Raw genomic sequence first — 72,089 nt, forward strand, 5'->3', positions numbered from 1 at the left:
ACATTCCAAATTTAGAATTTTGGGATGTTACACAAAAGATTTGTGTTAGGGTGACTTTGGTGAGCCCCCTGTCTGTATGAAGCCTTTGGACCATGTGAAGCCTTTGGTCTGGGGTTTGTCTTCATCCCAGGTGGTGTCATGATGACATTCACCTGAAGATTTTCAAGACAACTCTTGGGCACCCAGATCTTCTTCAAAGGTGGTCCATTCCTGCAGTTAGTTCCAATATACCTGGCAAACACTTCACCATTCTGATTCTTGAACAGTTTATAGTTTGCATCAAAGGATTCATCAATGATAATCAGGTTAGCACAACTGAAGCCAGATAAGGTAGATGAATCCACTGAAGGTCCCTTTGCAGCAACCCATATGGTTTTGGGGTACTACTCAGGCTTCGAGTAAGAACCATCAACATTCATTTTCCTTTCAAACCCAACACCCTCTTTCCTAGGGTTTCTGTTCAGAATCTGTTTCTTGAGGACATCACATAGTGTTTGATGCCCTTTGAGACTTTTGTACATTCCTGTCTCAAGCAATGTCTTCAACCTGGCATTCTCATCAGTAATAGTAGTGGTATCCTCGGCGGAGAGGTTAGTTACCACATCAGCAATTGAAGATATTGCAACAGTAGTATTAGTAGTAGAACATCCAGCAACAGAAGAAGCGTTATCACCCTCAAGGCATTTTAGACATGGTGGTTCAAATCCTTCATGAGTGGGACTGATATGTTGAGCGCGAAGTGACTCATTCTATTTTTGAAGATCTTCATGAGCCACTCTCAAGTTCTCAAGTTCTTGCTTCCTTTGAAGATAATCGTAGGAGATATTTTCATGAGTAGTTGAGAGTGTTTCATGACGACTTTCAACTTCTTCGTACTTAACGTGAAGATTTTTAATGTCTTCAATTAAGGACTGAGTTCGAGTCATTTCCGCGTCCAACAGGTCATCGCTTTTATCTAACAGTTTTTGAATATGTTCCATAGCAGTCTGTTGTTGTGTTGCAATTTTAGCAAGTGTTTTGTAGCTAGGTTTATATTTACATTCAGAGTCATCTTCACTATATATTTGATAGTGAGCATCGCGTGAGTTTACCTTGGTACCACGTGCCATGAAGTAGTAGGTGGGTGAGGGAGTCCTGGACTATGGGGTCCTCGGGCATCCGGCCTGTTAGCCATGGGCCGAACTAATGGGCTGTGAAGATACGAAGACCGAAGACTGCACCCGTATCCGGATGGGACTCTCCTTGGCGTGGAAGGCAAGCTTGGCGTCAGATATGTAGATTCCTTTCTTTGTAACCGACCTTATGCAACCCTAGATCCTCCCGGTGTCTATATAAACCGGAGTACTTAGTCCGGGTAGGAGACTGATTATCATAGCCATACAAGCTAGACCACTAGGGTTTAGCCATTACGATCTCGAGGTAGATCAACTCTTGTAATACTCCTATTCATCAATATCAATCAAGCAGGACATAGGGTATTACCTCCATAGAGAGGGCCCGAGCCTGGGTAATCGTGTCCCTTGTCTCCTGTTACCATCGACCTTAGACGCACAGTTCGGGACCCCCTACCCGAGATCCGCTAGTTTTGACACCGAAATTGGTGCTTTCATTAAGAGTTCCACTGTGCTATCGCCAAAAGGTTTGATGGCCCCTTCAATCGTCAATAATGACGCTGTCCAAGGAGAAACTTTCCTCCCCGGACAGATCTTCGTGTTCAGTGGCTTCGCACTATGGGCCAACTCATTTGGCCATCTGGAGTAGATCGAAAGCTACGCCCCTAGCCATCAGGTCAGATTTGGGAGCTTGAACTACATAGCGGACATCCATGGAGACTTGATCTTCGCCGGATTCGAGACTGCGGTAGCCGCTCCCGATCACTCCAATGATCATGACCTAAATCTGTCATCTGGCTGCATCCAGGAGATTGCTCATGTAACCGCTCTGGCCCTAGATCCGGAGCAAGCTGCGCCATCCAAGGACGGGAGGATCAACCCCACTACAGAGGCCACAGATTCCATGGCGTTGGAGCCGCACATAGACTTAACCTCTCATGATGTTTTTGTCAGCGGAACTCCGGACTCGTCTCCGGTCGTAAGTTCCAAACCACGTGAGCCCACGGATGCCGAACTTGATCATTTGTCAATCTTCGAATTCAGCGCCGCAGACATCTTCCAGCACTCACCTTTGGGCGATGTGCTAAACTCATTAGAAAAGTTGTCCTTGGCGGAGGACTCACAACCGAACTATATCCGGCTCAAACTAGGGGCTGACGGTGGAGAATTTTGCTTCCCACCCGCCACCCACTTCATAGCCACGGTCAAGGATTTGACCGATGAACTTGATTACGACTCCGAAGACATCGACGATATGGACGACGATGCCGGAGAAGAAGAGGCCCAGAACCCGCTGTTCACCGGATGCTGGACGGCCACTTCCTCGTATGATGTATACATGGTGGATGCACCAAAGGAGAAAAGTGGCGAGGACAAGGAAGATCCAGTTGAGGATAAACCTTCTAAAATACAGTCCAAGCGCCGGCGTTAGCGGCGCCGCTCTAAGTCACACCGCAGTAAAGACAGCAACACCGGCACAGGAGAAGATAACACTCTAGAATGTGCCGAAGACAACAAAGATCCCGTCGATACAACTAATGAACAAGATGAACGGGAAAGCGGGCAGGTTATCCCCGGTAAACAGGCCACGCACGAAGATTTGGAGGACGATAAGTACCTTCCGCTCTCCGAGGACGAGGTGAGCTCAGCACCGAGGATTTCATCGTGCCTGAGGAACCTCTTGAGCAGGAGTACTTCAAGCGCCAGCTAATTGCAACTGCAAGGAGACTGAAAAAGAAGCAGCAGCAGCTTCAAGCTGACCAAGATCTGCTCAATGATAAACGGATCGATGTCCTAGCAGCCAAAGAATACGGCTTCAAGAGCCCAACCAAAAGCTACCCAAATCGCAAATTGCTACCTCAGTTTGACGAGGAGGCGCCAGAATACATACCTCCATCATATAATGCGGCTGACCGACCACCACGTGGTCGAGAGAAAACGGCAGCTCACGTCAAACACCAGCCAGCCCCTCCTCAGCGCACAGGTAGAGGAAAATTAGCCCACGGTCACACATATGACCTCTGGCAAAACCTGAATAATAAAGCAGGACATAGTAGATCAATCTACGGATCGCGAGGACATGCCTCGACACGCGATGATGGCCACCTATTCGGACGTGACAAATTTAGTCATGCGCAGGCTAAAAACCGTAGACGGACTCCATCAGAGCTATGCCGCGATACGACCCGATATAGAGGTGCCGCACACCCTCATTGCTTCACCGATGAGGTTCTGGATCATGAATTCCCAGAAGGGTTCAAATCTTTGAATATAGAATCATACGATGGAACCACAGATCGCGCGGTGTGGATTGAAGACTTCATTCTCCACATTCATATGGCCAGCGGCGATGACCTCCACGCCATCAAATACCTCCCTTTAAAACTCAAGGGGCCAGCTCAGCACTAGCTCAACGGTCTGCCTGCAAATTCTATTGGCAGCTGGGAGGACTTGGAAGAGGCCTTCCTCGATAACTTCCTAGGTACATATGTTCGACCTCCGGATGCTGATGACTTAAGCCATATAGTTCAACAGCCCGGAGAGTCCGCCAGGAAATTTTGGACTAGGTTCTTAAATAAAAAGAACCAAATCGTCGATTGTCCGGATGCCAAAGCCCTAGCAGCCTTCAAACACAGCGTCCGCGACAAATGGCTCGCTCGCCACCTCGACCAAGAAAAGCCAAAATCCATGGCAGCCCTCACGGCACTCATGACCCGCTTTTGTGCGGGCGAGGACAGTTGGTTGGCCCGTAGCAAAAGCATTGCAAGCGATGCTGGCACCCCTAAAGCTAAAACTAGCAAAGACAAGTCTCGACGCAACATATACAAACGTCGAAACAACAGTAATAATACCGAGGACACGGCAGTCAATGCCGGATTCAGGGGCTCTAAGTCCGGTCAGCGAAAGAAGCCGTTCCAAAAGAACAATTCAGGCCCATCCAGCTTGGACCGCATACTTGATCGTCCGTGCCAGATTCATGGCACCCTAGACAAACCACCCAATAATACAAATAGAGATTGCTGGGTTTTTAAACAGGCCGGCAAATTAAACACCGAGAACAGGGAAAAGGGATCGCAAAGCAAGGACAATGACGAAGAGCCCCAGCAACCGAACATAGGGGGACAGAAGAAGTTTCCCCCTTAGGTCAAAACGGTGAACATGAGATACGCTACCCACATCCCCAAGAGGGAGCACAAGCGTGCGCTCAGGTACGTCTACGTGATAGAGCCAGTCACCCCAAAATTTAATCCATGGTCGTCATGCCCGATCACCTTTGATCGCCGGGATCATCCGACCAGTATCCGTCACGGTGGCTCAGCCGCACTTGTCCTAGACTCAATAATTGATGGGTTCCACTTGAATCGCGTCCTTATGGACGGAGGTAGCAGCCTTAATCTGCTCTATCAGGATACAACGTGAAAAATGGGCATTAACCCACGTCGGATCAAGCCCACCAGGACTACCTTCAAAGGAGTCATACTAGGTGTAGAGGCCCGCTGTACGGGCTCAATCACACTAGAGGTTGTCTTCGGATCTCCAGACAACTTCCGAAGCGAGGAGTTAATCTTCGATATCGTTCCTTTCCGCAGCGGCTATCACGCACTACTCGGACGAACTGTGTTTTCTCGATTCAACGCAGTACCACACTATGCTTATCTCAAGCTCAAGATGCCCGGTCCACGTGGCGTCATAACAGTCAACGGAAATACGGAACGCTCCCTCCGTACAGAAGAGCACACACCTGCCTTAGCAGCAGAAGTACAGAGCGGCCTTCTCAAGCAAAACCTTAATTCGGCTGCCGAGCCCACGGACACCGTTAAGAGGGTCCGGAGTACTCTTCAGCAGGAGAGCTCGGCTCGTCAGGAGCTCGACTAGCAATCCGGCCTCCGTCGCAGTTCCGATCAAGTGGTAGCATTCGTGCCGCGCATACATAACTACGCACTCAAAATCCCATGGACATCGACGGAGGCATAGCTAGCTTGTGTTCCGTAGTACGGCGCAACCGACATCAGATACACACACACCTTCACTTTTACTTGCTTCCTTTTCAGGTCTCAATCCCACAGGCACCATCTGGTGGTCTGGTCATCGGTCCTCCTGAAGGATAAACACACCAAGACAACGATAAACGCAGACATATGGGGGACTTTTTAGGTGATTCCGTTAATGATAACTCTACCTATTTTTGAGGACCCACATGCAGCTCTCCCTTGGTTTAGCATGTCAAATAGCATGTTGCTTATCGCACTACCTGTATCAATGCGCCTTGACGTACTAATTATATTACAATAAGAACAGTCTGCGGCTGGTGCTGTAGGGCTCCGGCTTTTTACCTTCATACATTTTTTGTTTCCTTTCTTTTTTTTGCTCCCCTGTGGATAAACCTATCAGGTAGCACCCGTACACTCTGGTACATTTTATGTTCGCCAGGGGCTGCACAACACCCCATACTATGGCAACAAAAGTCCAAACACTTTTTATAAGTATAGTTCGGCACCCAGAATTTAGCATTATATGCATTGGCTCCGAATCATGTCTTTGGTCAATAGTTGGGTTGCCCGGCTCCTGTGCTTGCTACATTACGTTCCACTAGATCGGCTAAGGTAGTAGAGGGAGAACTACTGCGATTGTGCCTTGGTTTATCCAAAGGAGCACCTCAGTAGAGAAAGCCGAAAACTTATTGTCATGATGTGGCGAGAGCCGGTCAGCTGTTCGAAGGTTGCAAATCGTTGGATATTTCTTCCGCATTACGCGAAGGATTGGTACTTCCCGATCAGACGCTAATAGCACTCTAGTTCGGATACTAGGGGTTGCGCCGTGTCGGATTTCGGGTTCCGGCAGACCCTTGAGGTTCGAACACTCGGGTGCGCGCGGAGATTTCGCCTCCTACCTACCTGCACCCCTCCGCCACGCTAGGATCAAAGCTATGGGAAGAACAACACAAGAGACACAGGGTTTATACTGGTTCGGGCCACCATACCCTACTCTAGTGTGTGGTGTGGTGGATTGCCTCTTGGGCTGATGATGATGAACAGTACAAGGAAGAACAGCCTTGCGAGGGTCTGTTCTTGGCTGGGGCGATGAACTGCTGGGAGGAGTTCAGCCACCTTTCTCTCTCTCTCTGCTTCTAACCTCTCTAACGAGCCTCTTTCTTCCTACAACCCCAGAGACCTTTTTCTTCTTTCCCCCCAGCTATGTGGGTGGCTGGTCCTATTTATAGAGGCCCTGGTCCTCTTCCCAAATATCGAGCGGGAAGGGAGCCAACAATGGCAGGCTAATTTGAAGGGGGACAGCAAGTATCAGCTATCCTCACAAAAGTAGTCTTCGCCTGCGCAAAGCTCTGGTGATGATGCCGTCTTGGGCTCCACGGTGACCTCCATCTCGTAGTCCTCCTGGTCTTGGTCTCGTTGCACCGAAATGGCAACCTTTGCCTGATGCCTCAGTACTCCGCGGCTGCGCTTGCCCCCTTTGCACCAAAGAGGAAAGGAGGACGCTGCGCGGGCTGGCACCCGCCTGGCGCCCTGAGTCTTCATGGCTTGCATCATGGGACCTCATGAGGTACCCTGCCTTGATCTCTCCGCCTCCTTGTGAGCCAGCCTAACGAGGCCGTGCTTGAGGAGGCTCCGCATCGTCCGCCCCGCGAGGCTTGGCTCCTCGCGAGGGTCTTGAGTTTGTGTTGGTGAAGATGGGCCGTGTTGGGCCCCCCTTTGAGCCATGCCACAGGCCGCAAGCAGGAAAGTCTGGGGACCCCCGTTCCCAGAACGCCGACAGTAGCCCCCGGGCCCAAGGCGCGCCCGGACTTGGCCGTGCAGGGAGGTGGAAGGGCAAGAGTGAAGCGCCACGGGCCCTAACAGCCTGCGGCCTTGGGCGCCGCGTGGCGGTTGACTGGTCGTGGGCACCTTAGCAGCCGCGAGAGTTGATAAGGGAGTGGCGTCCGCCTAGGCCCTTCTTCTTGCTTTCCCCGGTGAAGGCGGCTAGGGCCCTGCTGCGACGAGGACTGGGCTCGCCAATCGCTCCCTTGGCAGCTCCTCAGGCGGTGGAGGCGTCGGAGGCTCCGGCGACTCCGGCGAGCCCTTTGCGACTCCGGAGACGAGCGACGACAGCTACGAGCCCCCAAGCCAGCGCCGCTCCCAGAGCAGGGCAGGCTCGTCAGGCCGCCGCCAACTCTGATCTGGATGGGGTTGGCGTCGGTGCTTGACGGCCCACTGTTGATGATGGCGTCTTTTGTAGCGATGCGCGTAGTTTGCATCTCTTTACGACCTGTTCCCTGCGAGGAACCAAAAATGCGCCCCATGGGGGCTTGTAAGGTGCCTGTCATCCTGTTTTGTTAATATAACCCTTGTCGTAGATTTGCGCGAGTTGCTTATCCCGTCTTAGCTCGGTCCTCTCTTTCGAACCTCACGAGGGCTTGGTGCTCTGCGCCGACAGGTCCCAGTCCCAAGGCGGCTTCAGCCGTCGCTGGTATGCCAGGTCGCGATGCCGTGGTCAAGGCCAGGAGGTGAGCGACCCGGAGTCCAGTAAGAGCCCCTGAGTCGCGATGCTCAGGAGGTCCCCTTTGGCGCCCAAGCAGCCGTCGTTCGGTGAGAAAGGGGAGCGATGTCGCTAACATGGGATAGCATTAGGTGCAGGGATGGTGCCACGGTAGCTGGCGCTTCCGGGCGATAACTTATCTCGAGGATTAGGGGCCGCTCTCTGGTGTGTGGCCGGGTCCGTGCATCGGCAGGCGCGAGGTTGCTCGGCGAGGTCCTCGTGTGTCTCTCCCCTCTCGCCTTTGCTCCCCTTTCTGCTCTACGTCCTCGAATCCCGGCCCTCGAGCGAGTCTCAGCCGTCGATGGTATGCCAGGTCGCGATGCCGTGGTAAAGGCCAGAGGGTGAGGGCTGGAGAGCCAGTAGGAGCCCTGAGTCGCGATGCTCAGGCACCCCCCTTTAACGTGCAAGCGGTTCGCGCAGACGAGAGCGAAGGAGACACAGCAAGAGCCTCGCCTGACGCAGCTCCTTCAGGAGGTCTTGCAGGTCCATCATAGAAAGAGCAAGGAGTTCCCATAACAATTGACGGTCAGCCGTTGGTTGCTTCCGAAGGGTAGTGAGGCACTGAAGGCTTGACGAGGTGACGCTATGCGGGGCTGCCGCGGCTAGAGCTCAACCATCCAGGTTTGTCGGCATTGCAGGGATGGACCCATGCTCAAGCGTCGTGCCGTTTGGGAGCAGCTCCGTTAGTTGGGGTCAGCTGAGCAGGCAACTAGGTAAAGCACATTAGCCGCGAAGGAGTGGATTCGTTCAAATAGATGCGGAGATCACTGGGTCAGGCCCGAGCGACTTGGGGATCATGCTGCCCGAGGGGCGCCCCCAACAAGGTAAGCTAACGACGCGAAATAAAAGGGATACACACCGCAGGGACGGACCCACGCGGCCTGGGAATAATGCAGCCCTGGGGGCACTCCCAGCCGGAAGTGAAACTTGAAAGATGTCACCTGATGACGCTAAAGACGAAGGGGTGTTGGTGTAGCCGGCTCGGTGAGCTGCAGAAGCCGATCCTCATGAGCCCCCAGGCCCAGGGGCCTCGAGAGGCTCCGGAGGCGCTGGCGGTTCCTCGCGGGCCATCTTCATCTCCGCCAGGGTTGCGGAGGGCCTGGCCTCTTGAGCCTCCATGGTGCCCCTCATGAGGCGCTGGTGTGTGTCAGCCGCGCTCGGCAAGCCGTAAGGCATGCGAACATAGCTGTGGGGTGGACCTCCGCAGCGCCCCACTCGCGAGGGCCAGAGGCGCCCCAAGGAGGCGACTCGGTTGAGCCCTGGTATGTCGATGCAGACGCGCAGCCCGCCATCCTCGCCTGGATGGGGAGCCACTGCTGGTAGGCGGCGGGCGCCTCTCATGACTCTGGACTCCTGTAGCTCCTGAATGGCCTTGCTGACGAACTCCTGTGGGTCTGGATCTCCTTGCCTTGCTCCTTCTTGAGGGAAACGTGCTTCGAAACACGCCTCCATGTGGTGCCCCAGTGCCTCCCTTGTGACCCTTGCTAGGTCGGTGGCTCTCCAGGGGAGAGCCCCCGAGCCCTGCCTGAGGAGGGCGCTGGGCGCGCTTTCCTATGCGATGGAAGGAGGTTCCCCTTGGGCAGGCACGGGCTCAGAGGGGCCTGCCTCCTGAGGGGCCAGGCCGAACGATGTCTTCTTCTTCTTGGGGGTGGCCTCGGGAAGCCTCCTGCTTCCGTGATCCGGGTCTTCCAGTGATGCGGCCTGAAAGGCTCGCTCCAGGGAACACACCGCGTCCTTCTCTTCACAGGGCACCGTGATGACTCCGCCGCTTCCTGGCATCTTGAGGACGTTGTAGCCATGGTGAGTTACGGCCATGAACTTGGCCAGCGCTGGGTACCCAAGGATGGCGTTATACAGCAGGCGGATGTGAGCGACGTCGAAGTCGATGAGCTCGGTGCGGTAGTTGTCGCGTGCCCCGAAGGTGACAGCGAGGCGAACCTACCCAATCGGGACCATGGAGCCGTCGGCGATGCCGGAGAAGGGCTTGGTTGGCTGAAGTTGGCTGTAGGGCACTTGGAGGTTGTTGAATGTCTCTACGGACAGGATGTTGAGCCCTGCCCCGCCATCGATGAGGGTCTTGGTGACCACCACGTTGCTGATGATTGGGGAACAAAGCATCGGGAGGACTCCGGCTGTAGCCGCACACTTGAGTTGATCTGCTGAGCTGAATGTAATGGCGCACGCCGACCACCTGAGAGGGTGCGTGGCTTCGACCCTGGGGAGGACTGCGTTCACTTCGCGGGCGAACTGCTTGAAGATGCGTTGAGAGGCTGGGGCTTGAGCTCCGCCCAGGATGCAGGCGATCGCGCGCGGCTCCTGGAAGCCCCCAGCCTCCTCGTCTTGGTGGCGGTCCTCGTTTCTCCTTGGCTGCGGCGGCTGCGGTGGGAGGCCTGCGTTGCCTTGCGGGCAATCCTCGCGAGGATGATCCCTCTAGCCTGCCTCGCGAGGTGGGTCTTGCCAGCGATCCTCGCGAGGTTAGTCGCGCCACCCCTGGCGCGGGCCTCGGTCTTTCCAGCGTCTTGCGTTCCTTCCTCCTCCTCGGCCATATCCCCGGTCACCACGGTCAGGGCGACGGCCGATCCTTCCTTCTCGCACGGCTCGGAGTTCTTGGCATTCGCTGGTGTTGTGGGTGTGGAGGTCGTGGTACACGCAGTACCGGCTACCCTTGGGAGGTTCGGGTTGATCTCTGCCCCGCTTGGTGTCGGGTTCTGCCGCGAGCACGACATCCCCCTTGCGCTTCACTTCCTTGGGCTTGAGCTTCTTCTCTTCTGGGTCTGCGGCAGGCAGCTCGAGGAGGGAGAGACGCCCTTCCTCAGCCCTGGCGCACTTGTTCGCCAAGTTAAACAGCTCCAAGGAAGTGCACAGGTCTTCATGCATCGCCAGCTCCTCCTTCATCTTGACGTCGCGCACGCCGTCGGAGAAGGCTGAGATGATGGCCTCTTCAGTCACCTTGGGAATCTTGAGGCGTGCGTTGTTGAAGCGCTGGATGTACTTCTGCAGGGTCTCCTCGGGTTGTTGCTTGATGCAGCGCATGTCGCTCACGGCGGGTGGCCGGTCGCGAGTACCTGGGAAGTTGGCGATGAAGCGGGTGCGCATCTCATCCCAGGAGGAGATTGTGCCTGGAGCTAGGTTCAGGAGCCAGGTGCGGGCCCCGTCCTTGAGCGCCATGGGAAACCAGTTCGCCATGACCTTCTCGTCTCCGTTGGCAGCTTCGATGCCCAGCTCGTAGAGCTGGAGGAACTCCGCAGGGTCGGCCGTGCCGTCGTAGCGAGGAGGCAGGTCCGGCTTGAACTTGCCTAGCCACGCGACGCTGCGCAGCTCGGTGGTGTAGGCGCGCCAGCCTGCTGTGGCCACGGGAGGCCTTGGGTGATGGTGAGCCTGGTCTTGCATGTCTCCACGCGCCGGAGCAGGAGGATGGTCGTGACGTGCTGGAGCAGGGAGCGCCCGGGCAGCTTCTGGCGGGCGAGGGACTTCTTGGCAGCTCTGCTCTTGCTGCGCTGGCACCTGACGGAGCGGGTTCCGCCCAGGGGCCACGCGCCTTGGTGCCATGGCGTCTTCTTGACGAGGAGGCGGCCGGGGCGCCGCCGGAGCCTCGTCGCCCGCGCGGGGCGGGGTGCGGTGCAGCGGAACGGACGGCGCGGAGGAACCCCCTGCAGCGCGGACGAGCTCAGCGACGCAGCCGAGCCATTCTTCGTAGACGTCGTCGACGGGATGGTAGCACAGGAGCTCGTTCGCCGCGATGAGTGCAGCCCGAGCCTCCATGGGCGCGCGGAGCGCGCGGGACGAAGATCCAGCTGGGGCGAGCGAGGGAGTTGCGGTGCGGCCGTCTTGTCGCATGGATGGATGCTGAGACGATGCCTGCTGCCCGTCCCCCGCCGGGCCGGTGGCGGCGTTGACGGCAGGTGACAGGGAACGGCGAGGATGCCCGCCGACAGGGGCTGTCTGGGCGACGCGGGAAGCAAGGGCGGCCCGGCGCTCCGCGCGGGCCTGACGTGCGTCAGACATGAGCGCGATGGTCGGAGGAGAACGGGGTGGGGGAAGACGAATTCTGGTGCACCCCTACCTGGTGCACCAAATGTCGGATTTCGGGTTCCGGCAGACCCTTGAGGTTCGAACACTGGGGTGCGCGTGGAGATTTCGCCTCCTACCTACCTGCCCGCTGCCGCCACGCTAGGATCAAAGCTATGGGAAGAACAGCACAAGAGACACAGGGTTTATACTGGTTCGGGCCACCGTTGTGGTGTAATACCCTACTCCAGTGTGTGGTGTGGTGAATTGCCTCTTGGGCTGATGATGATGAACAGTACAAGGAAGAACTGCCTCGCGAGGGTCTGTTCTTGGCTGGGGCGATGAACTGCTAGGAGGAGTTCAGCCACCTTTCTCTCTCTCTCTCTCTCTCTCTCTCTCTCTCTCTCTCTCTCTGCTTCTAACCTCTCTAACGAGCCTCTTTCTTCCTACAACCCCAGAGACCTTTTTCTTCTTCCCCCCCAGCTATGTGGGTGGCTGGTCCTATTTATAGAGGCCCTGGTCCTCTTCCCAAATATCGAGCGGGAAGGGAGCCAACAATGGCGGGCTAATTTGAAGGGGGACAGCAAGTATCAGATATCCTGACAAAAGTAGTCTTCGCCTGCGCAAAGCTCTGGTGATGATGCCGTCTTGGGCTCCACGGTGACCTCTGTCTCGTAGTCCTCCTGGTCTTGGTCTCGTTGCACCGAAATGGCAACCTTTGCCTGATGCCTCAGTACTCCGCGGCTGCGCTTGCCCCCTTTGCACCAAAGAGGAAAGGAGGACGCTGCGCGGGCTGGCACCCGCTTGGCGCCCTAAGTCTTCATGGCTTGCGTCATGGCACCTCGTGAGGTACCCTGGCTTGATCTCTCCGCCTCCTCGTGAGCCAGCCTGATGAGGCCGTGCCTGAGGAGGCTCCGCGTCGTCCGCCCCGCGAGGCTTGGCTCCTCGCGAGGGTCTTGAGTTTCTATTGGTGAAGATGGGCCGTGTTGGGCCCCCCCCTTTGAGCCACGCCGCAGGCAGGCAAGTCTGGGGACCCCCGTTCCCAGAACGCCGACACGCCCGTGTTTTTATTGGCGCACTCCTATGGCTAAGTGAGGGTGTTACAGCCGCATAGTCTGGTTGCCTGGTTCGTTGCGCTAAACAACTCCTTCAAGGACCATCTAATTGGATCAGGATTGTTTATATTCCATCCCGAACACCCTCGTACTACCTACGTGGGGGCAGAAGCCGACGACTAGTTAACCCTCAGATTTCATACAACAGGGCCACGCATGAAGTAAAAAATTTAGAAACATAACAAGCATTATATTGCAGAAACACTTTGTTCTATCATACAAGGCAGAGGGAGCTCGAATGCATTCATTCAAAGATGGTGTCCTTCGCACAATGATCCGCAACAATGCGGGACCCCTCTAAGACATCGTCGAAATATCGCTCAGGTATGCAGTGCTCCTTGCCCTCCGGCGGCCCCTCGGTCGCTAGCTTGACAGCGTCCAGCTTCGCCCACCAGACCTTGCAATAAGAGAAGGCCAGACGCGCGCCCTGGATGCAGACGGGCCGCTTGCTGACATCCAACCGAGGACAGGCATCCACCAGCCTCTTCACGAGGCTGAAGTAGCTGCTGGGAATAGCTTCGGCTGGCCACAGCCGGATTATCATATCCTTCATGGCAAGTTCGGCCACCATGTGCAGCTTGACCAGCTGTCTCAGCTGATCGCTAAAGGGTACCAGATGTTCTGGCGCGCAATATTGCGAGCAAAACAGCTTCTGTGTGGAGCCCCCTTCTTCGGCTTGGAAGAACTCCGCAGCATCGGTCACACTACGTGGCAAATCAGCAAAGGCCCCTGGAGAACTCCAAATCTGGGTTAGTAAAAGAAATTTCCTCTTCACACTCCTGCTTTGCATATGGAATGCCTTACCCGCCACGATCTTCCTGGCCTCCTGGATTTCATGGAGGGCGTCCTGGGCTTCAATCCGGGTCGCCTCCGCACTCTTATGAGCCTTGGAAAGTTCATCCTCTTGAGCTGATGCATTGTGCTCCAAGGTCTCGCACTTCCTCACCGCGTCCTGGAGCTCCTGTTGGACTTCATTGACCCAGGCCTTGAGCCTCTTACGGGCAGTCGGCTCCTTGACAGTAGGGATGGCAATGGGTACCCATTACCCACGTACCCTGCGGGTAAAAACCCTATTAGGGTAAGGGTATGGGACAAAAAATTATCCATGGGTATATGAATAGGGAAATGTTAAACCCATCGGGTAGAGTGGGTACGGGTATGTGATCATGTAACCCATACCCACATACCCATGTACCCATATAAAATCTATATGAACTCAAAATTATCTCTACACTTTATCATGAATTTGTGAACTCAAAATATACGACTGTGTGATGATGTTTTGATGTGTTGTTGTTTACGAGAAAGTGATGTTGTTTATTAAATATGATGTTGTTTATGATGTGTTGTTGTTTAAAAGTGTGTTGTTGTTGTTATAATCTATTGTTGTTTATAAATTATAATTATATGTTGTTTTTATGACTATGAGTAGTTCAAACTGATGCTTTTCAAACATGGGTAGATTTACCCATGGGTACCCATATACCCTGTCGGGTAACGGGTATGGGAAAAAATTATACCCATTGATGGATATGGGTAAGGGTGATGGGTAAGCTCAGAGGGGATGGGTAAGGGTATGGGGTGGCTCCACCCATACCCAAACCTTGCGGGTGCCATCCCTGCTTGACAGCCTTCCCTTCGGCTTCGACCAGGGCCGCTTTCAGGGCCTCGACCTCGGTCGTCGCCTCTGTTCATGCTACCTCTTGAGCACTGCTTTGGTTTTCCCTTGAAGAGGAAAGGGTGATGTAGCAAAGTAGCATAAGTATTTCCCTCGGTTTTTGAGAACCAAGGTATCAATCCAGTAGGAGATCACGCTCAAGTCCCACGCACCTACACAAACAAATAAGAACCTCGCAACCAATGCAATAAAGGGGTTGTCAAGCCCTTCACGGTCACTTACGAGAGTGAGATCTGATAGATATGATAAGATAATATTTTTGGTATTTTTATGATAAAGATGCAAAGTAAAATAAAAGGAAAAAGAAATAACTAAGTATTGGAAGATTAATATGATGAAAGATAGACCCGGGGGCCATAGGTTTCACTAGTGACTTCTCTCAAGAGCGTAAGTATTACGGTGGGTAAACGAATTACTGTCGAGCAATTGATAGAATTGATAATAGTCATGAGAATATATAGGTATGATCATGTATATAGGCATCACGTCTGAGACAAGTAGACCAAAACGATTCTGCATCTACTACTAGTACTCCACACATCGACCGTTATCCAGCATGCATCTAGAGTATTAAGTTCATAAGAACAGAGTAATGCTTTAAGGAAGATGACATGATGTAGAGGGATAAACTCATGCAATATGATATAAACCCCACCTTTTTATCCTCGATGGCAACAATACAATACGTGTCGGTTCCCTTCCTGTCACTGGGATCAAGCACCGCAAGATTGAACCCCAATCTAAGCACTTCTCCTGTTGCAAGAAAGATCAATCTAGTAGGTCAAACCAAACTTATAATTCGAAGAGACTTGCAAAGATAAACCAATCATACATAAAAGAATTCAGAGGAGAATCAAATATTGTTCATAGATAATCTGGATCATAAACCCACAATTCATCGGATCTCGACAAACACACCGCAAAAGAAGATTGCATCGAATATATCTCCAAGAAGATGGAGGAGAACTTTGTATTGAGATCCAAAGAGAGAGAAGAAGCCATCTAGCTAATAACTATGGACCCGTAGGTCTGAAGTAAACTACTCACACATCACCGGAGAGGCCATGGAGTTGATGTAGAGGCCCTCCGTGATCAATGCCCCCTATGGCGAAGCTCCAGAAAAGGCCCCAAGATGGGATCTCTCGGGTACAGAAGGTTGCGGCGGTGGAATTAGGTTTTCGTGGTGCTCCTAGATGTTTGGGGGTACGTGGACTTATATAGGAGGAAGAAGTACGTCGGTGGAGCAACGGGGGGCCCACGAGGGTGGAGGGCGTGCCTAGGGGGGTAGGCGCGCCCCCTGCCTCGTGGCTTCCTCCGTTGTTTCTTGACGCCCACTCCAAGTCTCCTGGATGTCGTTTGTTGACAAAATCACGTTCCCGAAAGTTTCATTCCGTTTGGACTCCGTTTGATATTCCTTTTCTTCGAAACCCTAAAATAGGCAAAAAAACAGAAATTTGGGTTGGGCCTCCGGTTAGTCCCAAAAATGATATAAAAGTGTAAAATAAAGCCCATTAACATCCAAAATAGATAATATAATAGCATGGAGCAATCAAAAATTATAGATATGTTGGAGACGTATCAATCATCCCCAAGCTTAATGACTGCTCATCCTCGAGTAGGCAAATGATAAAAGAAGAATTTTTGATGTGGAATGCTTTCTAACATATTTGTCAATGTAATTTTTCTTTATTGTGGCATGAATGTTCAGATCCAAAAGATTCAAAATAAAAGTTTAATATTGACATAAAAATAATAATACTTCAAGCATACTAACTAAGCAATTATGTCTTCTCAAAATAACATGGCCAAAGAAAGTTATCCCTACTGAATCATATAGTCTGGCTATGCTCTATCTTCACCACACAAAATATTTAAATCATGCACAACCCCGAAGACAAGCCAAGCAATTGTTTCATACTTTTAATGTTCTCAAACTTTTTCAATCTTCGTGCAATATATGACCGTGAGCCATGGATATAGCACTATATGTGGAATAGAATGGTGGTTGTGGAGAAGACAAAATGGAGAAGATAGTCTCACATCAACTAGGCATATCAACGGGCTATGGAGATGCCCATTAATAGATATCAATGTGAGTGAGTAGGGATTGCCATAAAATAGATGCACTAGAGCTATAAGTATATGAAAGCTCAATAAAAGAAACTAAGTGGGTGTGCATACAACTTGCTTGCTCATGAAGACCTAAGGCATTTTGAGGAAGCCCATCATTGGAATATACAAGCCAAGTTCTATAATGAAAAATTCCCACTAGTGTATGAAAGTGATATCATAGGAGATTCTCTATCATGAAGATGATGGTGCTACTTTGAAGCACAAGTGTGGAAAAAGGATAGTAGCATTGTCCCTTCTCTCTTTTTCTCTCATTTTTTTATTTAGGCCTTCTTTCTTTCTTTTTTGGCCTCTTTTCTTTCTTTTTTTCGTCCGGAGTCTCATCCCGACTTGTGGGGGAATCATAGTCTCCATCATCCTTTCCTCACTTGGGACAATGCTCTAATAATTATGATCATCACACTTTAATTTCTTACAACTCAAGAATTACAACTCAATACTTAGAATAAAATATGACTCTATGTGAATGCCTCCGACGGTGTACCGGGATGTGCAATGATGCATGAGTGACATGTATGAAGAATTATGAATGGTGGCTTTGCCACAAATACGATGTCAACTACATGATCATGCAAGCAATATGACAATGATGAAGCGTGTCATAATAACGGAACGGTGGAAAGTTGCATGGCAATATATCTCGGAATGGCTATGGGAATGCCATAAAAGGTAGGTATGGTTGCTGTTTTGAGGAAGGTATATGGTGGGTGTATGATACCGGCGAAAGTTGCACGATATTAGAGAGGCTAGCAATGGTGGAAGGGTGAGAGTGTGTATAATCCATGGACTCAACATTAGTCATAAAGAACTCACATACTTATTGCAAAAATCTATTAGTTATCGAAACAAAGTATTACGCGCATGCTCCTAGGGGGATAGATTGGTAGGAAAAGACCATCACTCATCCCCGACCGCCACTCATAAGGAAGGCAATCAATAAATAAATCATGCTCCGACTTCATCACATAACGGTTCACCATACGTGCATGCTACGGGAATCACAAACTTCAACACAAGTATTTCTCAAATTCACAACTACTCAACTAGCATGACTCTAATATCACCATCTCCATATCTCAAAACAATTATCAAGTATCAAACTTCTCATAGTATTCAATGCACTTCTATGAAAGTTTTTATATTAAAGCAAATTTCCATGTTGTTATAAAGGACTCTCAAAATAATATAAGTGAAGCATGAGAGATCAATTATTTCTATAAAACAAATCACCGTCGTGCTCTAAAAGATATAAGTGAAGCACTAGAGCAACAACTATATAGCTCAAAAGATATAAGTGAAGCACATAGAGTATTCTAATAAATTTCAAATCATGTGAGTCTCTCTCAAAACGTGTGTACAACAAGGATGATTGTGGTAAACTAAAAATGAAAGACTCAAATCATACAAGACACTCCAAGCAAAACACATGTCATGTGGTGAATAAAAATATAGCTCCAAGTAAAGTTACCGATAGACGAAGATGAAAGAGGGGATGCCTTCTGGGGCATCCCCAAGCTTAGGCTTTTTGGTGTCCTTGAATTTTAACTTGGGGTTCCATGGGCATCGCAAAGCTTAGGCTCTTGCCACTCTTTGTTCCATAATCCATCAAATATTTACCCACAACTTGAAAACTTCACAACACAAAACTCAAAATAGAAAATCTCGTGAGCTCCGTTAGCGAAAGAAAAGAAAACACCACTTCAAGGTACTGTAATGAACTCATTATTTATTTATATTGGTTTTAAACCTAATGTATTCCAACTTCTCTATGGTTTATAAACTCTTTTACTAGCCATAGATTCATCAAAATAAGCAAACAACACACGAAAAACAGAATCTGTCAAAAACAGAACAGTCTGTAGTAATATGTAGCTAACGCAACTTATGGAACCCCAAAAATTCTAAAATAAATTACTGGACGTGAGTAATGTATCTATTAATCATCTGCAAAAAGAATTAACTAAATATCACCTTCCAAATAAAAATGGCAGCAGTTCTTGTGAGCACTAAAGTTTCTGTTTTTTACAGCAAGATCAAAAATACTTTCCCCAAGTCTTCCCAACGGTTCTACTTGGCACAAACACTAATTAAACACAAAAAAACACAACCAAAACAGAGGCTAGATAAATTATTTATTACTAAACAGGAGTAAAAAGCAAGGAATAAAAATAAAATTGGGTTGCCTCCCAACAAGCGCTATCGTTTAACGCCCCTAGCTAGGCATAAAAGCGAAGATAGATCTAGGTATTGCCATCTTTGGTAGGCAATCCATAAGTGGATCTCATAATAGATTCATATGGTAATTTAGTTTTCTTTCTATGGAAGTGTTCCATGCATTTCTTTAATGTAAATTGGAATTTGATATTCCCTTCCTTCATATCAATAATTGCACCAATCGTTCTAAGGAAAGGTCTACCAAGAATAATAGGACATGAAGGATTACAATCTATATCAAGAACAATGAAATCTACGGGCACATAATTCCTATTTGCAACAATAAGAACATCATTAATTATTCTCATAGGTTTCTTAATAGTGGAATCCGCAAGGTGCAAGTTTAAAGAACAATCATCAAAATCACGGAAACCTAGCAAATCACACAAAGTTTTTGGAATCGTGAAAACACTAGCACCAAAATCACACAAAGCATAGCACTCATGATCTTTAATTTTAATTTTTATTGTAGGTTCCCACTCATCATAAAGTTTTCTAGGGATAGAAACTTCCAACTCAAGTTTTTCTTCATAAGATTGCATCAAGGCATCAATGATATGTTTAGTAAAAGCTTTATTTTGACTATAAGCATGAGGAGAATTTAGCACGGATTTAAATAAGGAAATACAATCTATCAAAGAGCAATTATCATAATTAAATTCCTGGAAATCCAAAATAGTGGGTTCATTACTATTTAAAGTCTTAATCTCTTCAATCCCACTTTTATCAATTTTAGCATCAAGATCTACAAACTCTGAATTTTTAGAACGCCTTCTAGGTAAAGGTGGCTCATCTTCAATCCCATCATTATCAAGATTCATATTGCAAAACAAAGATTTAATAGGGGACACATCAATCACTTTTAGATCTTCATCCTTATTATCATAAAAAAAAATCCGGCTTTGCGGCCATCTTATTAACAAAGGTGGCTTCCTTATTCGAAACTTCAGCAATTAATTTTTCGAGATGAGCAATCTGAGATTTCAAACCATAAAATTCCTTAGACATATCATCGAGATCTTTATTCATATAACCCAGAAAGCTTTTTTATTCATTAAGTTCGTTCCTAAAGAAATTATTATTCTCAAATTGTAAAGTCATAAAACTTCTGATGTTGCTTTCGATCTCTTCTAACCTTTTAAGGTGAAGATCACCAAATCTAGGTAGAGCCATCGTGACAAGCAAGCAATCCAACATACAAGCAAACAAGAAACGGGCAAAAGAGGTAAATAGGGAAAGAGAAGGGGAACGGAGAGAGAGGGCGAATAAAAACGGCAAGGTGAAGTGGGGGAGAGGAAAACGAGAGGCAAATGGCAAATAATGTAATGCAGGGGATAAGGGTTTGTGATGGGTACTTGGTATGTCTTGACTTAGCAACGACACCAGAAATGACTCATTGTTGGGAGTCAAATCTTGACTTGACTTGGCACGAATCTCCCCGGCGACGGGGCTAGAAATCCTTCTTGCTGCCTCTTGAGCACTGCGTTGGTTTCCCTTGAAGAGGAAAGGGTGATGCAGCAAAGTAGCGTAAGTATTTCCCTTAGTTTTTTTAGAACCAAGGTATCAATCTAGTAGGAGATCACGCTCAAGTCCCATGCACCTACTCAAACAAATAAGAACCTCGCAACCAACGCAATAAAGGGGTTGTCAAGCCCTTCAGGGTCACTTACGAGAGTGAGATCTGATAGATATGATAAGATAATTTTTTTGGTATTTTTATGATAAAGATGCAAAGTAAAATAAAAGGCAAAAGAAATAACTAAGTATTGGAAGACTAATATGATGAAACATAGACCCGGGGGCCATAGGTTTCACTAGTGGCTTCTCTCAAGAGCATAAGTATTACGGTGGGTAAACGAATTATTGTCGAGCAATTGATAGAATTGAGCATAGTTATGAGAATATCTATGTATGATCATGTATATAGGCATCACGTCCGAGACAAGTAGACCGAAACAATTCTGCATCTACTACTATTACTCCACACATCGACCGCTATCCATCATGCATCTAGAGTATTAAGTTCATAAGAACGGAGTAATGCTTTAAGGAAGATGACATGATGTAGAGGGATAAACTCATGCAATATGATATAGACCCCATCATTTTATCCTCGATGGCAACAATACAATACGTGTCGGTTCCCTTTCTGTCACTGGGATCGAGAACCGCAAGATTGAACCCCAAGCTAAGCACTTCTCTCATTGCAAGAGAGATCAATCTAGTAGGCCAAACCAAACTGATAATTCGAAGAGACTTGCAAAGATAAACCAATCATACATAAAAGAATTCAGAGGAGAATCAAATATTGTTCATAGATAATCTGGATCATAAACCCACAATTCATCTGATCTCGACAAATACACCGCAAAAGAAGATTACATCGAATAGATCTCCAAGAAGATCGAGGAGAACTTTGGATTGAGATCCAAAGAGAGAGAAGAAGCCATCTAGCTAATAACTATGGACCCGTAGGTATGAAGTAAACTACTCACACATCATCGGACAGGCCATGGAGTTGATGTAGAGGCCCTCCGTGATCAATGCCCCCTTCGGCGGAGCTCCAGAAAAGGCCCCAAGATGGGATCTCTCGGGTACAGAAGGTTGCGGCGGTGGAACTAGGTTTTCGTGGTGCTCCTGGATGTTTGGGGGGGTACGTGGAGTTATATAGGAGGAAGAAGTACGTAGGTGGAGCAACGGGGGGCCCACGAGGGTGGAGGGCGCGCCCAAGGGGGTAGGCGCGCCCCCTGCCTCGTGGCTTCCTCCGTTGTTTCTTGAAGCCCACTCCAAGTCTCCTGGATCACGTTTGTTGAGAAAAGCATGTTCCCGAAGGTTTCATTTCGTTTGGACTCCGTTTGATATTCCTTTTCTTCGAAACCCTAAAATAGGCAAAAAAACATCAATTTGGGCTGGGCCTCCAGTTAGTAGGTTAGTCCCAAAAATGATATAAAAGTGTAAAATAAAGCCCATTAACATCCAAAGTAGATAATATAATAGCATGGAGCAATCAAAAATTATAGATACGTCGGAGACGTATCAGTTCACATCATGGTATTTCGGTTATTGCATATCATTTTCTCCTTTTTCGAATCCATAACAGGTTATTACTTACCTTGTTTTTCTTGGAGCTGCCTCTTCACCTGGCCCAGCTCCTCCTCGGCCTTTGCCAGTTTCTGCTTTAGTCTAGAGACTTCGGCAGTATGCGAGGCCGCGACCAACAGCGACGCCAGCGCATACATTTCAGACAAATTCAGTTAGTTTCCTGCAATAGGATATTGATCCTCTGTCCGCTTTTTTCTTTTCAAACACCGAACAGTGTCTCAGGGGCTACTGTCTATATTGGGATTTTCTCCTTTTTTGCCCTGCTTACCTCAAAACCTGTTAACAGGCTGCTGCTGGCTTCGGTTAGTCCGCTCTTGGCAGACTGAACCCTTTCAATTACCGTGCCCAGAAGGACACGGTGCTCATCCACAATGGAAGCGCCTCGCAACACTTCCAGCAGATTATCCGATGCCCCTGGTTGGACAGGGGTCACCGGGGGAACATGCATCCCCCTTCTTCCGAAGGAGGTCGCGTGCCGGATTCCGGAGCAGCCTCGATCTCCGGAATTGAGTCCGGCTGAGGGTCGAACTGAGTACGGCCCTCCCCACCAGTCTCCATGGGGATTGGTTCCCCTTGGTGTCCGGCGATGGGGATTTCGCCTTCTGGCGCCTCCTGAGCCTCTCCCCCGCCTAGAACAGTCCTTCGGGACAGCACCTCCGCATCATCCTTGGCCTTGGGGGAGTGAGCGACTGGCGGTGAATCGCTGGCCATCGCCTTGGAATCCAGCAAGCCTCCTGATGAGGATCGCGGGGAGTTGTTGTGGGCCGAACTACAATAAACATAACTACTCATCTCAATGCAGTGAGGAGGAGAAACTTTATGGGTGGGTACAAGTCTTAGTACTTACGATGCGGCCCGAGGCTTAGCGTGGGGGCGTCTCTCCGGACTGTTGTCGACGTCCCATGCGGAGTTATCTGCGACGGAGCCCTTCCCCTTCTTCGGTGCCTCTACCTCCAGAGTTGTGGAGGCCGCCCTCTTCTTCCTCCCCCATTCAGGGGGAGAGTCGCTTTCCTCCTCCTCATCCTCGTCGTCTTCGGCGGCAGGGGAACGGGTCTTGTCTTCGGACGTCATGTCCAAAGTGCCCTTGCAGCGGGGGCCACTCTGGACCCCCTTGGCCTTTCCTATGGCCTTCTTCTCTGGTGTGTTATAAGGCGTCGGCTCCAGCATCTTCGCTAAACGCGGGATGACTGGTTCTTCACGCAGGGGAGCCGGTCACCGGATCTGCTTCACCTTCTTCAACCAGTACTGAAAAAGCAATGATAATAAAATCTTAGGTATCACCCTTGAAATAAACAAGTAGGGGATCTGTTGAAGATAACATACCTCGTTGGGGAGGTGATTTATGTCGTGACCATGGTCCAAATCTGTGGCCGGCGGTATCTCGTTGCCCTTGAAGAGCAGCTTCCAGGCATCTTCGTGAGCTGTTTCGAAGAGACTTTCCAAGGTGTGGTGCTTTTCGGGTTGAAATCCCATAGAGGGCGGCTTCGGCTCTGGCAGGGGAGGATCCGGCGCACCATCATCACTTGGATTACGTCGACAAGCTTGATGTACCTATCGATCATGCTTTGAATGCACGTTTTCAGCGCAATCAGCTCGTCTGGCGAACACTAGTTCGGGCTCTTCTCGACCCAGGAGGTGATTCGTACAGGAGTGTCGGAGTTGAATGCGGCAGCCGCAGCCCAGGTGGCACCGCGGGGTTCAGTGATGTAGAACCATTGTTTCTGCCATTCCTTGACAGACTCCACGAATGTGCCTTTTAGCCAAGAGACATTGGTGAGCTTGCTCACCATGGCGCCCCCGCACTCTGCGTGATGTCCATCCACCACCTTGGGCTTCACGTTAAAGGTTTTGAGGCACAGCCCGAAGTGGGGTTGGATGCAGAGGAAGGCCTCGCACACGACGATGAACATCGAGATATTGTGGAAGGAGTTCGGGGATAGATCGTGGAAGTCTATCCCGTAGTAGAACATTATTCCGCGGACGAAGGGGAGGAGTGCAAACCCTAGCCCGCGGAGGAAATGGGGGAGGAACACTCCCCTCTCGTCGGGCTTCGGCGTGGGAATGATTTGTCCTTGGGCTGTAAGACGGTGGGCGATTTCCTTCGCCAGGTACCCGGCCGTCCGAAGCTCGGCGATGTCCTCCTCCTTGACGAAGGAAGCCATCCACTTGCCTTGACCTCCGGATCCGGACATGGTTCAGTGCTTTTTCGAGTGGGAAACAGATGAGAACTTCGGCGCTAGATCTCAAGACTAGAAGGGCAGGAAGAAGGCATGGGGGAAGAAGGAGGAATCTTATCTCCTTATAAGGGCAGTGAATATTGAACGAAACCCCACTCGCCTCAAAATTCACCTGCTCCCAAGGGTTGTGTAAACGACATGGTTGGGTTACCCACGCCCGTATTTATGAGTATCCCGTAATAAGGGGACATGATCTCTGCTTTGACAAGACGTGCCAATGACAACCACGTCTCGAAACATGGAGCCACACGCAAAAAACGGTTCGAAATTATGGCCGGATGGATGTGATGTCATGTTGTAAAAGTTGTCAGTGGATTGGACTCGTGTATTATTATATTCTCTCTACGGTTGTGTGTGGTGTGTGTTACAGGTCCGGACATGATCAATTCGTCTGAAGACTATTTTTGGAGTTCGGAAGGAGGAACCCGCCTTGCAATGCCGAAGACAGCACTATGCGCCGGATACCTTGTCATTGAAGCCAGGTTCAGGGGCTACTGAGGGAGTCCTGGACTAAGGGGTCCTTGGGCATCCGGCCTGTTTTCCATGGGCCGAACTGATGGGTTGTGAAGATACGAAGACCGAGGACTGCAACCGTGTCCGGATGGGACTTTCCTTGGCGTGGAAGGCAAGCCTGGCGTCGAATATGTAGATTCCTTTCTTTGTAACCGACCTTATGTAACCCTAGATCCTCTCGGTGTCTATATAAACCGGCGGACTTAGTACGGATAGGAGACTGATTATCATAGCCATACAAGCTAGACCTTCGGGGTTTAGCCCTTATGATCTCGAGGTGGATCAAATCTTGTAATACTCCTATTCATCAATATCAATCAAGCAGGACGTAGGGTATTACCTCCATAGAGAGGGCCCGAACCTGGGTAAACATCGTGTCCCTTGTCTCCTGTTACCATCGACCTTAGACGCACAGTTCGGGACCCCCTACCCAAGATCCGCCGGTTTTGACACCGAAAGTGGGAGCAGAGTCATCCTCGTTAGCATCAGCGTTGGTGAAGAGGCCATCATCTTCAGTATCGAAGATGGACTTGGTGACGTATGCTAAAGCTAAAGCCAGGCTTGCCACGCCTGAATCAGACTCCTCTTCGGACTCCACCTCCTCAGATGCAGACTCCTTCTCTGAATCCATTTCCTTGCCAACAAACGCACGACCCTTGCTAGATGAGCTCTTCTTGTGTGATGAAGACTTCGACGAAGACTTGGAAGAAGACTTTGAGGATTTCTTCTTCTTCTTTTCATCAGACTCATATTCCTTGCTCTTCTTATTATTGTTCTCATTGTCCCAATGAGGACATTCAGAGATGTAGTGACCGGGTTTATTGCACTTGTGGCATGTTCTCTTCTTGTAGTCACGGGAGGAAGCTTCATCATTTCTTGAGCTGGATCTTGAAGACTGTCTGGAGCCTTTCTTCCTGGTGAACCTTTGGAACTTCTTCATGAGCATGGCAAGCTCCTTTCTAATGTCTTCAGGATCCTTAGAACTGTAGTCAGATTCTTCTTCAGATGAGGAAACCACCTTTGCCTTCAAAGCGCGAGCTCAGCCATAGTTGAGACCATAGATATCTCTTTTCTCAGATAGTTGGAACTCATGTGTGTTGAGCTTTTCAAGTATGTCAGACGGATCATGAGTCTTGAAGTGAGGGTGTTCTTGAATCATCAGGGCCAGGGTGTCAAATGAGTTGTCGAGTGATCTCAAGAGTGTCTTGACGATTTCCTGCTTGGTGATCTCAGTGGCGCCGAGTGCATGAAGCTGATTTGTGATGTCAGTGAGGCGATCAAACATCAGCTGAACATTCTCATTGTCATTACTCTTGAATAGGTTGAAGAGATTGCGAAGAACACTGATCCTTGAGTCTCTCTGGGTTGATACGCCTTCATTGACCTTGGAGAGCCAGCACCGGACTAGCTTCGCAGTTTCCAGAGCACTCACACGACCATACTGTCCTTTGGTTAGATGACCACGGATGATGTTCTTGGCAGTAGAATCTAGTTGAATGAACTTCTTGACATCAGCTGGGGTGACGCCTTCACCGGCCTTGGGAACACCATTCTTGACGACATACCAGAGGTCGACATCAATGGCTTCAAGATGCATGTGCATCTTATTCTTCCAGTATGGGTAATCAGTGCCATCGAAGACAGGGCACACAACAGAGACTTTGATAATCCCTGCAGTTGACAAAGCTAAAACTCCAGGTGGTTAAACCGAATCACACAGAACAAGGGAGCACCTCGCTCTGATACCAATTGAAAGTGCTAGTTATCGACTAGAGGGGGGTGAATAGGCGATTTTTATGAATGTCTTCAAAACACGGGGGCTTTGAAGACAAACAGTAGAAATGAACCTATTAATATGCAGCGGAAGGTAGACTACACTAGACAAGCCATAGTCAAGTAAGCAATGAAGTGAAAGTACGAAGACTATTAGTAGCTAGGTAGAATGGATCAAGATGGAAGATAGTATCAAGCCAATCAACAACAGTCTTCACTCAGTGAAGTCAATCAGATCATGCAAGCAGACAATGACTTCACAAAGACAAACTGTAAGTAAAGAGAGAGGTAAGGATAGAATCAGTTGCTTGGTGAGGACAGGTATTTCTTGGACCAGTTCCAGTTGCTCTGACAACTGTACGTCTGGTTAGGGGGGCTGAGATTCAACTCAGAAGACCGCATCTTCACCTTATTCCCCTTGAGTTAAGGACACACAGTCCTCGCCCAATCACTCTGGTAAGTCTTCAAGGTAGACTTCCAAACCTTCAAAGACTTCGTTCACCGGCGATCCACAATGACTCTTGGATGCTCAGAACGCGACGCCTAACCGACTGGAGGATTCACAGTCCTCAAGTATAACAAGTCTTCAGGTCATGCAGACAGAAAGACTTCAAAGATGCCTAACACTCTTTGGCTCTGGGTGTTTAGGGCTTTGTCCTTGCAAGGATTTCTCTCTCAAAGGCCTCGAGGTGGGTTGCTCTCAAACGACAAAAGCCGTGCACTAACTCTGAGCAGCCACCAATTTATGGTGTAGGGGTTGGCTATTTATAACCATGAGGCAACCCGACCTGATTTGTCCGAAGTGACCTTGGGTCACTAAGGAAGTGACACATGTCCAATGATCAGATTTCAAACACACGCGACAGCTTGACTTGGGCTACAACTAAAGCTGACTTATCCAGCTCTGGATAAGATTCACTCTCATAGTCTTCACTCGAAGACATAGGATTTGGTTGAGCATCACTTCAGTCACTCTGACTTTGTTCACTTGGACCCCACTTAACATTACAGTGGTTCCTATGACTCAACAAAGAAGAAAAGAAAACTACGAAACAACTATGTCTTCGCAATCCATAGTCTTCATACGATGTCTTCTCATGTCATAGTCTTCAATGTGAAACTCTTCACAAAACACCATTGTCTTCAATGTCTTCACACATTTTTAGGGGTCATCTCTGGTAGGTAAACTTAATCAATGAGGGACTACTACTTGTGCTATCCTGCAATTCTCACAAACACATCAGTCCCTCAACCAGGTTTGTCGCCAATACGCCAAAACCAACTAGGGGTGGCACTAGATGCACTTACAAATACCCATGGTGACAATGGGGTATTATATTTATTCACTTGAGATATGTTTTGGTACTCAACTTGCGGATTCCCAAGGTGACACTGCGGTAATCTATGCATAGGGGTTGATGCACGTTCTTGTCTTTTGTTTCTCCGGTAGAAATCTTGGGGCACTCTTTGAGGTTCTTTGTGTTAGATTGAGTTTTACGAATCTGAATTTGCTTTGCTGTTATTTTAGTACGAACTCTTGATAGATTGATCGGAAAGAATAACTTGGTGTTATTTTAGTACGAACTCTTGGATAGATCGATCGGGAAGAATAGCTACAAACAATTTCTTTTATGTTCTCCGCTAGATAGGAAATTTGGAGTGATTCTTCATCGCACTTTGAGGTATGGTTATGTGATCCAATTATATTAGCATTGTTGAGAGATTGCACTAGTGAAAGTACGGACCCTAGGCCTCATTTTCAAGCATTGCAATACCATTTGTGCTCCATTTTATCAATTGCTACCTTGCTGTTTTTTATTGTTCTTATTACAAAAATCAATATCTGCTATCCATATTACACTTGTATCACCATCTCTTCGCCGAACTAGTGCACCAATACAAATTACCATTGTATTTGGTGTTGGGGACACAAGAGACTTTTTATTATTTGGTTGTAGGGTTGTTTGAGAGAGACCATCTTCATCCTACGCCTCCCACGAATTGATAAACCTTAGGTCATCCACTCGAAGGAAAATTGCTACTATCCTATAAAACTTTGCGCTTGGAGGCCCAACACGTGTCAACAAGAATGAAGTTTCATGGTAGACATCAAGCTCTTTTCTGGCGCCGTTGCCGGGGAGGTGAGTGCATGAAGGTATATCATTAGATCTTGCAATTGAATCTTTTAGTTTCTTATTTTATCACTAGTTTGGTTTATAAAAGAAAACTACAAAAAATGGAATTGAGGTTGCATCATATTATTGATCTTTATAATGTCTTCTGTGTCAATGATGGAAAGGAAAATTGTGCCCAATTGATAGAGGAAGAATTCTAGAAAATGTTTGACATTAAATCCATGAATGATGAGCATGATTGCAATGTTATTAGTATGAATTCTTTAAATATCCATGATGCTAATGATATGCAAAGCTACAAGCTTGGGGACACTATGTTTGATGAAGATGATATTTTTAGTCCCCCAAGATTTGATGTGCAAATTTGTTATAATGGTAGCATGCCTCCTATTTATCATGATTATAATGATGAAAGTGGATTTGGAGAGGCCACGACTTTATTTAGTGATGAATCCACCATTTTGGATAAGGCTTCAATTGACTATGATAACAAAGTTGCTATTTATGATGATTATGGTGATGACATGTATGACATATAATATTTATAACCATGAAACTTGTCATCATGATTTTAATTTTCAACCCCGATAGTTATTTTTTTGAGTTTGCTCCCACTACTATTGATTAGAATAATTTTTCTTATGTGGAGAGTAATAAAAATTCTATGCTTATAGATCATGAAAAGAATGCTTTATGTGATAGTTATATTTTTGAATTCATTCATGATGCTACTGAAAATTATTATGAGAGAGGAACATATGATTTTACATAGTGCAAAAATATCAAGTTTCCTCTCTATGTGTTGAAAGTTTTGAAGTTATGCTTGTTTTGCCTTCCTATGCTAGTTGATTCTTGCTCCCATAATTTGTTTGCAAACAGAATCCCAATGCATAGGAAGCATGCTAGGCTTAAATGTGCTTGTCATGTGATTCATGACGCTCTCGCTATGTCTCAATTCTTATCCTTCATGTGAGCATCATTGAAATCATCATGCCTAGCTAAAAAGGCATAAAAGAAAAGCGCTTGTTGGGAGACAACCCAACACTTTTACCTACTATGTTTGTGTGTTCACATGATTAGGATACCGTAGTAATCATGTTTTATAGCTTTCGTTTCAATAAAGTGCCAAGTAAAGCCTTTGGGATAGTGTGGATGATAGTTGATTTGATCTTGTTGAAAAACAGAAACTTTTGCACCTAGTAAAATAATTTTCAAAATTCACAGAAGTATGATAAAATCCTAATTTTTGCACACAAGATTGATATACAAATTCCCTACGTTTTCCTAATTTTTTAGAATTTTTGGAGTAGCAGAAGTATGGTTGGAGTACAGATTACTACAGACTATTCTATTTTTGACAGATTCTGTTTTCAATGCATAGTTTGCTTGTTTCCTAGTTTGTATGGCTTATATTGCTCAATATAAATTGTTGAAATTATAAGTTAAAGTAGGCATTGCGTGAGAACAATTATGAATCTTGTCTTTGACAGTACCAAAGTGAATGGTTTGCTCTTTATCATACTAACCTATCTCACGAAGTTCCATTAAGTTTTGTGTGATTGAAGTTTTCAAGTTTTGGATGAGACATTGATATGAGGTTAATAAGGAGTGAAAAGACCCAAAGATTGGGGATTCCCAAGGAATCCCAAGTTAATATCCAAGGAAGATCCAAGCAACTAAGCTTGGGGATGCCCCGGAAGGCATCCCCACTTTTGTCTCCAACATTATCGGTAACCTCACTGGGAGCTATATTTTCGTTCGTCACATGCTATAAGTTCTGCTTGGTGCATCATTTTATTTTACTAGGATTTGCTTGATCTTATTTAGAATAATGTTTTGCATCTTTTATTTCAATAAAAGTAGCAATGATAGCCTTTACTATGCTTATTTTGCAAGTCTACATGTTGCTGTTTGAAAACATAAAGTTTATTGTTGTTGCAAACATTTTCTAGAAAAGTCAGAATGTGATAAAATGTTGAAACTTTTTGCACAATAAGCTATGATAAATTTTCTAGTGTGGTAAATTTTTAGAATTTTTGGAATTACAGAAGTATGAATGTTCTTGCATTCTTTATAGACTGTACTGTTTTGGCAGATTGCTGTAATGGTTGCATTGTTTGCATATGTTTGCTTGTTTAATGATTCTATTTGAGGACATTTAGTATGAAATGTTAAATTGTAATTTTAGTGATTTGCTACATTAGAGAATGATAAGGTATTGCATTGATTTATACTAATGTATCTTATGAGTTCTTTTGAGTTTTGTGTGGATGAAGTTAGAATTAGGGAAACCGTGTTATGAGAAGAATGAAGAAGACGCAATAGCTCAAGCTTGGGGATGCCAAAGGCATCCCAAGATAATATTTCATGAAGTCTCAAGCATCTAAGCTTGGGGATGCCCCGGTAGGCATCCCACCTTTCTTTATCAACAATTATTGGTTAGTATCGGTTGAGCCTAAGTTTTTGCTTCTTCACATGAGTTGTGCTATTCTTGGAATGTCATATTGTAGCGACCCGACCTCAGATGGTCAAGTCTCTGTGTATCTGTGCCATCCCTGGATCGGTATGCTGGCACACACAGTACATCAATGTATATATCAAAGTGCAATCACATGTATAAATAACGTAAAACTGATATATACCTCATAAGTCTCAGCGGAAACAAATAATCGGGTGTGGAGTCCCATCAACTCCATCGGCAGGTTGAGTGTAGACCGTAACCCTGTATCGTACTCTTACTCGTCGGAAGGAACATATCTGCAACATGAGACGTTGCAGCCATGTAGGTCAGTACATTGAATGTACCAGCAAGATCACAATATGAGGAAAGCAGATGCTAAAACTATTCTATATGCAATATGGCTTTATGGCTCTGTGTCTGATGTTTTTGCGTAAAAGCTAGTTTTATTTTCCCTACAACAAAGGAATATCAGGAGTCTGTACTACGGAGTTTTCTGTCATGACATGGTTCTGCCAACAGATGTCCCATACCCAAATCATCATGAGTTGCCCACAATTAAATTACCAGTCCGGTGTTGAGAGTTCCGAGATAAATCCAAGTCCAGAGGCTCAAATTGTCCGTAACCGGGGACACGGCTAATTGATTAGGTTTTAACGTTCTGCAGAGGTTTGTACACTTTACCCGCAAGATTCGATCCCTCTTTTGTGTTCTCGCACTTCAGGGTGTTTGAGAACAAGATGACCGAAACATGGTCTTCCGAAGAGTTCCTCTGACCACTGTCCGGTGCTCATCCAATCCTACCATAGTTCTACATCTGCTAGCACCGTCCCAGCCAGAGTCACCACTAAGGTCAACCAAGCCAGAGCCCATAGTGACTTGCGGTTGCACAGGTAAGCTTCCGGGCATGAAGTATTCTTCCGTCTCTTTGAGCCTGGGTGAAGCTTTCCGCAAGATGTCATGGCGCTTCTCCATGCATCGCGGCCAACCACTGGTTTCTCCAGGGTGCCCATCAACCGTCCTTCACCCAGTAGTGTGTATTGAATTCTTGTCTCGAGTCTCGAAATCTTGAGGAGTCCTGAAGATGCAGTCCTTGCAGATGCCATCATGAAGTTGTCGTCTTTGACGTAAAGTCCTTCATTCTCACACCACTCCCGAGCACTCATACCAAACCCCGTCTACTACAGCGTAGCATTAAAACTATATACGTCCTGGGCTTGGTAACAGGGAGGTGGGTTCCTACCTCATGCATTCTACTCAACTACAGGAATCAATATCACTACTGGAGAAGTTGTTGCAAGGATGACACTAAATGCAATAAAAATATAGGTATGAAAAACATGGTCAAAGTGAACTTGCCTGGTATGTTGATGAAGATATAAACGCTCTCAGAAACTTGATAAAACTATTCATCACTCCGATGTAAATCTATATAGTCAAACATGGTAATCATATAAACAATCGTCCTAGCAAACAATACTAGCAATCAAAATAACAATCAAAAAGCAAGAAGAAAACCAAAAGAAAACTTCGAAAGAAAACTTCAAGGAAAACTAGTGGAGACCAATTCACACAAATCTTACATAACATCACTAAATTACTCTAATAACTTTTCTACAGCAAAAAAATATAACTCTAATAAAATAACAGAAAATAAATTACTAATTTAATAACTAGCAAAAAGAACTAAGATAAAACTACTATAACCATCTAGTTAATACTATAACAACTAGCAAAACACTAAGACAACTATAACAGCCAAGCATTCATTAAAACATTAATAAACTATACTAAATAAATATAACAACTAATTTACAAATAACAGAAACAATAACAACGTAACTTGAAGTGGCAAAAGAAATTACTTTTAAAACTAATAAAACTATTCTATTTATCCTAGTTTCATAACTAAACAATAGTAAAACAAAACAATAACTAAACTCTAATAAATAACTACAAAAAATTATCTACTGTATTCTAACAGAAATATAGAACAACAAGTAAAAATCTACAAAAAGAATTAACTAAAATAATTAAAAACAATAATTAAAATAACCAAAACAACTATATAAGAAAAACAGTGCTGTTTCTAATAAAACCCTAATTTAAAATACTCTAAAATTACAAAACTAAATCCGACAGCTAAACAATACCACAAGTGACCAGTAGCAAAAAGAATCATCTTAAAATCTATTTTTAAACTCAAGTTATGGCCAAAATACCAATTTGAACATAATTCATCAAATTCAAATTTAAACAACTCAAATTTGAAATCCAATGCCACTAACAGAAACTTCAACAAATTTCGAATCTAATGCAAAAAGAATCAATCAATTTGGATCTAAAACATAAAAGTTATAAGCAATATAAAATTAGAACTATTCTGATTTTAAAACAGAGACGAAAACAACAACAAAAAACTAACGGGCGCTACGGGGTGTGCGAGCTGAAACTAAACAGCGCTCGGGCGGAAAATAACCGAAACGCGTACGGGCCAAAAGAGAAAGACCGATCGGCTAAACCGATTAGATCTAAACCGTAAATAAACCGAAGCTAAACCGATCTAGTAAAAAAACCTAACTGTTCGATCTAATCTAATCACAAACGTGTAATCTAGATCGGACGGACGAGGAGGGAGAGAGAGCTCACCGCGGTGGTGGTCGACGGCGAGTGCATCGGGCGACGACGGTGGCAGCGCTCCTGTGATTTTCGGCGTTAGTGGAGTGGCCAGGGAGATGAAGCAGACGACGACGAGTCCAACAGTGGTCGTGGCGCCGGTGGAGGTGGTCGGAGACGGTCGGCGGCGAGGTCGAGGCGGCGGTGGCGTTCGGGCATCGACGGTGGCGGCGCTCCGGTGGGTTTTGGGCGTGGGTGAGGGCATGGGGAGATGCGGACGAGCGAGGGGAGTCCGGAGGTGGTCTCAGGGGCGGCGAGGGGGTCGGAGTAGCTTGGTGGGGCGGCAATGGCGCGGCGGGGGCACTCGGCTCCGGCGAGCAATCGAGAAGGAGGCGGGGGTTCTCGGAAGGGGCTTTGGGGAGGAATTGGCCGAGGGGCAGGAGGTATATATAGGGGAGGGGTTCCTTGGTGGAGGGGGCGAATCGGGGGAGGATCCCACGATCTCCGGGATACAGCAGCGGCGGCGGTGGTTCTGGCGTGGGGAGGAAGAAGAGGAAGATGCGGGTGGGGCGATCGGGCGGTGGGACCCAGCGGTCAGCGGCACAGGGCGAGCGAGGAGAGAGCGGGCGACCGAGGCGAAGGGGCTCCGGGCGTGCGCGTGGCTGCTGGGCCAGCCTGGCACGTAGATGGGCCGAGGGAGAGCGAGAGAGAGAAAGTTATGTGGGCCCTTGGTCCGTTGGCTTCGGCTATTTTTTTAATAAAGCACAGACAAGAATACTGAATAAAGGAAAAACAATAATACTCTTATATAGACATATTATATATCAAAATGACCGGAAGAATAAATCCTACAACATGAACATTTTTACATGGTGAAATAAAATTCACATAAATTCTAATAAATCAAAAAGTGCTACTGATGCAATTAAAATGCAAATAAAATTACATTAAGATACCAAAATTATTTCAAACTAAATTTTCTCCATTTTTATAATGTAGGGAATCATTTTACCCTATTTTCCATATAGTTTAATTTTGGAGAAAAATAATTCGAAATAAACCAAATAACTCCAAATGGTTTTGAATTTAAAAAATTCAAACCATCTTCAAACCTTTCTTCATACTTCCAACTCATATTTCATGTACATTGAAGAAGTCATTTTATGTTCCCTCATGAAAATCATTGAGTTTCATAAAGTTTATGAATTTGAAATACTTTCAGATGGAATTCAAATATTCTTTTTCCAAAAACCCTTTTCATTTCAAATGGAAGAAGTCATGTCATCTTCACACTAGTGTTATGATGATGAAATGAATTTGAATCCCCAGAGATCAAAAGTCAAAAAGAAAGCCTGGGAAAGTCATTTCATTCCCTCTCATTAAACTTTCAAAAAGTTTAAAATTCTAATAAATTTCACTCAATCAATCACTCAACAATCAATCAACAATCATATATTTTAATTATTATAACATTCCAAAATTTATAATTTTGGGATGTTACACATATTATTTTGTTTTGCTTTCTATTTTAATAAATACTTAAATCTGAAAGTTTTTAAATAAGAGAGAGTCCTCAAATAGCTACCCATTTACATAACTACTTACTTGATCTTCACTTATATATTTTTGGAGTAGTTTGTTATTTACTCTTGTGCTTCACTTAGATTATTTTGAGAGTTGAAATTTTTGAAGAAATGTTTATGCTCATGTTCCTCACTTAAATTTGTTTGAGCTTGTTAGAAGCAATTGCAATATATGAAATTAGTCCCAAAGTGATAGATATCCAAGAAGGATATAATAAAAACTTGCATGAAGATCATTGGACAAAATAAACTTGACTCTTTGTAATAGTTTTGCGGTATGATGATAGTGATATGTGAGTCATGTTGGGAAGTAAATATGCTTTAGTAAGAATATTGATGTTAAGGTTTGTGATTCCCTATGCAAGCATGAAAGTCAATAGTTATCCAATGAAATTACATCCTACTTGTGGTGCATTATTCGGTGTTAGTTATGCTTAATGCTCACTTATGTGATTTTTTGTTTCTTGGTTGGTTGCTTCTCAATCATTTTGCTAGCTTCCACTTGTACTGGGTAGAAATACTACTTGTGCATCCAAATCCTTAAACCTAGTTTCGCCATATGAGTCCACCATACCTACCTATATGCGGTATTTCAGTGCCGTTCTAAGCAAATTTGTATGTTGTAAGTGCATCTAGTGCCACCCCTAGTTGGTTTTGGAGTATTGATGACAAACTTGGTAGAGGGACTAATGTGTTTGTGAGAATTGCAGGATAACACATGTAGTAGTCCCTCATTGATTCCGTTTACCTACCAGAGATGACCCCTAAAAATGTGTGAAGACATTGAAGACAATGGTGGTCTGTGAAGAGATTCACATTGAAGACTATGACATGACAAGACATCGCATGAAGACAATGGATTGCGAAGACAAAGTTGTTTCATAGTTTCCTTTACTTCTTTGTTTAGTCATAGGAACCACCATACTATTAAGTGGGGTCCAAGTGAACAAAGTCAGAGTGACTGAAGTGATGCTCAACCAACTCCTATGTCTTCGAGCGAAGACAATGAGAGCAAATCTTACCGAGAGCTGGATAAGTCAGCTTTACTTGTAGCCCAAGTCATGCTGCCGCGTGTGTTTGAAATCTGACCGTTGGACACGTGTCAGTTCCTTAGTGACCCAGGGTCATTTCGGACAAATCAGGCCGGGTTGCCTCCTGGCTATAAATAGCCCACCCCCTACACCATAAATTGGTGGCTTCTTAGAGTTTGTGCACGGCTTTTGTCATTTTAGAGCAACCCCACCTCCGAAGCTTTTGAGAGAAAAATCCTTGCGAGGACAAAGCCCTAAACACCTAGAGCCAAAGAGTGTTAGGCATCACTGAAGTCTTTCTATCTGCATGATCTTAAGACTTGTTACACTTAAGGACTGTGAATCCTCCAGCCGGTTAGGCGTCGTGTTCTGAGCATCCAAGAGTCATTGTGGATCGCCGGTGAACAAAGTCTGTGAAGGTTTGGAAGTCTCCCTTGAAGACTTACCAGAGTGATTGGGTGAGGACCGTGTGTCCTTAGCTCAAGGGGAATAAGGTGAAGACGCGGTCTTTTGAGTTAAATCACAGCCTCCCTAACCAGACGTACAGTTGTCACAGCAACTGGAACTGGTCCAACAAATCCTTGTCCTCGCCAAGCAACTGGTTCTATCCTCTACCTCTCTTTACTTACTGTTTGTCTTCGTGAAGTCATTGCCTACTTGCATGATCTGATTGACTTCACTGTGTGAAGACTGTTGTTGTTTGGCTTCATACTATCTTCCATCCTGATCCATACTACCTAGATGTTGATAGTCTTCGTGTTTTCACTTCATTGCTTACTTGACTATGGATTGTCTAGTGTAGTCCACCTTCCGCTACATATCAATAGGTTCATTTCTACTGTTTGTCTTCAAAGCCCCCGTGTTTTGATGACTTTCATAAAAATCGCCTATTCACCCCCCCTCTAGTCGATAACTAGCACTTTCAATTGGTATCAGAGCAAGGTGGTCCCTAGTTCTATGTGATTCGGTTTAACCACCTGGAGTTTTAGCTATGTCGACTTCAGGTATAATCAAAGTCTCCGATGCGTGCCCTGTCTTCGATGGCACTGATTACCCCTACTGGAAGAATAAGATGTGCATGCATCTCTGAAGCCATTGATGTCGACCTCTGGTATGTCGTGAAGAACGGCGTTCCCAAGGACGGTGAAGATTATCTTCAAAGGAAGAAAGAACTTGAGAACTTGGGAGCGGCTCATGAAGATCTTCGAAAAGAGAATGAGTCACTCCGCGCTCAACAAATCAGTTCTGCTCAGGAAGGATTTGAACCACCATGTCTAAAATGCCTTGAGCGTGATAAACGCTACCTCTGTTGCTGGATGGTCTACTGCTACTGCTGTTACAATATATTCAACTGCTGATGTGGTAACTAACCCCTCTGCTGAGGATACCACTACTATTGCTGATGAAAATGCCAAGTTGAAGACATTGCTTGAGACAGGAATGTACAAAAGTCTCAAAGGGCATCAGACACTATGTGATGTCCTCAAGAAACAGATTCTGAACCGAAACCCTAGGAAAGAGGGTGTTGGGTTCGAGAGGAAAATGAATGTTGATGGTTCTTACTGGAAGCCTGAGCAGTACCCAAAAACCACATGGGTTGCTGCAAATGGACCTTCAGTGGATCCATCTACCTTATCTGGCTTCACTTGTGCTAACCTGATTATCATTGATGAATCCTTTGATGCAAACTATAAACTGTTCAAGAATCAGAATGGTGAAGTGTTTGCCATGTATATTGGTACTAACTGTAGGAATGGACCACCTTTGAAGAGAATCTGGGTGCCCAAGAGTTGTCTTGAAAATCTTCAGGTGAATGTCATCATGACACCACCTGGGAAGAAGACAAACCCTAGACCAAAGGCTTCATATGGTCCAAAGGCTTCATACAGACAGAGGACTCACCTGAGTCAACCTAACATAAATGTTTTGCAGGTAAACCATACTCAGGCCTATGAATATGAGCGTGTTTCATCAAACCGCCATGTTCATAAGACCAAGAACTACTCTGCTTATTCTTATGAGTATTATTCACCTCCTGCAAGACTATTTGATAGGGCTCCAAAGCCAAAGTACTCAGATGCTGCACTTAGACTCATTGCTTCGAAGCCACCCCTGAAAATGTGGGTGGTTAAGAAAACTTAACTCCCTTTTGCATCGAAGGGTCTCTAGCCGGAAATCAAAGGCGTCAGTTGCTATTGCTGGGGACCTAAAACATCTTGTGGGGCGCAAGGTAAAATGCCCAAATGGTCTTGCTATGTATTTTGTTCCTGAATCGCTTGTCAATCATCCTATCAGTCCTAACCTAGATCTGAGCGTTCACAATCCCCTCGTTCGTCAAATGTTTATGCTTCACAATACCCTTGGTGAAGCCTATCCCCCTAACTGCATTGTAGGGTATGACACCAAAGGCTTCAGAATGGATTATGGACAGTGGATGCACTAACCACATGACTGGTGATCGAAGTCTTCTCATGGACTCAACCTTACGTCCATCTGACAAGAGTCACATCACATTTGTTGACACTGGTAGAAGTAAGGTATTGGGTCTAGGTAGAGTTGGAATCTCAAAGGATCAGCACATGGATAAAGTGATGCTTGTTGAATCCCTTGGTTTCAACTTAATGTCTGTCTCAATGCTTTGTGACTTGAATATGATTGTGATATTTGGAAAATATCGTTGCCTTGTTCTAATGGAATCTGACAAGTCTCTAGTCTTTGAAGGGTAATAAAAAGATGATTTGTACATGGTAGATTTCTCAGCAGGACCACAGTTGGCCGTATGTCTTCTAGCAAAAGCTTCAGAATGCTGGCTCTGCCATCGGAGGCTTGGACATGCTTGCATGAGGAACTTGTACACTCTCGCGAAGAAGAAGCATGTTGTAGGCATCGAGGGCGTCAAGTTCAAAAAGGATCATCTGTGTGGTGCTTGCGAAGCTGGGAGGATGACTAGGGTCAAGCATCCCTCGAAAACGATCATGATGACATCACGTCCATTCGAGCTGCTTCACATGGACCTATTCGGTCCTACTCATTACTCCACTCTTACTACCACTGCTTGTCTCTATTGTTTTGTTATTATTGATGATTACTCTAGATATACCTGCGTGCACATAATCCTTTACAGGACTGAAGTGCGGGATGTCTTCAGACGATTTGCCAATAGTGCCATGACGAACTATGGCATCAAGATCAAGCACATCAGAAGTGACAACGGCACAGAGTTCAAGAACACCAGCCTCGACACTTATCTTGATACATTGGGCATCACTCATGAGTTCTCAGCTCCATACACACCTCAGCAGAATGGCATCATGGAGCGCAAGAACAAGACACTCATTCAGATGGCTCGGACGATGCGTGATGAGTACAAGACTCCAAAGAAGTTCTGGCCTGAAGCCATTGATACTGCATGCCATGTCTCTCTCCACTGTTGAATCCGAATACATTGCTGCTAGATCTTGCTGCGCTCAGCTTCTATGGATGAAGCAAACTCTCAAGGACTATGGTATCCATCAGAAGCAAGTACCACTTTACTGTGACAATGAAAGCGCCATCAAGATTGCCAACAACCCAGTTCAGCACTCGAAGACAAAGCACATTGAAATTCGTCATCACTTTCTCAGAGATCTTGTCATGAAGGAAGATATTGATATAATTCACGTCAGAACTGAAGAACAATTGGCAGATATCTTCACAAAGCCCTTGGATGAGAAAAGGTTTTGCAAGTTGCGGTGTGAGCTAAATATCATAGAATCCTCGAATGTCCTGTGATTGGATACACATCCTAATGCTTATGCATGTGATGACTTAGATGTGAAACACACGAAGTAAAGTATATCTTCAATCAATGAAGACATACACTCTGAGTGTGAATACATTAATGCGGAATATGACTTCAGAGCGCCACGATAATTGTGCGCCGTGTCTGGATCTAATACTTCCTATACGGTGGGTAACGCCACCACCAAATACGGGTTTGAAGTGTTTTTTTTTTGACGTGGCATTTGCAAAGTCTTCGCATTTGGTTTGTCTTCAACATTGATTTGACTTCATGTTTATCTTCTCAATGTTGATTTGATCTTATATATACATATACTTGTGTTCTGTCCTCTACAACATTCACTTACAGCTATGTCTTCTTGTTTGAATCTTTTCATCTAAGTGAATGTGATCGGACCCTAACCCCTTCTATGCTTCTACCTCAAATTCTATCTATCCAAATCATATGCATTTTGTTGAAACTATCGAAAGTCTTCTCTGCGTCCTTGTCAGCAGAAGATACAGAGACAAAAGTTGAATCTGTTTTAATGCAATATCCTTATTGCCTGAAACCCGGAGAAGCTGAAACGACCACCCGATAATCCAGGCGTGCGTGGGAACATGGAACACTTCCAATGTGTTGCATGCACGACACGTGTCCTTCAGATGTGAACCACCAGGGGCACCTGCGTAATTACTCTGTGCTATCCCTTTCCTTATAAATACTCAACTCACCGCGGTCATTATCTCTTCTTCCACCTCGCCACCTTGCACAAACCCTAGTGTCTCCGCTCGCTCGCGACGACGCCGGAAATGAAGCGCTTAGCTGCCGCGACTTCTTCGACGCCGTCCTCACGCCGGTTGCGGACCTCGTCCTCTTCGCCGCCACCGTAGGTGTCTTCCGCCACCAAGTTAGGGCGCGGGAGATTGAACTGCTCAGCCTCCCTCTCAACTTCGTCTAGCAGTTCTTCGTGTGGTAATTAAATCTTACTTTTACTGCCCTTTTTGATCCATCAAATCCATCCACTTCAACAAAAAGTAGTTTCCTCACTTCCATATCTAGATCTGTCCATGTCTGCATCTCATATCATGCCAAGTATATTCACTTATGATTCACAACTAGTTAGATTCCTCACTTGTACTTATTCATGGATTCGTACAAATCTAGAACCGACTCCCTTCAAATAAGTGAATGTCTTCGCACTATGAGGTCAATGTCTTCAAATTGATTTATCTTCAAAATCTTCTGAGAATGCATATGACCTCTTCCCCTTCCCTCGCACTTCTAATGCTGTCACAGGTACATGTCCGTGGGAGAATCCCTTGGTTCTCACAGTCTACATTCGTTTGCAGAATTCTTACAGTGACACATCAATTCTCCTAAAGCCAGTTCCTGTCTAACCAGCAGACGGAAGCCATTCACAGTCTTGAAGCCTTTCAGCTTGAATACTATGGCCACTGAGAAATCATCTAGAAAGGGCGGCAGGCAGCACCGTGGGGATACAGCCAAGGACCTACCACCAGATCTCTTTGAAATGTACAAGACAGATCCTAAGGAAACCTACGGAGAACGCAAGAACCGAATCCAATGGATTCTAAGATACTGGGTAGAGGAATGGTACAAATACAGATTTGTAACTGCCGAATATGCTGAAAAGAACGCCATCAAGGGCCCCTGGGGATATATTGTATACAGAGGTATTTAGCCCAAGTCCAAGCCCGAAGCCATTGCTCAAGGTTTCTATCTGTGCATGCTCCGAGGACCGCAGCCAGACAATGCTGACCCATCATCTCTGCTATGGTGTCGTGAAGACAATCTCTTCAAGCGCAATTTCCAGTTTGCAAAGGAGTCTTCTACAAAGAACAAGAAGGACTTGGGACACAATTTCAACCCTGGTCCGTCTGCTCCAAGGGCTGATGGCACCCGCGATGCCAATCCCAATGAAATCGGCCCCTTCTACAACCCCGAAGGCCTCATCACTCATATTGATGTACAAGGGGCTATGGTGGACCACTCAGCTGACGACGCAGATTTTGAAGATGCGCCGACACCACCAAAGCAGAAGTCAAAGGCTTCGAAGCCCTCTACCGCACCAAAAGCTTCATGTGCAAAGCGATTGGCCACTGCACCTCCTGGACCCAGTGTGCAATCTGAAGATCTTTCTCGTGTCTCCAAGAAGACGGAGAACCCCAAGAAGAAGAAGCCCATGAAGATTTCTGGGCATGAACTTACTCCTGCAGCCGTTCTGAGGAACAAAGATGAAACCATTGATCTGTCCAGCGATGAAGATCTTGGTGATGATGCCCTTGAGCATCTAATAAAGAGCAAGCAAGAGGCGGAGATCTTCAATGATCTGCCCCTCTTTGATGTGGATATTCTGAACCACTTCATCAACGAATGGTTTGATGACCCGAGCCTCAGCATTGATGATCTTCAGCTGCCAATTGACATCAGTGTCACCTTCCACGGAGCCATTGCTAATGAATTGGCCTTATCTTAGAAGATCGTCGAGCTGAAGAACAAGATTGATTATGAAAAGGCTCAATTCAAGAAGAACATGGCCAAGCTCAGTGTGGCTGATGTTCAAAGCTTCAAGAAGATGCTGCATAACCTCAAGGAGCAGTTTCACAAGAAACGCGAGGAAGCCAAAGGTTCAAGAGAGCGGATGAAATACTCCACAGAGAAATGTGTTCAAGCACACAATGAGGCTAAGAAACACAAGTCTCTGGGGCGCCCTGGTATCGACCCCAGAATGGCTGCTAAAAAGAAGAAGAAGTCTGCTGCGGCACACACTGAAGCACCAAGGCAGGAAGCACCTAGCATTGTCTTCCCTGCCAGCATGACAGGCTTGAAGCCTAAGGTCCCCTCAGCAGCTTCAGAACTGAAGAAGACTAGGGTAGCTGAAGGTGATGCCAGGAAGCGCAAGCTCAAGGATGCTTCTAATGATGCTCCATCTAAGAACAAGTCGAAGACAAAGTCTTCGCAGAAAGAGCGTGCTGCTGCCACAGAGCCACTTGTTGTTGAGCCCATCTCAATTGCACGTCCTGCCTGCTCCAACCAAGAGCATGAACTTGTAGTTCACGACCCTGCTACCACAGAGGCTCCTGAAGACGAAGAAGTACCAGTTGTTGACCCATCACAGCTGAAGACATTGATCGTGAAGACAATGTAGAAGATGATGAAGTCCTTCCTCAGATCGAGCACCAACCGGTATCATCGCCTGTTCTCACGAACAACAAACTCATCAGCATTGATCATCCTTTGACGCCAATTGCTCAGGATGCTTTGTGGGCTGATCGCCCTCAACAAGAGACCCCAAGTAGTGAAGACATGATAACCCACAAGTATAGGGGATCAATTGTAGCCTCTTTCGATAAGTAAGAGTGTCGAACCCAACAAGGAGCTAAAGGTAGAACAAATATTCCCTCAAGTTCTATCGACCACCGATACAACTCTACGCATGCTTAACGTTCGCTTTACCTAGAACAAGTATGAAACTAGAAGTACTTTGTAGGTGTTGTTGGATAGGTTTGCAAGATAATAAAGAGTGCATAAATAAAAAGTAGGGGTTGTTTAGATGAAGACACAACTAAGTTAGTTTTATTAGAGTGCTTTTTGTCACACAAGAAAGTTATTTGTCCCTAGGCAATCGATAACTAGACTGGTAATCATTATTGCAATTTTATTTCAGGGAGAGGCATAAGCTAACATACTTTCTCTTCTTGGATCATATGCACTTATGACTGGAACTCTAGCAAGCATCTACAACTACTAAAGATCATTAAGGTAAAACCCAACCATAGCATTATAAGGCATCAAGTCCTCTTTATTCCCATACGCAAACAACCTACTTACCCGGGTCTGTGTTTCTATCACTCACGCCACCCACCATAAGCAAATCATGAACATATTGCAAACCCTACAGCGGGGATCCCTCACGCTTGCGCGACATGGAGAGCACCATAGGACAGCACCACTAATAAAACATGCAACTCAAACCAATCACGATCATCAATCAACCCATAGGACAAAACGGATCTACTCAAGCATCATAGGATAGCCATACATCATTGGGAAATAATATATAGAGTTGAGCACCATGTTTAAGTAGAGATTACAGCGGGTAAAAGAGGGGTTACACCGCTGCATAGAGGGGGGAAGAGTTGGTGATGACGGCGGTGAAGTTGTTGGTGTAGATTGCGGTGATGATGTTGGCCCCGGTGGCGCTCCGGCGCCATCGGGAGAGAGGGGGAGAGAGCCCCCCTTCTTCTTCTTCTTCCTTGACCTTATCCCTAGATGGGAGAAGGGTTTCCCCTTTGGTCCATGGCCTCCATGGCGGCGGAGGGGCGAGAGCCCCTCCAAGATTGGATTTGTCTCTCTGTCTCTCTTTGTTTCTGCGTTCCCGGATTCTCCCCTTTCACCGTTTCTTAAATTCCCGGAGATTCGTAACTCCGATTGGGCTGAATTTTGGACACGACTTTTATCCGGATATTAGCTTTCTTGCGGCGAAAGAAGGGCAGCAACCGCCTTACGGGGTGGGCACGAGGGACCAGGGCGCACCCCCTGCCTCGTGGCCCCCTCGGGCATCGTCTCACATTGATTCTTCTTCCCAAAAATCACATATATTCCAAAAAAATGTCCGTCAGTTTTTATCCCATTTGGACTCTGTTTGGTATGGATTTTCCGTGAAATAAAGAACATGCAACAAACAGGAACTGGCACTGGGCACTGGATCAATTGTTAGTCCCAAAAATAGTATAAAAAGTTACCAAAAGTATATGAAAGTTGTATAATATTGGCATGGAACAATCAAAAATTATAGATACGACGGAGACGTATCAAGACACACCCAGTACTCCACCACCTCAAGTCACCACTCTGGTACTTGACGACGACTACATGGTCCAGACCACTCCATCACCACAGGCGTCGCCCGCATTCCGCGGGCTTCGCAAAGGCCCTAGGCCACAGGTCACCATGTCGAGCATTCCACAGGGAGAAGTGCAACAAAGGTCAGTAGCGCGCGAAGTGTTTCCTGAAGCCACTCCTACTATGAATGTCTCTGAGTTGGAAGCCAAAGCTATTGAAGACATTCCGGCTGCATCAGCCGAAGAAGAAAGAAGAGAAGAAAGAGTTGCCACCCCCCAGTCACTCAAGAAGTAGTTCTCGAGGAGAACTTGTCAGTGCACGACCCTCCTGTTACTGAAGAGGAGGTTGAAAACAATGAGGCGGGCACAACCAACACTGCTGAAGCCAATGACATTGTCATGGCTGAAAATACTGTGGCGCCTGAAGCTAATGTTGCACCTGAAGCCAGTGTGCAACCTGAAGCGACAGTCAATGCTGAAGCTGCAGTTCCACCCCCAAGGCCTCACACTATTGATCAGGCATTTCATCGCGGCCAACATGTCACTGTCAGATGGCCTCTGGTTCCTCCCACTGCTCCCGGACCACAATATGAATACCATGTGGAGCACACGCCTCGGGTTCAGAAGCCAAAGCCCAGACTGCCAAGGTTTCCCGATGCTGCAACATCACTAGGATCGTTCAGTGTAAGCAGCTTCAGGGCCCACAACACATTCTTTGACAGTGCCAAGAACCCGTACTCGAAGCCAAAGATCTCATCTGATCGCTTCTGGAGCTTTTTGCAGCGCAGTTATTACTCCTGCATCTTATACAATCAAGAGCGGATATTTCCTCACATGCGTCTAGATTCTGAAGCCATTGCTGGACTGCCCTGCTTGGAAGATGCTCTAGACTGTTTCAGAGATGTTGGCCTTCTGCAGTTTTTCACTAACAAAGAGCATTGGAACAAAGAGCTTCTTATGCAGTTCTATGCTACTCTTCACATTCGTGGCTACAACAGGGATCCGGAGACTTGGGTCCTTGAGTGGATGACAGGTGATGTGCACCATGAAGCCAAAGCTCAAGATATCATCGAGCTTACTTCCCTACCCACTCTAGGTGAATACTATGAACCTGATTGTCAGCTACACAGGAATGCATTGGAGAGCATATTTCAGAAGTCCGAGCCCAACATGAGTCAGATGCTCAACATGATGAAGCCACTGCCACAAGATGCTAAATATCCTAAGGAATTCTTTGTCGAAGACCTCGAGTATCTGCCCTGAACCATTTATCACATTGTAAGGCGAACTCTATGGCCCATCAAAGGACATTCTCCTGCAGCCAAGCTTGAAGGCATGATGAAGACATTGGTGTTCTATATTCTCAATGACATCTGCTTCAATGCTCAAGATTTCTTCATCGGGCAACTTGTTGCATCTAGAATTGATCTATTTAGCCTGAAGTTTTATGCTCCATGGGTGATGCGCTTAATCAAGCTTCACTCTTCTGTCAACTATCAGCCCTTTGCGCGCAACCATCTTATCTTCTTGCCTGAGGTTGATACGTCTATCGAAGCCATCTACCCTGACCCTGCCAAGGAGCCACTTTATCTTCATAATGTTGATTGCCAAAGCTTCACGCAACCAATTGAGGGGGTCCTTGCTGCTACTCATGTCTATCCTCTGGCTGGCAATACATGTGCACCTCATCGTGCAACTACTAAAGCCACTAAAAGCACCATTGCTCAAAGGCCTCGGAAGCGATCTCATGTGCTCAATGACCGAGAGCTTCTCGTGGCCTTGCATCGGAAACAAGATAGGCACCATGACTGGCTAAAGCGTCAGATGCAGAGCATCTTGGTGGACGTCAATCAAATCAGAAACTTGGCCACCAAGAACTCATTTGTTGCTCATGAAGCCTGTAGGAGGTCCTGGAAGAGTCTCACACTGCTATGCCCTGAAGAAGATCTTCGCGAAGATGGCTTCACTGAGGGTTTGAAATTTGACTCCACTCCTCCTCGCATTGCAAGCTGGTGTCGAACTCCACCCATTGAAGATTCTGAGTATTCATCTTCGGCTGCAACTGTTGTTGCGAGAGTCGTCGAAGAAGAAGATGATGCCACTTCACCAGCCATGGCTTCACTGCGTCTCTACACTACACCAGGCCCCTCTGCGCCACCGAACTCCAACGTCGACCCTACACCTTCATCTACTCCTGATGGGAACGAGTAGATGCTCTATGTCTTCAAACCTTTTTGGTCCTTACCGACAAAAGGGGGAGAAGCATATGAGTTGATAGTCTTCAAGCGGGTCCATATGGGTGGTTGCTATATTTTTTGCTAAGTGGTTACAACTCTCGTTTTTGATACATTTGGTTCTTTGGGTTGTAACACTTAAACTTGATGGTTGTCTACTACCTTGTCTGCCACTCTGTGATGCGATGAAAAATTCTGCATGAAGTCAATCCGTAGACATCCATTTTTATTATGCATGTCATTATCTTAGTTTTATCTTTATATGCATGATGAATTGTCTTCATAGGTTGAAGAGGATCTCCACAAGTAAAACCTGCCATGTGCATTTGCAATCAAGAGCAAACTACTTATATGCACATCTTTAGGGGGAGCCTTTTGCTACTTATGAAGACAATGCCTTAAGTCTCTAAATTTTCACATACTTTTATCCACGTTGAAAACTTCAACTAGTTTGTCATCAATCACCAAAAAGGGGGAGATTGTAAGTGCATCTAGTGCCACCCCTAGTTGGTTTGGAGTATTGACGACAAACTTGGTTGAGGGACTAATGTGTTTGTGAGAATTGCAGGATAACACAGGTAGTAGTCCCTCATTGATTTGGTTAACCTACCAGAGATGACCCCTAAAAATGTGTGAAGACATTGAAGACAATGGTGGTCTGTGAAGAGATTCACATTGAAGACTATGACATGAGAAGACATCACATGAAGACTATGGATTACGAAGACATAGTTGTTTCGTAGTTTCCTTTTCTTCTTTGTTGAGTCATAGGACCACTGTACTGTTAAGTGGGGTCCAAGTGAACAAAGTCAGAGTGACTGAAGTGATGCTCAACCAAATCCTATGTCTTCGAGCGAAGACAATGAGAGCAAATCTTATCCAGAGCTGGATAAGTCAGATTTACTTGTAGCCCAAGTCAACCTGCCGCGTGTGTTTGAAATCTAACCGTTGGACACGTGTCAGTTCCTTAGTGACCCAGGGTCATTTCGGACAAATCAGGTTGGGTTGCCTCCTGGCTATAAATAGGCCACCCCCTACACCATAAGTTGGTGGCTGCTCAGAGTTAGTGCACGGCTTTTGTCGTTTGAGAGCAACCCACCTCCGAAGCTTTTGAGAGAGAAATCCTTGCGAGGACAAAGCCCTAAACACCCAGTGCCAAACAGTGTTAGGCATCACTGAAGTCTTTCTGTCTGCGTGATCTGAAGACTTGCTACACTTGAGGACTGTGAATCCTCCAGCCAGTTAGGCGTCATGTTCTGAGCATCCAAGAGTCATTGTGGATCGCCGGTGAACAAAGTCTATGAAGGTTTGGAAGTCTCCCTTGAAGACTTACCAGAGTGATTGGGTGAGGACTATGTGTCCTTAGCTCAAGGGGAATAAGGTGAAGACGCGGTCTTCTGAGTTAAATCTCAGCCTCCCTAACTAGACGTACAGTTGTCACAGCAACTGGAACTGGTCCAACAAATCCTTGTCCTCGCCAAGCAACTGGTTCTATCCTCTACCTCTCTTTACTTACTATTTGTCTTCGTGAAGTCATTGCCTGCTTGCATGATCTGATCGACTTCACTGTGTGAAGACTGTTGTTGTTTGGCTTCATACTATCTTCCATCCTGATCCATACTACCTAGCTGCTGATAGTCTTCGTGTTTTCACTTCATTGCTTACTTGACTATGGCTTGTCTAGTGTAGTCTACCTTCCGCTGCATATCAATAGGTTCATTTCTACTATTTGTCTTCAAAGCCCCCGTGTTTTGATGACTTACATAAAAATCGCCTATTCACCCCCCTTTAGTCGATAACTAGCACTTTCATATGTGCCATCTCTAACTTTCAAAATAATTTCCTTTTTGTGTGCTTGTACCTCTCATGAAATGGTAGGGGTGGCTTATATTGTTCCATGCTAGATGTGTTATTCTCAAGATGAGTGTTTATTCACTTGTCGTTGCACAAGAGTACGACAAAGGTAATAGGGATGCCCAGTCCCGAAATGAAAATTGAATTTACTTTATGTTGTCAAATAATAAATTCCTTGGAAAGTGCTGGTATATATGGTACCCGTGGATACAGCTAGCCGTGGAATGTGAAAGAATGGTGGAAAAGGAATAAACTTTATTTTTTTGTTTGGGAACCGCCTATGATATATCTAGCATGCAAAGTATTGGGAACTACTCGATCATTTTCGTTGACGGGAAAAGCATGCCACCCAAAATGTTTTTATCTCGCTTTTTCGCTTTGAGCTCTAGCACCTCTACAAATCCCTACTTACCTCTGCAAAGGGCCTATCTTTTTATTTTATTCAATTTTTATTTTTATTTGAGTCTCCATCTTCTCTTATAAAGCACCAACTAAGGGCCACTATGATCGTACTTGAGCATTGGATGTAGCTAATATGCGAGTGTGTTTCATGAATGGATCAATGATTGAGCATGATAGGCTAGGGATAACTTTCTTTAGTGTTGATATTTTGAAAGACATGGTTTCTTATTGATATGCTTGAGTATTGAAATCTTCATGTCAAAACTAGACTATTGCTTTGAACCACATAAAACTCCAAATGTCCATACTACAAAAGAAAAGAATATGTGATGAATATGATAGGTAGCTTTCCACAACAAATATTCCATTTTCAATTGCTACTTTATCATGGTAAGTTTTATGAGAAAGATTTGTTGTTATGATGCTAGGAAAAGTGATTGAAATTATCATTGATTGAACTTGTGCACTTTGCTAGCATTCACACTTCATAAAATATTTATTTTATCATTTACCTACTCGAGGACGAGTAGGAATTAAGCTTTGGGATGCTGATACGTCTCCAACGTATCTATAATTTATGAAGTATTCATGCCATGTTTACAACAATTTTATATAGTTTTAGTATGATTTGCATGGAACTAACCCGGATTGACATTGTTTTCAGCAGAACTACCGTGGTGTGGTTTTTTGTGCAGTAATGAAAGTTCTCCAAATGAGCTGAAACTTTTTGACGAGTTTTGTTGGAACAAAAGAGACCCCCGAAGCTTCGTGGAAGGACCAGAAGGTGAAGGAGTAGGGCACAAGACACCAGGGCCCGCCTGGTTGGCCCGGCTTGCCCCAGTGGGTTGTGCTCACCTCAAGGCCCATTTTCACGTGAAACCAATGCCAAAAAAATCCTATAAATGGAGAACCATCAGGAATAACCCTAGATCAGAAGTTTCGCCGCCGCAAGCCTCTGTAGCCACGAAAAAACCAATCTAGACCCTGTTCCGGCACCTTGCCGGAGGGGGGAATCATCACCGGTGGCGATCTTCATCATCTCGGCGGCCACCATGATGAGGAGGGAGTAGTCCACCCTCGGGGCTGAGGGTTTGTACTAGTAGCTATGTGTTTAATCTCTCTCTCATGTTCTTGGTGGCACGATCTTGATATATCGGGGGCTTTGTTAATATAGTTGGATCATATGGTGTTTTCCCCTCTCTATCTTGTTATGATGAATTGAGTTTTCCCTTTGAGATTTCGTTTTATTGGATTGAAAACTTTTATGGATTTGAGAGCACTTGATATATGTCTTGCATATGAATACCCGTGGTGACAATGGGGTATTATATTAGTTCACTTGAGATATGTTTTGGCACTCAACTCGCGGATTCCTGAGGTGACATTGGGGTAATCTATGCACAGGGGTTGATGCACGTTCTCGTCTTTTGTTTCTCCGGTAGGAATCTTGGGGCACTCTCTAAGGTTCTTTGTGTTGGATTGAGTATTATGAATCTGAATTTGCTTTGGTGTTATTTTAGTACGAACTCTTGATAGATCAATCGGAAAGAATAAATTGGTGTTATTTTAGTACGAACTCTTGATAGATCGATCAGAAAGAATACTTGGTGTTATTTTAGTACGAACTCTTGGATAGATCGATCGGAATGAATAGCTACAAACAATTTCTTCTTATGTTCTCCGCTAGATAGGAACTTTGGAGTGATTCTTCATCGCACTTTGAGGGATGGTTATGTGATCCAATTATATTAGCATTGTTGAGAGATTGCACTAGCGAAAGTACAGACCCTAGGCCTCATTTTCAAGCATTGCAATACCGTTTGTGCTCCATTTTATCAATTGCTACCTTGCTGTTTTTTATTGTTCTTATTACAAAAATCAATATCTACTATCCATATTACACTTGTATCACCATCTCTTTGCCGATCTAGTGCACCTATACAAATTACCATTGAATTTGGTGTATTGGGGACATAAGAGACTTTTTATTATTTGGTTGCAGGGTTGTTTGAGAGAGACCATCTTCATCCTACGCCTCCCATGTACTGATAAACCTTAGGTCATCCACTTGAGGGAAAATTGCTACTGTCCTACAAAACTCTGCGCTTGGAGGCCCAACACGTGTCTACAAGAATAAAGTTGTGTAGTAGAAATCAAGCTCTTTTCTGGCGCCATTGCCGGGGAGGTGAGTGCATGAAGGTATATCTTTAGATATTGCATTTGAATCTTTTGGTTTCTTGTTTTATCACTGGTTTGGTTTATAAAAAGAAAACTATAAAAAATGGAATTGCTGTTGCATCATATGATTCATCTTTATAATGTCTTCCGTGACAATGATGGAAAGGAAAACTGTGGTCAATTTATAGAGGAAGAATTCTATAAAATGTTTGGCATTAAATCCATGAATGATGAGCATGATTGCAATGTTATTAGTATGAATTCTTTGAATATCCATGATGCTAATGATATGCAAAGCTACAAGCTTGGGGACACTATGTTTGATGAAGATGATATTTTTAGTCCCCCAAGATTTGATGTGCAAATTTTTTATAATGGTAGCATGCCTCCTATTTATGATGATTATAATGATGAGAGTGGATTTTGAGAGGTCATGACTTTATTTAGTGATGAATCCACCATTTTGGATGAGGCTTTAGTTGACTATGATAACAGAGTTGCTATTTATGATGATTATGGTGATGACATGTATGATATAAAGAATAATTATAACCATGAAACTTGTTGTCATGACTTTAATTTTCAATCCCATGATAGTTATTTTGTTGAGTTTGCTCCCACTACTATTGATGAGAATAAATCTTCTTATGTGGAGAGTAATAAAATTTCTATGCTTGTAGATCATGAAAAGAATGCTTTATGTGATAGTTATATTGTTGAATTCATTCACTTTTACCTACTGTTTTTGTGTGTTCACATGATCAGGATACTGTAGTAATCATGTTTTATAGCTTTCGTTTCAATAAGGTGCCAAGTAAAGCCTTTGGGATAGTGTGGATGATAGTTGATTTGATCTTGTTGAAAAACAGAAACTTCTGCACCCTGTAACATATTTTTCAATATTCACAGAAGCGTGATAAAATCCTTATTTTTGCACACAAGATTGATATACAAATTCCCTACGTCGTCCTAATTATTTAAAAAAATTGGAGTAGCGGAAGTATGGTTGGAGTACAGATTACTACAAGCTATTCTGTTTTTGGCAGATTCTGTTTTCAATGCATAGTTTGTTTGTTTCCTAGTTTCTATGGCTTATATTGCTCAATATAAATTGTGGCAATGATAAGTTACAGTAGGCATTGTGTGAGAAGAATTATGAATCTTGTCTTTGATAGTACCAAAGTGAATGGTTTGTTGTTTATCATACGAACTTATCTCACGAAGTTCCGTTAAGTTTTGTGTTATTGAAGTTTTCAAGTTTTGGGTGAGACATCAATATGAGGAGAATAAGGAGTGTCAAGACCCTCATTTTCAAGCATTGCAATAATGTTTGTGCTCCATTTTATTAATTGCTACCTTGCTGTTTTTATTGTTCTTATTACAAAAATCAATATCTACGATCCATATTACACTTGTATAACCATCTCTTCGCCGAACTAGTGCACCTATAAAAATTACCATTGTATTTGGTGTGCTGGGGACACAAGGGACTTATTATTATTTGGTTGCAGGGTTGTTTGAGAGAGGCCATCTTCATCCTATGCCTCCCACGGATTGATAAACCTTAGGTCATCCACTTGAGGGAAAATTGCTACAGTCCTACAAAACTCTACGCTTGAGGGCCAACACGTGTCTACAAGAATAAAGTTGCGTAGTAGACAACACTCATTTTACCACCTCTAGTCATAACCCTAACAACATTATCATTGTTCTTAATATTTAACTCATTAAGCAAATCATCTTGTGCCTTAAGTACTTGTTCTACTTGAGTTGTAACCATGGAAGCATGTTTACTAATAAGCTTAAGATCATTAACAGTTGTACTCATACAATCACCCAAGTGGTCAAGCATGTAAGCATTATGTTTCAGTTGTCTACTAACGTAAGCGTTGAAGTTTTCTCGTTTAACAATAAAATTATGAAACTCATCCAAGCATTGACTCGCAGGCTTGTTATGAGGAATATCACCTTCATCAAATCTATGGAGAGAGTTTATCTCCACTACTTGTGTCGGGTTATCAAGACCATGTATTTCTTCAATAGGTGGTAGATTCTTAACATCTTCAGCTTTAATACCTTTTTATTTCATAGATTTCTTTGCCTCTTGTATATCTTCAAGACTGAGAAATAGAATACCCCTTCTATTTGGAGTTGGCTTAGGAGTTGGTTCAGGAAGTGTACAATCATTATCATTACTCAATATATTATTCAATAGCAATTCAGCTTGCTCAATAGTTCGTTCCCTGAAAACACAACCAGCACAACTATCCAGGTGGTGTCTGGAAGCATCGGTTAGTCCATTATAAAAGATATCAAGTATTTCATTTTTCTTCAGAGGATGATCAGGCAAAGCATTGAATAATTGGAGAAGCCTCCCCCAAGCTTGTGGGAGACTCTCTTCTTCAATTTGCACAAAGTTAAATATTTCCTTTAAGGCAGCTTGTTTTTAATGAGCAGGAAAATATTTTGCAGAAAAGTAGTATATCATATCCTGGGGACTACACACGCAACCAGGAGAAAGAGAATTAAACCATAACTTAGCATCACCCTTTAACGAGAAAGGAGACAATTTAATAATATAGTAATAGCGAATTTTTTCCTCATGAGCAAATAGGGTGGCTATATCATTCGATTTAGTAAGATGTGCCACAACAGTTTCAGATTCATAACCATAGAAAGGATCAGATTCAATCAAAGTGATTAACTCAGGATCCACAGAGAACTCATCATCCTTATCAGTAACAAAGATAGGTGAAGTAGCAAACATAGGGTCATATTGCATTCTAGCATTCAAAGACTTTTCTTTCAGCTTAGCTAACAGTTTCTTAAGATCATCTCTATCATTACAAGCAAGAAAGTCTCTAATAGTTTCCTCATCCATAATATAACCCTCAGGTACAACAGGCAACTCATATCTAGGGGGAGAATCATAATCTTCAGTTTCAATAATATCACCAGTTTCAGTAATTTCATTCTCTCTAACCCTAGCAAGTGGTTCATCAAGAAATTCACCTAGTGGCACAGTATCATCAAGCAGAGAAGTAGTTTCATCATAAGAATCATGCATAGCAGAAGTGGCATCATTAATAACACGCGACATATCGGAATCAACAGTAGGTGTAGGTGTTGCAAGTTTACTCAAAACAGAAGGAGAATCAAGTGCAGAGCTAGATGGCAGTTCCTTACCTCCCCCCGTAGTTGAGGGATAGGTCTTGGTTTTGTTGTCTTTCAGATTCCTCATATTGATCAGCAGATATAAATCCGAAGTGACTCAGCGAATAGAGTTATGCTCCCCAGCAACGACGCTAGAAATAGAACTTGATAACCCACAAGTTTAGGGGATCACAAACAGTTTTCGAGGGTAGAGTATTCAACCCAAATTTATTGATTCAACACAAGGGGAGCCAAAGAATATTCTCAAGTATTAGCAGCTGAGTTGTCAGTTCAACCACACCTGAAAGACTTAATATCTAGAGCAAAGTATTTAGTAGCAAAGTAGTATGGAAGTAACGGTAACAGTGGCAAAAGTAACAGTAGCAGTTTTGTAGCAATCGTAACAGTGGCAATGGAAAAGTAACTCACAAAGATCAATATGAAACGAACTCGTAGGCAATGGATCAAAGATGGATAATTATGTCAGATGGCATTCATCATGCAACAGTTATAACCTAGGGTGACACAGAACTAGCTCCAATTCATCAATACAATGTAGGCATGTATTCCGAATATAGTCATACGTGCTTATGGAAAAGAACTTGCATGACATCTTTTGTCCTACCCTCCCGTGGCAGCGAGGTCCTATTGGAAACTAAGGGATATTAAGGCCTCCTTTTAATAGAGTACCAGACCAAAGCATTAGCACTTAGTGAATACATGAACTCCTCAAACTATGGTCATCACCGGGAAGTCTCCCGACTATTGTCACTTTGGGGTTGCCGGATCATAACACATAGTAGGTGACTATAACTTGCAATATCGGATCAAGAACACAAATATATTCATGAAAACATAACAGGTTCAGATCTGAAATCATGGCACTCGGGCCCTAGTGACAAGCATTAGGCATAGCAAAGTCATAGCAACATCAATCTTAGAACATAGTGGATACTAGGGATCAAACCCTAACAAAACTAACTTGCTTGCATGATAAATATCATCCAACCCATCACGGTCCAGCAAGCATACGACGGAATTACTCGCGCACGGCAGTGAGCATCATGAAATTGGTGATGGAGGATGGTTGATGATGACGATGGCGACGATTTCCCCTCTCCAGAGCCCCGAACGGACTCCAGATCTGCCCTCCCAAGGAAGAACCGGGCTTAACGGCGGCTTCGTATCGTAAAACACGATGAATCCTTCTCTTTGATTTTTTTCTCCCCGAATGTGAATATATGGAGTTGGAGTTGGAGTTGAGGTCGGTGGAGGTCCAAGGGGCCCACAAGGACGGAGGGCGTGCCCAGGGGGGTGGGGAGCGCCCTCCACCCTTGTGGCCAGGGTGTGGCCCCCCTTGGTTGATTCTTTTGCCAATAAAATTATTTATTCCAAAACTAATCTCCTTGAAGTTTCAGGTCATTCTGAGAACTTTTATTTCTGCACAAAAATAACACCATGGAAATTCTGCTGAAAAGTGCGTCAGTCCGGGTTAGTTCCATTGAAATCATGCAAATTAGAGTCCAAAACAAGGGCAAAAGAGTTTGGAAAAGTAGATACGATGGAGACATATCAGCGGCGAACACAACATATGCAACGTCCCACGGCTCCGGCACCACCTCGTCCTGGCGGTGCGGGCGGCCACCTCTGTGACCAGCGGAAGCTTCCGTGCTCAGCCCAGGCGGTGGGTCTCCTCCTCCGTGGCGGTAGAGCCTTCCCACGAACCCTTTGCCCCGACCATCTCCACGTGCGGCGGGGGCGTGGATGCAGTTGCGATGGAGCGGAGGAAGCCTCCGAGATTCCCCAGTGGGGGCCAGCGTGGCAGACCGGCGGCGGAGATGGGCGGCTCTATGGCGATGCTCTACGAGCGTGTGAGGAAGACAAAGCGAGGGACGGGGTGGCTGTGGCAAAGTGTGGAGTGCCTCAACCGCCCCCTCCATTTAAAGACCACAGAGAACGTGGGGTAGTGGGATCGTGTACGCCCACGATCCCTAATACCCCACAATACACGACCACATTAATGTGATGTGGAAGCGCAATTGACGAGTCGGGCCGCATCAGATCCTATGTGTGGGCTGAGGTGGACCAAACCAGCGGAGACGCCTTGTCGCGTGTGGCTTGGCAGGCCCCAGCCCCCTCTCTGAGCAACACGTGATGCGCGGGTGGCCCGCGATGGGGAACACATCGACACGCCGGTCAGGCTCGAGTCGGCCATGTGGTTCAACTTCGGCGCTGGCAGTATGTTGGCCTTGCCGGCCATGGCCAGCCAGTGTCCCTGGCATCTGGCCGAGCTTCGACTGGGAGACTGCTGCTAGCCGGACCCGTCCTCATCAAGATCTACGATCGTCATCTACAACCTATCTTCGAGGAAACCTATGGAGGCCCTCCTCCGAAGACTGAGGACCTCAACAATTTCAGGGGCTACTGTCGGGGGGATGACCCCCCGGGTAGGCTCAAGGAGACAAGTCAACATTTCGAAACATCGGTACGGCTCTGATCCCTCAAACCGGCTGGCCCTTCAGCCGGCTCCTCCTGCTGGAGGCCGGCTGGACATAGCGCCTCGCCCGGGCCATTTGGCAGTAGTCAACAGCTGGCGGGGTCATCGCCCATCAAATCCAACTGTATGACAAGACATCCTCCACCTCGTGGGAGCATGGCTACAGTGCCATCGGTACCGCTGACTAGGACGACTGGCGTCGGGGCAGCCCGGTGCTGCAACAGGCATCTGCCTCCCACTCTGTGACACCGCGGCCTACGGACCACAAAGTCGTGCAGCCGGCGGGCCCCACGGCCAATAGGACCCCGAAGCCAGCAGGCCCCACTAGAGGCTAGAGACGTTGGCAATAAGGGCCCACCCCTCTTTATCAGGCATTTTGTAACCTGGGAGGCCCAAGTATAAGGCCTTCGAGGAGCCCCCCCCCTCAAAGATGACCATCAAGATCTCTGTTGAACTCTAAAAAAATACCTATGTTGAACTGAACCAACCAAAATGTTACACTTTTTATTTTGCACGTCGTTCTCTTTCCTGTTCAATGTATCATTGCCAACAACAACATCGTCTGCACCCATTTATCAACAACTGGCATAGTCGATGCACTAGGCCCACCAAATGTGATTGGTATTAGACGTCCCACATCACTATGTGCCACTGCAAATATCACTAAACCCCCAATTTCACACGACAAACCCTAAAGCTTGGCGAACCCCCAATTTCACCTTAAACCCTACCCAGCCACATGATCCATGACATGTAAAGGTGAGGCAACCCAAACCCTAACCACAGTTGTTCTGTGAAACAAAACGATGACAGATGACATACCATACAAAGATGGTGAAGCTCCAACCAACCGCCGCTCGAGAGCAAGAGGAATGTCGCACAATCCCCTCCCAAACGACACAGATGGCGGTCCGTCGGTGGTTGATGGTGAGCTCATGGCGTTGAACCCCTAGAATCTGTGTGTATTCACAGCATAACGGTCAGGTGGACGATCAACGCCACAGTGGACCAACGCCATGTATACCAATCAGCTCCGTACATACACATATGAGTGACCCTATCTGAGCTATGATGAGCCCAGATTCCGATAAATGGCTTGAGGCCATGAAATCTGAGATAGGATCCATGTATGAGAACAAAATATGGACTTTGGTGGACTTGCCCGATGATCGGCAAGCCATTGAGAGTAAATGGATCTTCAAGAAGAAGACAAACGCTAATGGTAATGTCACCATCTACAAAGCTCGACTTATCGCGAAAGGTTTTCGACAAGTTTAAGGGGTTGACTACGATGAGACCTTCTCACCTGTAGTGATGCTTAATTCAGTTCGAATCATGTGAGGAATTGCCGCATTTTATAATTATGAAATCTAGCAAATGGACGTCAAACTACATTCCTTAATGTATTCCTTAAAGAAGAGTTGTATATGATGCAACCGGTAGGTTTTGTCGATCCTAAAGGTGCTAACAAAGTGTGCAAGCTCCAACGATCCATCTATGGACTGGTGCAAGCATCTCGGAGTTGGAATATACGCTTTGATGAGGTGATCAAAACATATGGTTTTATACAGACTTATGGTGAAGCCTGTATTTACAAGAAAGTGAATGGGAGATCTGTAGCACTTCCGATATTATATTTGGATGACATATTATTGACTGGAAATGATATAGAATTTCTGGATAGCATAAAAGGATACTTGAATAAGAATTTTTTTTGAAAGACCTCAATGAAACTGCTTATATATTGGGCATCAAGATCTATAAGGATAGATCGAGACGCTTGATAGGACTTTCACAAAGCACATACCTTGACAAAGTTTTGAAGAAGTTCAAAATGGATCAGTGAAAGAAAGGGTTCTTGCCTGTGTTACAAGGTGTGAAGTTGAGTAAGACTCAAAGCCTGACCACGACGGAAGATAGAGAGAGAATGAAAGTCATTCCCTATGCCTCAGCCATAGGTTCTATAAAGTATGACATGCTGTGTACCAGACCTATTGTGTACCTTGCCATGAATTTGACAAGGGGGTACAATAGTGATCCAGGAGTATATCACTGGACATCGGTCAAAATTATCCTTAGAGAGCTAAGGAAATATTTCTCGGTTATGGAGGTGATAAAGAGTTCGTCATAAAGAGTTACGTTGATGCAAGCTTTGACACCGATTCAGATGACTATGACTCTCAATCTGGATACATATTGAAAGTGGGAGCAATTAGCTAGAGTAGCTCCATGTAGAGCATTGTAGACATAGAAATTTGCAAAATACATATGGATCTGAATATGACAGACCCGTTGACTAAACTTCTCTCACAAGCAAAACATGATCACACCTTACTACTCTTTGGGTGTTAATCACATGGCGATGTGAACTATGGGTGTTAATTACATGGCATTGTGAACTAGATTATTGACTCTAGTGCAAGTGGGAGACTCATGGAAATATGCCCTAGAGGCAATAATAAAATGGTTATTATTATATTTCATAAATCATGATAAAGGTTTATTATTCATGCTAGAATTGTATTGACCAGAAACTTAAATACATGTGTGGATACATAAACAAATACCGTGTCCCTAGTGAGCCTCTACTAGACTACCTCGTTGATCAAATATGGTTAAGGTTTCCTAACCATAGACATGAGTCGTCATTTGATAATGGGATCACATCATTAGAGAATGATGTGATGGACAAGACCCATCCGTAAGCTTAGCACTTGATCGTTCAGTTTATTGCTATTGCTTTCTTAATGTCAAATACATATTCCTTCGACAATGAGATTATGCAACTCCCGAATACCAGAGAAATACCTTGTGTGCTATCAAACGTCACAACGTAACTGGGTGATCATAAAGATGCTCTATAGGTATCTCCGAAGGTGTTTGTTGAGTTGGCATAGATCGAGATTAGGATTTGTCACTCCAAGTATCGGAGAAGTATCTCTGGGCCCTCTCGGTAATACACATCATAAGAAGCCTTGCAAGCAAAGTGACTAAGCACTACTGCAAGATGCTGCTAACGTGACACTACGATTAGAGACCCTTTGACAAAACTGTCTGCGATGCATTAATCGCAAATGGGGATGTAAAAATAACGTCAAAAAAAGGTGCAAAACATTTCCGATGGCAAAGCCAACAAACACGGTTCAGATTTTAGTTGCGTGTGCGATGTAGGGCACACGGTTAATCCATTCGAACTGTTTGCAATGAGGCAGAACAACAGAAATGGGAAGCCATATTAATGTGTGTGCGATATACGACATATGGTTCGCTCCGATGAACTATTTGCTATTAGGCAGTGCAACAGAAACGGTTAGCCAGATCAAGGTGTGTGTGATATACAGCATACGGTTCACTCGGACGAACTGTTTTCGATTTCGGAACACAACAGAAATGGTTCAACTTAACAAGATGTGTGTGATATGTGGCAAACAGCCGACTCGGATGACCTGTTTGCGATGAGAAATTACAACACAGACTGTTAATACAGTTAGTTCGTGTGCGATTCTGTGTGTACAAAAAACTTTGAAAAATGCAAACTAGTAGCTTGCGGTGGCTACGAGTATCGCACACGATGTGTTTGCGAGTACTCGTGTGCGATGATTAGTAAGTTACACAAACATTTCCTTATGTTAACATGTGTGTGATAAATAACACGTGGCACCGGATACGGTATTCGGGTTGTGTGTGTGCTCCACTTAGTGTTCCCGCGCTCCAGCGAATGCTTCTTGCGCTCCACATGGGTGAATTGTAAAATCCACACCTCTTCCCTCATCGGTTTCCCGCCACCGGCTAATGGCTTGCTGCATATAACCCAGGCGGCAACACACCGTGGCGACACTCTGCGTAGATCTAGTCCTCACCCATCTACCATTAGTTATTCCAAGCATGCCAGGCAACGACCAAAGCGTCGACATCGACGCCTACCTGCGTTACATCTTCGGCGAGGAGAATGAGCCAGAGCAGGTCGGGGAGCAAGAGCTTCATCGGCTGGTGCAAGCACCATGGCCCATCGGCAGCGATATCGGTGTGACAGTCCTTGAGCGCACAATCGACATATTGCAGAAGATGTGTGATGAGCAATTTGCCATACACCATGCAAAAGATCCAGACGTGCTCGATGGCATGATAGACGACCCACCCGAAGAGCCGCCATCACCAGAGCTCATCGAGAGCCTGATGCCCTGCAAGGAATGGGTAGAGGACCTCTGCAATCCAGTCAAGAGACAGGAAGCCTGCAGCTTCATCATTGCCCGTGGTGGCCGTGTCAACCTCGATCCCGATGATGTGGTGGCTAGGCTCGAGCACATCCTTGGCGGAGCTGACGTCCCCGACGAAGTAGAACATCGCCAACGTGATATCTTGAGGATGCAGGTGATGGACGGAATTTGCTACCAGGCCAAAGACATGGAAATGGAGCGGTTCTGCGGAGATATCATGCACGTGATTGCATGCTGTCAAGCTCTTCTGGAAGAGGCCCAACGGCCCCAAGAGCCTCCCAGCGCCAGCAGCTCCATAGGCGGAGGCGGGTCGGGACTCTTGGAGTGAACGACCGCAAGGGTGCTATGCTAATCATGGAGTCCGAGAAGACCGTCATCGCAAGGCTGCCAGCTCAGCCTTTTAGCCCATATTTTATTATAATTGTATGCATATGTAAGTCATGAGTGTTCTGGGCCTTGCTGCATGTGGCATTTTAAATTATCCTGAATATGTAAGACAATTATTAACCTTTCCATTGTAAATTTGCCTCAACGGCGAGCAGAGGGCGCGTAGGGACGCCAGAGCAAAGCGCACCGCGGCCGCCTCAATGGCGAGCAAAACACGCGGACGGACGCAAGCAGAACACGCTGCGGCCGCCTCAACAACGAGCAACCACGTGGTCAACCTTGTGCCATCAATAAATTTTGACCTTGTTTCTTGTCACATTGCATATTACAACGCAATAAGTAATTGCAAATCTGTTCACACCTATCAAACTAATATGTGTTCACACTTAGCATCGCGCTATAGAAACTACCCACTCGAAAATTACTTCACAGTTCCTCTCCTCATCACCCACAAAACTGGTCTTTCCTGTCAAGTCATTCCGCCATGACCGTTAGGAGGAGTTTCGGGTGGACATATAACCAGGCAGCAAAGACCAAGGCCGCGGAAGCACTAGAGAGGTACCGCCACAGAGCTGCGGCCGCAGCAGAGATGTCCTGGCACGCCACGGAGCCCTCGAAAGAGCTCTCACGGGCATGCGAGGGCTCTCACAAGCGCACTTGCCACATTGGCCATCCTGAATCCTTGGCCGGCGACGACGACATTCTCGCTGGCATTGATATGTCTCCGTCATATCTACTTTTCCAAACACTTTTGCCCTTGTTTTGGACTCTAACTTGCATGATTTGAATGGAACTAACCCGGACTGACGTTGTTTTCAACAGAATTGCCATGGTGTTATTTTTGTGCAGAAATAAAAGTTCTCGGAATGACCTAAAAATCAACGGAGATTATTTTTTGGAATATATACAAAATATTGGCGAAAAGATCCACGTCAGGGGGGCCACACCCTGTCCATGAGGGTGGGGGGCGCCTACCCCCCTGGGCGCGCCCCTGCCTCGTGGGCCCCCTGACGCTCTACCGGCGTCCATCTTGACTCCATATATTCACTTTCGGGGAGAAAAAAATGGGAGAGAAGGATTCATCGCGTTTTACGATATAGAGCCACCGCCAAGCCCTAAACTCTCTCGTGGGGGCTGATCTGGAGTCCGTTCGGGGCTCCGGAGAGGGGAATCCGTCGCCATCGTCATCATCAACCTTCCTCCATCACCAATTTCATGATGCTCACCACCGTGCGTGAGTAATTCCATCGTAGGCTTGCTGGACGGTGATGGGTTGGGTGAGATTTATCATGTAATTGAGCTAGTTTTGGTAGGGTTTGATCCCTAGTATCCACTATGTTCTGAGATTGATGTTGCTATGACTTTGCTATGCTTAATGCTTGTCACTAGGGCCCGAGTGCCATGATTTCAGATCTGAACCTATTATGTTTTCATGAATATATGTGAGTTCTTGATCCTATCTTGCAAGTCTATAGTCACCTATTATGTGTTATGATCCGTTAACCCCGAAGTGACAATAATCGGGATACTTACCAGTGATGACCATAGTTTGAGGAGTTCATGTATTCACTAAGTGTTAATGCTTTGGTCCGGTACTCTATTAAAAGGAGGCCTTAATATCCCTCAGTTTCCAATAGGACCCCGCTGCCATGGGAGGGTAGGACAAAAGATGTCATGCAAGTTCTTTTCCATAAGCACGTATGACTATATTCGGAATACATGCCTACATTACATTGATGAACTAGAGCTAGTTCTGTGTCACCCTATGTTATAACTGTTGCATGATTGATCGCATCCGACATAATTCTCCATCACCGATCCATTGCCTAAGAGCTTTTCATATATTGTTCTTCGCTCATTTACTTTTCTGTTGCTACTGTTACAATCACTATAAAACCAAAAATATTACTTTTGCTACCGTTACCGCTACTATCATATTACTTTGCTAGTAAACACTTTGCTGCAGATATTAAATTTCTAGGTGTGGTTGAATTGAGAACTCATCTGCTAATACTTAAGAATATTCTTTGGCTCCCCTTGTGTTGAATCAATAAATTTGGGTTGAATACTCTACCCTCGAAAACTGTTGCGATCCCCTATACTTGTGGGTTATCAAGACTATTTTCTGGCGCCGTTGCCGGGGGGCATAGCTCTATTCTTTGAGTCACTTGGGATTTATATCTTCTTATCATTATGAAGAACTTGAAAGATCAAAGAACTAAGATTTTTCCCTCAACTACGAGGGGAGGTAAGGAACTGCCATCTAGCTCTACACTTGATTCACCTTCTGTTTTGAGTAAACTTGCGACACCTACACCTGCTATTCATTCTGATATGTCGCATGTTATTGATGATGCCACTTCTGCTTTGCATGATACTTATGATGAAACTACTTCTATGCTTGATAATACTGTGCCACTAGGTGAATTTCTTGATGAACAACTTGCTAGGGCTAGAGAGAATGAAATTATTGAAACTAGTAATATTGATGAAAGTGATGATGAAGATTCTCCCCCTATATATATGAATTGCCCGTTGTGCCTGAGGGTTATGTTATGGATGAAGAAACCGCTAGAGACTTTGCTTGCAATGATAGATCTGATCTTAAGAAATTATTAGCTAAGCTTGAAGAAAAGTCTTTGAATGCTAGAATGAAATATGCCCCTGCTTTTGCTACTTCACCTATCTTTATTATTGATAAGGATTATGATTTCTCTGTCGATCCTGAGTTAATCACTTTGGTTAAATCTGATCCTTTTTATGGCTATGAATCTGAAACTATCATGGGACATCTTACTAAATTAAATGATATAGACACCCTATTTACTCATGATGAGAAAACTCGCTATTACGTTATCCTTAAGTTGTTTCCATTCTCATTAAAGGGTGATGCTAAAACATGGTTTAATTCTCTTGATCCTGGTTGTGTGCGTAGTCCCTAGGATATGATTTATTACTTCTCTGCTAAATATTTCCCCGCTCATAAGAAACAAGTTTCTTTAAGGGAAATATATAATTTTATGCAAATTGAAGAAGAGAGTCTCCCACAAGCTTGGGGGAGGCTTCTCCGATTACTTAATGCTTTGTCTGATTATCCTCTCAAGAAAAATGAAATACTTGATATCTTTTATAATGTACTAACCGATGCTTCCAGAGACTTCCTGGATAGTTGTGTTGGTTGTGTTTTCATGGAAAGAACTATTGATCAAGCTAAATTGCTATTGAATAATATGTTGCCTAATGAAAATAATTGGACACTTCCTGAACCAACTCCTAAGCCAACTCTGAAGAAAAGGGGTATTCTATTCCTCAGTCATGAAGATATGCAAGAGGTAAAGAAATCTATGAAAGAAAAAGGTATTAAAGCTGAAGATGTTAAGAATTTACCACCTATTGAAGAAATACATGGTCTTGATAACCCGACACAGGTAGTGAAGGTAAATTCTCTTTATAGATTTGATAAGTGTGAAATTCCATTTACTAAGTTTGCTAGCCAATGCTTGGATGAGTTTGATGACTTTATGGTTAAGCAAAAAAAACTTCAATGCTTATGTTGGTAGACAATTGAAACACAATGCTAATATGCTTGAACACTTGAGTGATTATATGGCTAGTGTTAAAGGTGAACTTAAACTTATTAGTAAACATGCTTCTATGGATACCACTCAAGTAGAACAAGTACTTAAGGCTCAGAATGATTTGCTCAATGCATTAAATAATAAGAAAAGTGATAATGATGTTCTAGTTATGACTAGAGGAGGTAAAATGACTCAGGAACCTTTGTATCCTGAGGGCCATCCTAAGAGAATTGAGCAAGATTCTCAGAGAACTAAAGTATATGCACCTAGTTCTTCTAAAAGGAAGAAAAAGAAAAATGATAGGACTTTGCATGCTTCTAGTGAACCTGTTGTTGACACACTGTGGCACCCCGGCTCAGAGCAACCGGTTTACCATGCATTGCCAGCCCAGAGAACATGCCTTCTCGCAACACACAACATCTTGGTACAGGAAACAAGTGCTTTATTGATGCTAGCGGATCATAGTTTATATTACAACAGGTAGCGAGGCCAAGCGGCACACTCGGTGCGGCTAAACAATATGTACATTATTTAGTGAACATAAAGGGGCCTCAATCATCACAACTACGCGGCAACGGAACAATGTCGTAGCAGAACTCCATAGCACAGGGACACCGATGTGGACACGATCTAGACTCGAACAGCACTCCTTTCCAACGGGACTTTCCTGAAATCTGGCATGACACGCCAGGTCAGTACATTGAATGTACTTGCAAGCTCACAACAAGCATAAACATAATGACAAACAACATCATGATAGTTAACCAATTGTTTAATAATGCAATAATATATCTGACATGCTGTGATCATGCTCTTGTGATAAAAGCCCCTCGGACTTGCTTACCAACGGTGATCGCTCTTGGATCACAAACGGACCACCCATTGGGGTTTTAAAATCAGGTTACCTCGTAACCAAACGAAGATCTTTCCGGCTATCATAACCACGACCAACACTTGGTCTCAAACAGTGATCTTTCCGGTGATCACAACCACGACCAACACTTGGTCTCCAACATCAAGATGGTCTCCCCACCATCATCAACAGTGCAAAGTTCATAACTTTAGTGTGCAAAATTTATTAAACGTTGACCCATGGTGTGACCTACTTTCGAGCGTGTCCATAACCGTGGACTCGGCTATCAATAGATTTAATACACTCTGCAGAGGTAGCGCACTGTACCCACACCACGGAACCCATGGCCTCACAATCCTATTAGGGCGGACCAACGGCACTCTGACGAAACCCCTCCATTGCCATGACACTCTCTCGGCCACTCCGACTCACTCCCTACTGGGCTAGTCCTGGGTGGCCCCGTGTCTACCAAAGACACCAGCGGCCACCGTCGTGGCCAAACATAAACGGTCCCAAACAGGGACAAGGTACCATAACATCAACAACGGGCACACAAGGTTATGTCTGCTTATCGGGCCAGGGTACTGCACGCCCATAACCTTCCCTCGTTGGAGGCACCGACCAGAGGCATGACAATGGACCAAATAAAGGCCTTCCCATAAAGGCAAATGTGGTTGCACTGGGAAAAACTTGATTCAGTGGCACCATGACCTGGTCAACGATATATTCAAGTTGAGTTATTATCAGGTTCAAGTTAAAGTGAAATTAACCGGTGTCATAATATGCCATGAAATGCAGCACTAATATATGCATCATATATCATCGGAAGTAACTGGGTCAACTTTATGCACACTAAGAATTAGCATCACAACTCATAACACTTCTCTAATTCTGATTAATCATCACTTTAAATAGATACTTAGCAAATTTATCATTTTTTCCTCCAAAAAAATAACTCAAAATAATTACTTATATCCATAACCATATTACTTCTTCATACAACTATTTCTTCTAGTTATTCAACCAACTTAGTTAGCTTCAGACTTTCTGTAAACTAATCATATTAACTAAAACAAGCAACCAATAGAATATAAATAATATAATGGTGATTTAAATGCATGGATTAAATCATTCATTCAAGTTGAAACAAAAATCACAAAATATTGTAATGGCACCATGAAAATGTTGATGTGGCTTTCCTTAGTACAAATGAGGTTCACAATCCTCCTAGTGATCCTCAAGACAAGCTTCACTCTCTGAAAATATTTATAAACACAAAAAGAAAACATCAAGAACCCTTCTGAAATTCACCAGAAAATCTAGACAACAGAGAAAAATCTCATTTTGGGTGAGCTGCTAGATTTCTTCACAAAGAACACAATGCAAAAAGAATCAATTCATTTGGACTTATGGTCAAAAAGTTGTGGCTGTTTGAAGCTCTCTGGACAAAATTAAATTTGAATTTAAACATAACTGGGGTGACTGGGGGAGTCCTAGATTAGGGGGTCCTCGGGCGGCCGGACTATTGGACCATGAAGATACAAGATTGAAGGCTTCATCCCATGTCCGGGTGGGACTCTCCTTTGCGTGGAAGGCAAGCTTGGCAATCCGGATATGTAGATCTCCTCCCTTGTAACCGACTCTGTGTAACCCTAGCCCCACTCCGGCGTCTATATAAACCGGAGGGTTTTAGTCCGTAGAACAACAACAATCATACCATAGGCTAGCTTCTAGGGTTTAGCCTCTCCGATCTCGTGGTAGATCAACTCTTGTAATACTCATATCATGAAGATCAATCAAGCAGGAAGTAGGGTATTACCTCCATCGAGAGGGCCCGAACATGGGTAAACATTGTGTCCCCGCCTCCTGTTACCATCCGCCTTAGACGCACAGTTCGGGACCCCCTACCTGAGATCCGCCGGTTTTGACACCGACATTGATGCTTTCATTGAGAGCACCGATCATGGAGTTCACCTCTGTGGATATCTTTCAGCACTCGACCCTAGGCGACGTGCTAAACTCATCACGGTGTCTCTCCTTATCAGAAGACCCTTGGCCGAACTCTATCTGGCTCGAGTGGAAAGCGAACGGCGAAGAAATTCGTTCCCCACCCACCACCCACTTAGTAGCCACTGTCGACGACCTAACCGACATGCTCGACTTCCACTCCGAAGACATCGACGGTATGGACGACGATGCGGGAGACGAGCAGGAACCACCGCCCACAGGGCGCTGGACTGCCACCTCATCGTATGATATATACATGGTGGACACCCCCAAAGAAAGTGATGGCAACAAGGCAACGGAGGATAATCCCCCCGAGAAGCAATCCAAGAACCAGCGTCATCGGCGCCACTCTAGGCCCCGCCATAGCAAAAACAGCAATACCGGCACAGGAGACAATAACGCTGCAAATAGTGCCGAAGACGAAGACAAACCCCTCCAGCCAGGCTTTGAGCAGGAGGATGGGCAAGCCAGCCCCAAGGAACAGGCAGCAGATGGAGAATCAGAGGATGACAATTACATGCCTCTCTCCGAAGATGAGGTGAGCCTCGGCGACGAAGAATTTATCATGCCTGAGGATCCCGTCGAACAGGAGTGCTTCAAGCGCTGGCTTATTGCCACAGCAAAAAGCCTGAAGAAAAAGCAACAACAGCTTCAAGCTGAGCAAGATCTGCTAGCGGATAGATGGACTCAGGTCCTGGCAGCCGAGGAACACGAACTCGAGCGCCCAATCAAAAGTTTCCCAAAGCGCAGGTTTCTACCCCAACTTGAAGATGATGCATTAAAGCCTGCACTTCCAGCGTATGATGCAGCAGACCGGCCACCTCGTGGCCAAGACAAAGTGGCATATAAGCCCGAAGTCCAGCCCGCACCCCGTCGCCAGTCAAACAAGAACAGCAAGGCCCGGGGTAACACGCAAGACCTGCGAGATGTATTGGAAAACAAAGCAGGACACAAAAGATCGATCTTCAGATCACGAGGGCGCGCCCCAACACATGACGACGACCGTCATGCCAGATATACCAAAAGCAAATCCGGTCGGGCCAAACATAGCAGACAAGAATCGTACGAACTGCATCGTGACATAGCCCGGCATAAAGGCGCCGCACATCCCCTATGCTTCACTGATGAAGTAATGGATCATGAATTCCCAGAAGGGTTTAAACCCGTGAACATTGAATCATATGATGGTACTACTGACCCCGCGGTATGGATAGAGGATTTCTTCCTCCACATTCACATGGCCCGCAGGGATGATCTACACGCCATCAAGTACCTCCCGTTAAAACTCAAAGGATCAGCTCGGCATTGGCTAATAGCTTGCCAGAAAACTCCATCAGAAGTTGGGAGAACCTGGCAAACGCATTCCTGGACAACTTCCTGGGCACTTATGTGCGACCACCGGATGCTGATGATTTAAGTCACATAACACAACAGCCCGGAGAGACAGCCAGGAAATTTTGGACTCGGTTCCTAACCAAAAAGAACCAAATTGTGGATTGTCCGGATGTCGAAGCCCTAGCGGCCTTTAAAAATAACATCCATGATGAGTGGCTCGCCAGACATCTCGGCCAAGAGAAGCCAAAGTCCATGGCAGCCCTCACAACACTCATGACCCGCTTCTGCGCGGGCGAGGATAGCTGGTTGGCACGTAGCAACAACACAGCAAGCAACCCTGGCACATCGGAGGCCAGAGATAGCAACGGCAAGCCACGTCGCAATAGATACAAGCGCCGCAACAACGGCGATAATGCCAAAGACACGGCAATCAATGCCAGATTCAGTGACTCTAAATCCGGTCAGCAGAAAAAGCCATTCAAAAGAAACAATCCGGGCCCGTCCAGTTTGGACCGCATACTCGACCGCTCGTGTCAAATTCACGGCACCTCCGATAAGCCAGCCAACCACACCAACAGAGAATGCTGGGTGTTCAAACAGGGCGGCAAGTTGAATGCCGAAAGCAAGGAAAAGGGGCTGCATAGCGACGACGAGGAGGAGCCCCGGCCACCGGCCACCGAACACAGGAGGACAGAAGAAATTTCCTCCCCAAGTGAAAAAGGTGAACATGATATACGCAACCCATATCCCCAAGCGGGAACGGAAGCGTGCACTCAGGGACGTCTATGCGATGGGGCCAGTCACCCCGAAGTTCAACCCATGGTCTTCTTGTCCGATCACTTTTGATCGCAGGGACCACCCCACTAGTATCCGTCATGGCGGTTCTGCCGCATTGGTCCTTGATCCTATCATTGACGGATTCCACCTCACTCGAGTCCTTATGGACGGTGGCAGCAGCCTGAACTTGCTTTATCAGGATACGGTGCGCAAAATGGGTATAGACCCCTTGAGGATCAAACCCACAAAAACTACCTTCAAAGGTGTCATACCAGGTGTAGAGGCCTATTGCACGGGCTCAATCACACTTGAAGTGGTCTTCGGATCTCCGGATAACTTCCGAAGCGAAGAGTTAATCTTCGATATCGTCTCCTTCCGCAGTGGCTATCACGCACTACTCGAACGAACCGCATTCGCTAGATTCAATGCGGTATCGCATTATGCATACCTCAAGCTCAAAATGCCAGGACCTCATGGGGTTATAATAGTTAACGGAAACACAGAACGCTCGCTCCGCACGGAGGAGCACACCGCGGCCCTTGCAGCAGAAGTGCAAAGCAACCTTTTGAGGCAAACCGACAATTCGGCGACAAGGTCCACAGACACATTCAAGCGAGTCCGGAATAACCTGCAACAGGATCACCAAGTGCGTTTAGAGATCGCCTAGCAATTCGGCCTCCGTCCTAGTCCCAGTCAAGCGACGAAATTTGTGCCGCGCGTACATAACTACGCACTAAATATACCATGGGTATAGGCGGAGGCACGGCTATGGCACGTCCCACAATGCGGTTCAACCGCCTTAGGACTAGTATATCTTTATCATTTTCTTCCTTTCAGGACCCTATTCTCTGGAGGCCCTCTCCGATAGCTAGATCATCGGACCCATCATGGGAGGGAAGCACCAAGGGAGCAAGAAGCTTTGACGTACAAGGGAATACCCAGGTGGTCTCTCATACCGATCGTTATAATTGTTTTACATACCCACACGTAGCTCTCCCTTGGATCGGACATGTCCGATAGTCCTATTTTTGCTTATTGTACTACTTATACACATAAGCTTTGACGTATCCTATAAATAACAATGCACATCGTCAGCTTATTATTACATTCATCTTCCTTTTTTTCCTTGTTTGTCTATTCACGACAAGTTGCTCCCGTACATTCTGGTACGTTCAGTACGCCAGGGGCTTCAGTGTACCCCATAACACGGCAAGAAAAGTCTGAACACTTTCGATAGTGCGGCACCCCGAACTTATAGCATTATATGCATCAGCTCTGAATCATGTCTTGGGTCAATAGTTGGGTTTGCCCGGCTCCCATGTTTTGGTGCCTTATGTTCCCCTATATCGGCTAAGGTAGCACTGGGAGAACTACTGCGATTGTGTCCCGGTTCTTCCCGACGAGCACCTCAGTAGAGAAAGCCAAAAACTGACTGTCATGATGCGGTGAGAGCTGGTCGCTGTTTGAGAGGTCCCAAATCCCTAAAGATTTTTTCTGCTTCAGGCGAGGAGTCGGCCTTGTCCAATTTAGGCGTTCATAGCGCCCCAAGTTCGGCCTTCCGAATACCAGGGGCTTCGCCAAAATTTAAAATTGTAGACTTCTATGGCTAAGTGAGAGTGATAAAGCTTTATAGTCTGATTGCCTGGTTCGTTGTGCTGAGCACCTCCCTCGAAGGACCCAAAACTGGGATAAAGAGTGATCAGATTTATCCCGAACACCTCAGTACTAGCTACATGGGGGCAGAAGCCGACGA

This window comes from Triticum dicoccoides, chromosome 5A (assembly GCF_002162155.2).
Source record: "Triticum dicoccoides isolate Atlit2015 ecotype Zavitan chromosome 5A, WEW_v2.0, whole genome shotgun sequence".
In the NCBI taxonomy this organism is placed as follows: domain Eukaryota; kingdom Viridiplantae; phylum Streptophyta; class Magnoliopsida; order Poales; family Poaceae; genus Triticum; species Triticum dicoccoides.